Genomic DNA, 72,089 nt, shown 5'->3' with positions numbered 1-72,089 from the left:
GTCAAATAAATAAATAAAATCTTTAAAAACATCTAAAAAGGGGCAGCCCGAATGGCTCAGAGGTTTAACGCCCAGGGCGTGATCCTGGAGACCCAGGATCAAGTTCCACGTCGGGCTCCCTGCATGGAGCCTGCTTCTCCCTCTCTCTCTCTCTCTCTCTCTGTCTCTCATGAATAAATAAATAAAAATCTTTAAAAAATAAAAATAAAAACATCTAAAAAGAAAGTCATATGCATAGACAAATATAATGAAACAAATATGTCAATTAATCTCAATTTAGAGAAAAAAGAAGTATCATATGCTACTTTCTGTGGTTCTCTGCATATGGGGTGTAGCAAGCAGGTTAAATGATGGCCCCTTAATGTTATTTTTGTATCCTACTCTCGGCAATTGTAAATGTAACTATCTATGGTCCAACAGTCTCTGTCGATGTGATTAAGGGTCTTGAGATGGAGAGGTCATTCTGGATTATCCATGTGGCTGGAAATCCAAGGATGACTGTCCTTGTATGACTGGGACAGAGGAGGATGATGCAGTGTTGCTGTAAAGTCAGATATTTTGAGGGATGTGTGCACAAGGCAAGGAATGTCTACAGGTACCAGAAGCTGGAACAGGCAGAGATTCAGTGCTCCATCTGTGTCTGCAGAGGGAGTGCAAGAATCCAACACCCTCATTTTGGACGTGTGATCTCCAGAAGCTTGAGAGAATAAATTTCCGCTGCTGTACGCCACCCAGTTTGTGATCATTGGTTAACAACCACCATGTGAAACTCATGCCTCAGGTGTTCACACACTTCAGATTGTGTGCTTGTCATTTCTTCTTCCTGTTTGAAACAGACATTTGGTCAAACTCAACATCAAGGAAACGATTGCTTTCCTCAAGCACCATTCATTAGGATGCCAGGCTCTGAATTACCATTCTTTTCCTGTAATGGTTATTTTACCTTATATTCAGCCATGATTTAGTACAGAAATTTCATGTCTTTTGTTTCTTGGCATCCCACTTCCTTCACAAATGGGATGCCTTTTGCATTGTGACTGGACGATATTCAAGTAATGGAACCAGGGTTCTCCCTGTAACACAGCGTAGATCATATTATTGCCTTGGTGCTAATCAGATGTCTATTAGGAACCCAGCATTAGGCTAGACACCAGTAATGCAGAGATGAGCAAATCCAATGCATTTTGAATCGATGGAGGTTACCACCCAGGAGAAGTGAAAATTAGCATTACAGTTAGTTCTTGTGATTCACAGTGGTGGAGTCCTGCAAAGTCACCACAAACACTGAATTAATCAATACTGAACCAATATTCCACACAATACAGTGTGTTCCTATTTAGAGACACCTTATCAACTAGATATTGTTGATTCATTTGCATTGGACTCACAGCCAAGAACGCTAGAGCTCGTGCCTGAACAGAGCTTAGCTGAGACATGTATTTTTGCAGTAAGGCACACTCCAATCTTCTCGTCCTTGGGAGCACTGGATAACTCTTTAGAAGCACACATGGAGCCATTTTAAACAGAAAATCATAAACAGGAAGCACAAAAACAAGAAAAAAAATGGCACCCAATAGATCACATGAAGGACACTTGATTTGTTGAATGAGAACAGAAATGCAAAGGAAGATTGTCTCCCTGTCCCAAATTGGCTGGGATTGTGGGCAGAAGGAGGCACAGGTTTCACCAGTCTGTGTGTGTCTGAAAGTGATGGCAAAAGTGCCAAGAGTATTGATCAGGCGATTGCCAATCAGCTTTAGTAGTAAGTGTATTGGTGAATATAGAATCTGTGACTAAGGAGGACCAACTGTGCTTGGAAAGAATATCCATGAAGCTCAGGTTTGCAAACTTTTATAATGACACACCACTAACTCTTTGCTTCATTAGTCAATTCTTCTGGCTTTGGTTTCTGTCATTTGGTTATTTTATGAAGAACATATTGTGTGAAAACCACTGTGCACAGGCATTTGCAAGCTTTTATTTTTCTCCTTCTCCATACAAACTAGCCCAAGCTATTGTCACTACTGTTGTTTTTCTGTTTCGCTTTGCTTTGCTTTTTTTTTTTTTTTTTTTTAAATAAAGATTGCACTCGAAGAAATTTGGAAACATGCCCAAACTTGAAAGTGGTTGCTCTGGGAATCACGGCTGGGTCAGAGGAGCACCAGAAGTTATTATTGTGCATAAAAAGGTGAATGGACTCTGTCTGCATTTCTGGGTTTCTTGACCCCTTTTTCCACACTTCTCAGTCCATGTGTGTTTTCTTTGTGCTCCCCCCTTTATCCTGTGGACCCCGTCACTTCTCTGTCCTCATTGCCCTATGCTAGACTCCTAGCATTGCAAATCTCAGCTCAAAAGTCATTTTGTTCCAGAAACCAACCACGTTCGTCTACCTACAGTGAAACTTCCTCCCCTTCTTCCCTCTATGGCTTTATTCCCACATGATATTTCCACTTGCTGCTCTGCCTTGTCTCTGAGATCTCTCTGCAGATGTCCCCATCTTCCCCAACTGAGTGTCATCTACACAGGCAATGATTCTGTCATCTGCACTGGTAAAGGGGCTCCCCATACACCACTTGTGTTTTGAGTCTTTACATGTTCGTCGCATCGGTGGGAACTTATCACCAACACAGAGGTAGGCAAGATGGGCTCAACGCACGTGACACCAAGTTGCACCGGTGTGAAGTGATCTAACACGTGCAGGAGAAGGATATGGTTGTGGATCTGGTGGAAACACCAAGGAAGGGCTGTTTTTCTATCTACGGGTATGAACAGTGGGGTGCTGGCAAGAGTTTCACAGACCCTGGAGACCAGCTACTGGGGTTTCAATTCTGAGTATCAGCAATCCCCACCTCGATGTTGACAGTAAGAATTAGACAAGGACAGGTAGCCACAGCACTCCCACGCTGCCGGTTGTTTCAGGAGCACTCCTTCCACATTGGCCCACGCCACCATTAGTAACAGATTAAAAACAGTTGCTTGCCCGGGGGCATGTATTTTGAAGCCACCTCATTGGAAAGAACATTTCTTTGATTTCGACTGCTAGGCTAAAAGAAATAAATATGGTTTAAAAAAATGGATTTCCATTGGAGCCTCTTAAATACAATATCTAGGTGGACAGGTAAATGAGATCCAGGTGCCCCCTTCTGCTTGGTCTGACCCATGATATGAATCTGCTGTGATTGGCACTTCCTCAGCTCTGATGCATGCACGTGGTTGTTTCTCGGCTTTGCAGTGAACCAGAAAAAGAGGCTTATAGGCATTTGGTGAACTATCTTGCAAGTGATTGTTAAGAGCAGAAAGCATGCAAGGACATACGTGTCTATAATTATCTTCAGGTTGGCTGAAGAGGGAGGGCTTTTTTTTTTTTTTAGTGATGTGCATGTTTTTTGGTGCAATATATTTTTAAATTGGGTTAAAACACAAAATAAAATGCATCATCTTAGCCATTTTTAAGTGTATAGTTGAGTACCGCTAAGTATATTCATATCGTTGCGCAACTCATCTCTGAAACACATTACATCTTGCAAAACTGAAACTTTATACTCACATAGGCCATTTGTTTTTTAAAAAATCATTTTATTTTACTTATTTTATTTCATTATGATAAGTGCTCTCCTTAATATTCACTGCCTGTTCCCCCATCCACTCACCCACCTCTCCTTGGTAACCATCAGTGCGTTCTCTAGAGTTAAGAGTCAGTTTCTTGATTTGTTGATCTGTTTCTCTCTTTTTTTCCTGCTTTACTCATTTGTTTTGTTTCTAAATTCCATGTATGAGTGAAATCATGTGGTATTTGTCTTTCTCGGACTGACTTATTGTGCTTAGCATGATACCCTCTAGTTCCATCCACGTCATTGCAAATGGCATGATTTCACTCTTATTTATGGCTGAATAATATTCCATTATGTATCTATACCACATCTTCTTTATCAGGCCATTAGCTTTCAAGTCAGTGCTTGATACTCAACAAGTGAAAACTTTTTTTGAAAGATGTGAGTTTACAATGAGATTAGTATATCGAATTGTTTAGTATGATACCAGATATATAATAGGCACTCAATAAAAGGTAGTAGTTGAAAAAATAATATATAATTATATGAACTAAGACTGAAGGAACACATCATATCATTGAAGCCCGTTTCCAGTATTTTGGAGAAATGTTGTCAGATTCCTCCAATATTTGATGATCAGTTCTGAAATATAGAAATATTGCTTAAAAAAACTCTAAGATTGCAGAAATGGTTGAAGTGTTTTAGAGGCACTGAAAACACACAAAGACATACACGCACACATACATAATAATCTCTGCCCTTCAGTGGCTTAGGGGGAATAAAAGTAAAATCTTCCCCTATCCTCTTAAGTCCCGGGCACCCTGTAAATTAAACTGACAAAAGACAAATTAATAAGAAAAAAGGGCATGCAGATCTTATCCAATATGAATTTTTTTTAAGTTACTCTGTTTACCAAGACATTAAAACACAATCTCATGAGAGAGAAGCAGTATTACTGAAAAACTCAGTGGCCTGTGTTCAATCCACAAGAGATTTTTGCATATTGACATAGTAACCTGCAACCTTGCTAACGTATTAGTTCCAGTAGCTTTTTTTGTAGTTGTCTTAGGATTTTCTACACAGATGATCATACCATCAGTGAATAGAGACAAGCCCACTTCTTCCCTTCTGATAGAGCTGCCTTTTATTTACATTTTTACCAATTTTTAAAACCTTATTTCAATAGTTAGGATCCCTAGTATAATGTTAAACGCAAAAGGTAAGGATGTGCTGTAGGTTTTATTTTTATTTTATTTTTTTTGCGTTTTGGGGTTTTGTTTTGTGGATGCCTTTTATAAGAAGTTGAGGAAGTTTTTTCTTTTCTTGGTTTACTGAGAGTTTTTAGCATGAAGAGATGTTGGATTTTTTTCTTTTCTTTTCTGTTAACATGGTGAATTCCACTGACTGGTTTGAGACTGCTAACTCATCTTGCTCGGCTATTTAGTGTTTTGAGACCCGTGTCAACCACATTAGAACAATCCATGTGATGGAAAATGGAGGCCCAGCTGTATTAGAGTCTTGGGTGGATTCCAAGTCACATCCATCTTGAAGGGTAAAACCAAGGATATTGACTTGTGCATTGCCTGGGGACCAGGAAAGGGACAATGGGGGGTGATAATTCACAGCCATGTCTCTATTGGATGTCATGAAGATCAATAAATAGGCTTCCTTTCTCCGTTTCAGTGCAGTTTAACCTCATGGGTGACCTGGGTAGAATTTTGAATGTCTGTCTTCAATTTTCCAAAGCTGGTATGAAACCCATTGCTTAACGAATGCAAACGTTCTCCATGATAGAAGCTGAGAAATCACTTTGAGGTCTGATTACACATGGAAACCACGGGAAGCTGTAAATTTTGATAGCTTGGAACGGTGTGTTGCTGTATGACATAAAACAACCATAAGTAAGGAATCTGATCTACCATCAACTACTTAGCTACTTAGTACTGCTTTTGCTAGTTAGCGAAGACATTTTTGGTTATAGTGGCCACCTGCAAAAATCCTGTCTATAAGGTCATTTCGGAGCCTGAAAAATGACAGACCACAAATGTGCCAGTTTTTGCTGCCTTCTTTGCGTTTCCAGCAGAAATAAATCCCATGACTGAGCTAGCCACGTATTTGCCAGGCAAGGGATATTCATATCGTGTCTGACCAAAGGCGCACATAAAATAAACTTGATGCGTTCACAGTTCCCTAACATACCGGCTCTCTTAGACTCCAGATGTTACACATTAAATTGATGCAATACATTTTATGATGCAGGACTTTTTCCTGGTTTTACCTTACCCTGCTATAGCATTTTATATTTTTTGCAAAGACCTTGTCTCCTTTCATTTTAGTGAAAAAGGTGATGTGGTCCCATAATAGGTTGTATGTATTTCTGCCATACGATGTACCATGTCCTGGGTACTGTCCTGGCTTGCAGAGCTTGACAGCAACATCCGTGACATGTCCTTCATACCTGGCCCAGGTATGAAGACAAAAAAATGTGGATAGAGTCGAGGTTGCCATGAAATACACAGAGTGCTGTGCTAAGGAAATCGACTAAGTATTGGAAACATGGAGGTGAATGAAAATGTGAACCCTTTAAGTAGTTCACGTAGATAGGGAAAATCCATAAGGGGATCCCCAGAAAGGGGGTGCTATAGGGTGTTAGTATAAGAGGTCACAGTTGCCCCAGACCTCAGAGAACAAACTAGAACTCACAAGACAAAGAAATTAGGCGAGAAGTTTCCAGGCAGAGAACTATGTGAGCTCCACAGTTGATGAAGATGCATGTGTTGTTGGAACACGGTGACAATGTCAGGATGCACAGGGAAGTGAGGGGGCAGTTAGGCAGCTCAGAGTGAATTTGAAAACATAACCTGGGGGCCAGGACACGGAACAGCCCCCAGCGTCAAGGGCTTCCAAACATATCCTTTGCAAATAGGGAACCAATTAAAGATTTTCATGTCATATTACATGACTGAATCGCAAGATATATATATATATATTTGTTTGTTTGTTTGTTTTGTTTTGTTTTGTTTTAATTGGTGTATAGTTGACACACATTGTTACATTAGTATCAGGTGTCGAACATAGTGATTCAACAAGTCTTACTCAATAAGACTACCAGAAGCATAGCGGCCATCTGTCACCCTACAGCACTGTTGTAATATCATTGACTGTGTTCCCTGTGCTGGGCCTTGCATCCCCGTGACTTATCCATTCCACAATATAATTCAGTCCATGCATCCTGCTCCCCTTCACCATTTCGCCCATCCCCCCATGGCAACCTTCTATTTGTTCCCTGTATTTATCGATCTGTTTGGCAACAGCCATTCAACAAGGTCTTTAGGCCATGCCCATGGCCTTCGCCATCAACCTCACAGTGCACATAGGGCAGAAGGCCAGTGTGATCTCTTTGTAATCAGACCATTTGTGCTGAAAAGGAAACTGCTCCTGTCACTTGGAGCCGCCTTCTGTAACACGGTCAAACGCTGAGATGAATTACAGATCCAATTGCAAGACTACTGTTCATGGCCAAGTCCATTTGGCAAACACGGGAGGTTGACAGCGTCAGTCCTGCCCATAGACATCGCTCCCATGGATAGATTTGTTTCTCCTTGTGGCTCCTTGTGGCAACGTTTTTAGTGTACGGTCCCTCCGGGTTTGCTACAGGAGCGCCGAGTTTTGCCAACCAGCATGATGTTGTGGCCATGCCAAGCGAATGCTTCACTGCCTGTTGGCTCACTCCACGTGCCAACACCCCTTCCCACTGTTTGTCAGCTCGCTAATCCCTGAAGGGACTTTTGTTCCAAGGTGGCCTTCTGCCTTCCAGCTGCATCTGTGCAGCTACCCTGAATCACTGCCGTGCAAAAGCCCTTCTGTAGCATCAGCCTCTGAGCCGGCCTGACGGCACCCTGCGTGTCGAAGCCTGCCATCCCCATGATCTGTCTGAAAGAGCCTGGTGTTTACGCTTTGAGTAGGAAAGTTTCAACTAGATGCAGCGAATAAATACCGTGGAGCAACGGAGCATGCGAGGACTTGCACACTCATGGAGTCACGGGCACTCGTGCTTCTACTTAGAGACAAGGCAACCTGGAGAAAATGAGCTGAAGTTCGAGAGTTTATAAGAAATCTGCGTGGCTCTCTGGGACTGCCAGTAAATATTTCAGTTACAGACACATTTTCCACAATTAATGACTGTATGTGTGGGCAGGAAGTGGGGTCGGTATGAGAAGTTGGAATAACATTCTAAGACTGTAAATCTTTAATGAGTGTGGAGAAAGAGGGAGGGGCAGGGAGGGAGGGAGAGTAGGTGCCACCCTCCCAGAAAAGAGAGTCCTTAATAGTAGAAGAAACCAGAACACAATGATGTGTGCCTTTCCCCATGATCTCCTCTGTCCTAAGCCAATCCTTCCAGGGAGACTCCGTTTCTCCACCAGCTAGTCCTTCCCCATTCATGGCAGATAGACGCTGTTGCATTGTGACCCCACAAGCCACAGCCAACTCAGAGCCCAGCAACAAGGGCCATGTAAGAACGGGGTGAATCCAAGAACTCGCCAAGGATCTGAAATCGCCATTCAAAGAAGGAAGACATTTCTATACCCAATAAAGGCAAGTTTTACCCCAAAATGCAGTCCCATTGATAGGATTTTCTTTCCTGGGTATGTGGCCAAATTCTGGCATCCTCATTTCTATGCATTTGAAACATGCAGATGATTTTCACCACTTTGTGATGCCAGGTGTCACGTGTCTGGGTTTCGGGTAAACTGCTAGTGATCGAGAGTGTTGTATGGTCTGCAGGCCATGTCACTGAGTCCCCTGGACCGCTTGGGTTGCTTCGTTCAAACACATGATGGCTGAAGTCTGTGCCCATCTGGTGTGCAGAAGGCTCCCCTCTTCTCTCTCTAGTTGTTATTAAAGACCCGTCAAGCTTGTGGTGTGCATCAGAGCCAGAGTCAGCAAGGGCCGTCAAGCTATCTCTTCAAGCTTCCCATCTGTGGTTCTGGGGACAATTTGGGGCACATGAAAAATTCACGCCCAGCATATGGAAATGCCAGCGAGAGAGTCAGTCATCAGAATTTCTCATCCCTCTGAACATCAGATGAGGGGTAACTATTCTTCCGGTCATCACCATCAAAGAGGGTCTGAATCAGTCAATGGCTTAACCGCCATTTTTAAGTGCACACATGTCGCTCTTGCTTGGCATGGGAACACTTTTTTTTTTAACCTTACGATCTCAGGAAACAGTCAGGATTTCCATTTCCTGCTGTTTCCAGCCTGATGGTGGACCAATTGAGTTTCTAAGGTGTCAGATTCTACTCTCTACCTTGATGGTCACAAAGTGGGGTGCCTTGGGCCTGCAGAGCCAATGCCATTTGAGCTTCTTCAAGAATGAATCTAGGTGGTCAGTAGCACAAGGCTGTGTGGCGGGTCTGAAAGCCACATGTATGTGAGGTACCGTGGGGGAAGCGACATGTGGGATAAGCGACCTGTTCATGTACTCACAGTCCTTCATTTAGGGACTGACCTTGAGGGCACTGGCCAAACCTTTATGGAAGGGCGGATTGGTATAATTCACAAACTGGAAAGAACCTGAAATTTCAGCTTGCATGGAAAACATACCAGAAAAATGGATTCCAGGGTAGACCTGAGATATATCTAACCACTGGGGAGTGGGTTCCTGACAATAGAACATTAATTAACTAGAAGAAAATCACTATGCTTATGACACTCAAGATGCCAAGTTAAAACAACTGCAAACTGTGTTCAAAATACATAAATCCTAGTGTGAATGTACAAAAATAAGCCAAGTGCTGGAGTATCATCTTTGAGTCATACAGAATAGACCTTCCCCCCAGAGACTCAGGATTAGCCATGAGGAAATGCCCAGAATGGATGGATGCCCCGAGGACCATGCGTTTCAAACCTCGGGCAATCCCTGAAGATCTTGTGGAAATGCTGACTCTGATGGGGCACGTCTGGGTTGGAGCCCGAGGGTCCGCATTTCAGACCAGGTGATGCCGATGCTGCTGGTCCTGGACCACACCTGGAGCATTAGAGCTCATAAGAAGGTCAGAAGAAAGCAAGAGACACAGAAGGAGGAATTCAGTCCAGGGGAAATGACCTGTGTCTTCGAGAGGAACACTTCCATAGATTTCAGGATTGGCTGTAGAAGGAAGAGCACCGGCTCCTCCATGGAAGACTGAATTGGGGTGACAGAGAAGGTGGTGTACTGGAAATATTCAGCGATGCCTCAGCATGCAGGAAGGTCCCTTTCGTTGGTTCCGTGCACCCTCCGTGGTTATACATGTGCCGTGCTTCTCCCACACGAGACCCTCTGCAGAAAGCAGACCTTGGTTTCCTGGAACCACCCTCTCTCCCCACCCTGTCACCTCCAGAGAGGTGGTACAAACTGACCCTGATGCACACTTAGCCTCCGGAGTCCCCTGTAGGTTCAAGTGGAGGTTTCCTTCTGCACAACTTGGCTTGAGATCCCACATGGCTTGCTTTCTTCTGCTCCAAATATCGTTCATACAATAGGCTTGTTGGGAACACTTTTTCTTGTGGTCAGTTAGTCAGAAATCAGACCTAAGGCAGATGAGTAAACCAACACTTAACAATTAAATGAGATGAAACCTGAAGCTGGTTTTTTAAAAAATAATTCAATTTATTTCTTTTTGTAAGTATTGAGGATACCTTGGTTTTGCTTTTGCTTTTAAGATGAATATACTAAATAGCTCAGGTTTTTATTTTTCTCTGTAGTGTCTATCCTCAAGAGGATCAATGCTGGCAATTCATGACCTGAACCTTCTTGTAATATGAGTCTAGAGTCCACAGCAACACAGACTGCTTCCCCAGGACATCTCTGAACAAATAGGATTATCACAGTCGACACTGTGCTCCCTCCCATCATGTTGACAATGAACCTGTCCTAGGTATATGGCTACGCGGCCATGAGATGAGAGAAACCAAGGACCCGAAGCTCGGCCTATTCAGAAGGCCCAGAAAAAATGGGAAAAAAGAAGCGTCAAGGATATGGAAGGAGAGCAGGAGAATCTTATTACTTATACTTTTTGGAAAAAGATCAACCTTCCTCTTTATCTAAAAAAAATCTCCACTTTTTTTTTCAAGAAAGGGAATTGGGACACCTGGGTGGCTCAGTGGTTGGGCATCTGCATTTGGCCCAGGTTATGATCCCGGGGTCCTGGGATCAAGTCCTGCATCCGGCTCCCTGCATGGAGCCTGTTTCTCCCTCTGCCTATGTCTCTGCCCCTCTCTCTGTGTGTCTCTCATGAATAAATAAATGACATCTTTTTAAAAATAAAAAAATAAGAATAAAAGAAGGGGAATATTTTAAACTTAAGAAAATTTAGTTTTGTCTTATAGTTTAGGTGTTTTGGCAGATAGCTAGACAGATAGATTAGGATGGCTGCATGAATGGATAGATGGATGGATAAGGATGGATGGATGAATGGATGGATGGATAGATGGATGGATGGAAGGATGGATGGATGGATGGATGGATAGATGCATGGATGGATAGATGGATGGATGGATAAGAAAGGATGGATGGATAGAAGGATGGATGGATGGATGGATGGATAAGAAAGGATGGATGGATGAATGGATGGATAGATGGATGGATGGATAAGAAAGGATGGTTGGATAGAAGGATGGATGGATGGATGGATGGATGGATGTATGGAAGAATGGTTGGATGGATAGATAAGAAAGGATGGATGGATGGATGAGAAAGGATGGATGGATGGATGGATGGATAGGTACATAGACAGGCAGATAGTTGTAAAATCCAGATTTAGAAAGTTTTTCATGACTATCTGTGGTTGACATGCCTCTCAATTATCTCAGTCATGGGTGGCAACGGGTCCCATGTTTAGTAGCCAGGTGAGACTGTGCCTTCAGAGTCCATGGGCTAGACGGCCACCATGTTGTTGCTGCCGTTTGTGTTTTTCCCACATGCTGGGAACCACAGGAGATCTTCAGGCTGATAGTCATCATTCACTAGAACAGACATAGCCCACGGTTGTGTAAAGTGGACTTCTGTGGCCCACACACTGGGGTTCCAAGCCCAGCTCTGTCTCTTCCTCGGGGTTTGACTGAAAACTGGTTCCTTCCTCTCCCTCAACTTGGACTGGTGGCCAAGTGGCTAATGGGAGTCTCCAGGTGATCTGGAGGATTGCAGACTTTAGTGGGAAATGTCTAGAGCCTGGGGCCTGGCTCGAGATCCTCAGTGAAGACTAGTTAATATTGTTAGTAGCGTGTAAGAAACTTCCAGATGTCCCCATTCCATTCAATCTGGCAGATACAGGGCCTGTTCAAAAGCCTGTTCTGGGGATGAACGATGGGGAACCTGGCAGTTCAGTGCTGGATCATGGTGAGATGCTGACGTACAGATCTGCAATCCCCCGCTCCCGTTTCGGACTTGCAGGCACACCCCAGGCAGCGTCTACAGAGGCTGACACCTACAGATTCGATACAGGATGTGCAGCACACGGCTGTGCAAGCTGGACAGGAATGAGCTGACGACACCAGCTTGGGCAGGGGCAGAGCTGGGGTGCAGCGGGTCTGACTCCAGCGGCTCAGAACATCCCCTGGCCTCTGCGAGTCCAAACTCCCACAAGGAAGACTGGAAAGTGATACGCCTTTTACCCACCATTTCTGGCAATCTCGAGAAAGCACTACCTGGCGGTCAGCCGAGCACCGGAGCTACTTTTCCCTTTTAAGTCGATGACCCAGCTCTTGCTGCTGATTCCTCTAGCTGCTCTTTAACGACCTCCGACCAAAAGCAATGCATCTGGTGGCACAACGTTTAATGCGATTCCCAAATGAGCCCACCCCGCTCTGCACTGTGCAAAAACACGTTTATTTTTCGATTTGTAATGAAAAAAAAATTACAGACCTGAGCTAGGCGTCAAATATTTCCTTCGAGTCACCCACGCACACTGCACTCTCAATCTCATGAAGGTGAATACGTGCAAGTGTTTACGTATATTATTTTTTCCATCTTAGTGTTGCTGGTCTCCCCTTCTCATCACAGAGCTCCCTCCTGTCTGTCTGTGTTCCGCATCCCGGGTCCATCTGTGGACGCTCTGCTGCAGGACTTGGGTTGGGATGTTTCCCCAACCCTGATGTGTGTGGCTTCCGCTGTGACACATCCTTTTATCCCCCTCGTAAAATAAGAAAATTATAACGGAGGGTTTTCCGAGACTTATGGCAGTACTCTTTGTTCTTCCTGGCCCTTCCTTCCTTTGGGCTTCCATGGTTACAGTCCCCGAAAAATAAAATACACATCCTGCAGACTGTGCAACAGCACGCAGGCGCAATGCACCCCAGCCTTGGCTCTGCGGGCGCGTCCGGCGCGATGCCGGCCCCAGCGTGATTCACGCTACAGGCATGCGAAGAGAGCTTTTGTGAGCTTTTGGTACAAGTGCAAAGCTTCCATGGGCCCCACCCTTAGCACTCAAGCCGCTCCCCAAGCCTGGACGAGCCCAGCTTGCTTTATTTATCCTGGCAAATTGGACGGCAGTCTGCGGTTGGCTCGTTGGTGCCAAGACTGTACAATCAACCCTTGAGACTAATGAGAATTGGGCTCACCCCACTGCCCACCGACCTTTGGTGCCTAGTCAACCTGTACCTGCCGATGCTCCCTCGGGTGCTGGAGACCCAGGTCTGGCAAAGCAGACACGGGATTCCTCCCCTGCCCACTATTCCTCTCTGGTTGGTTTCTGCGGTTTCGAGCAGTAGCAGTGGAGAGTCTGAGTCACCGGGCTGAGAGGCAAGTCTGGATTCCACTGTTGCCTTCGTACCTCTGCGAGGCTTCCTTGCAGACACCTGGGGGACCAGGCTCCGTTTCTGGGTGTCCTTGTGAGGCTCCGAGTCCCTCCAGGTTGCCACATGTGGAACAAATCACCCAGGGTCCTCCGTGTTCCTGCGCGCAGCTTCGCAGGCCAGCTGGGCATTTGCCCCTGGCCCGCGGTCATCTGGGTGGACTTTACGGGACTTTGTTCCAACAGTCAGGTTTTCTTGGTAGGTATTTTATTGCCTCCGCTTGGGCCAACTAACGGGGGTTTTAGAGGAGGACAATAACCGATCGGCGATCCTTAATCAGCACATGCTTGGGGTCACCATGATGAGATCTTGAGACCAAAATCAAACCCGCCCGTTTTCCCCTCCTTGTGTGCCTGGCCCAGAGTCTACACTCCATTTGCACCTGCCACCACAGGACAGTTGCCCTATACCTACGCCCGCCTTCTTTGGGTATCTTTGGCTCAGAACACAGTCATGAATATCTAACTACCCCAAAAAGTTAAACTTCAAAATAAAATTGGCAGAAAAAAAAATTCACAGGATTGTTTCTGAATCTGTTGATTTTAAGTGGGCATCTTGTCACTGCTAAATATTTGCTCAATACCTTCAATCCACTGGGTAGAGAAAAGCTTCCCATGGGCGAGTGTCCAAGTGGGGGACTTTCAATTCTCTTATTCTCTTTGAAGGAGATATGTTATCCTCAGTCTTTCAGCTCTAAATGTTTTTTTTAATATTTATATTTCTTCTTTTCCATGCTAACAATCACCGAATCCTAGAGACTCTTCCTCTATCATATCTCTCAATTTTCTTTCCTTCTTTCTATTTTCTCTCAGACCAGTTAAACCAAACCTTCGTTAATCCTCACCTAAATTATGACAATTGCCTCCTAATTAATTTTACCAGGAGCCCAGTTCACTTCTTCCCAGTGGGAATCAATCCAACCCGCCATGCCCCGCAATGAATTTTTTTGTAAATTCTTTATTGGTCAAATAGTCTATGGTAGGGGGGCTTGTAACAAGCAGAGCAAAAAACCTTACAACCGTTCCAGGTTGACTATCCAATTCATCCTGATATGGAACAGACTTCACAGCCCAGCACTAGGGGCGTCTCCGGCATTCTCTGGTGCTCACACTCCATGAAATCCAGGTCCAAGCTAAACTGAACCACTGCCTGTTTCCCAAGGCACCAGGGCTCCACATATCTGTGTCTTGCTTAAGCTGATTCTCTGCTGCAGATGCTTCCTTTCCATTTGTGTTTGGGCAAATCTTAATGGCCTGTGAGTCATCCTCTTCGTAAGATCCCTTTTCTCTCCAAATTTATCCCCCACTTACAATTCCCCCACCTTATCATGCTAATGAGCATTTAGTAGGAGGTCTCCTCTGTCATCCGGGTCACTGGGATGTCTGCTTCATTTCCTCCATGAAACAGTGATTGTTATCAATAACAGGTGTTCAGTAAATATGGGGAGATGTGAATGCATGAAGCAGATATATGTAACAATATCAAATTTTCCGGTCTGTCTAGCTTAGGAGCTTCATGCAAGATGGACTAACCTTGGAACTCTGTACTGAGAAGAAAAGTTTGATCTCAAAAGGAAACTCACTTCATAAACATGCCAGGCTGATGTTTCATCAGGTATTATAATAGCAAACAGAATTTTAAAAAGGCACCTTTGTCGCATAAACACTAGATAAAGGAAAACCGGTTGCTACCTTGAGTTGCTTGCAAACACGACACAAAGTCCGGGAAAAGGGGAAAAAAAAATGTTTCCAAGAACCTAAACACACACACATGCAGAATTTGAGTGGGAAGTGAAGGAATATGAATTATTCCAAGTTACGCTGTTATTTTGTTCCTTTTTCAAACCATGTGGAACTCATTCATTGTCTTTTCCGTACTCTGGGATGCAGAGAGAACAATTTATCTGGAAACCAAAAGGGCCAGACTGGGTGGGAAGCTGACTTCTGAGAAGGCGAATGTGTGGAGCTTCAATGAGAAGAATCCTTAGGGAGAGACGGTGGGCACCGAGGGTCTCCCGGGAATTCCACTATAAATGTGATACCCCACCCATCCCTTTGATCCCAGATCTCGCTCAGAGTCGTAAACCTTTATTTTTTCAACTCTGTGGCTTGGATGTGCTTACTGAAGCGGGTTCTGTTTATTGTGATAAGCTGTTTAAAAAAAACGGTCGGCCCTCTCTGTATTTCATGTAGACAACTCCAGTTAGGAAACAGTTGTTCTTATATTTGTGGGGTGGATTGAAGGTCCTGGAAAGTGACAAGGTTCAAGCTGATGCACCATTTCCTCAGGGAAATCTGGGAGCTCCTGGTGTGACCGTATATGTGCGTAACAAACGCTGAGAGCATCCTCTTCTTTATATTACTCATCACAACTGTGTACGCCCACTGATTATGTTGAATCTTTGCCCCCATTATTGACAGTTTCATCAGGCTTCTGTGACCTTGTTGGCACATCGTATGTGCTCAAGATATATTTGTTGAATAAATGCATGAATGCGTTATTGTCTATAAGTGGTGGGCTGAGAAAACCAGCTTTCAAACACACGCATTTGGATCTGTAGTGTTTGCCCATTTCTATGGTGTAAATACTCCGCTGTGGTTGACGCCAGCTACCCATGCTTGAACAGATGGCTCGCAGAACTCCTGGATGTTTGATCATTGGCTCCTCAGAGCCAGGATGAGCCTCTCTGGTTCACGGCTCATTCACAGCTATGTGACAAAGGTCTTTGATTCATTCAACATCCCTTCTCAACAAAAGAACACACTTTGTAATTCAGACTCAGAAAAATCATCGTTAGATGTGGTGAACACTTGCTTCAGGCTGACTGGTGCAGATTTTCTTGCATAGAAACGCCTTTGATTATTCTTGGAACAACTAACAGAACTGGAACCAGACTTAGAACCAGCGTCCTGAAGGTTCTCTCTCTCTCAAATAAATAAATAAAATCCTTAAAAATATTTTCTTTTTCTTTTTTATTTATTTTTTATTTATTTAATTTTTTTTCTTAAAAATTTTTTCATTGAAAACTTTCATAACATAAAAATCTCACCTCTGGCATAGTTTAAAAAAAAAAAGAAAACTTTCATAACAAAAAGTCGTAGAAATTTCAACTGGAATGTCTTAGATACATGATTTTTTTTTTTAGAAATTTTTACACGTGTTATTATATATGCTGCTCCGTAGACCTTTGCCTTCTGCAAGAATCAGAAATGTTGCCAAGTCTTGCTTTGCAACCTCGAGCCAGTTGATGCAGATTTATAAAAAGACCTCCATAATAAAATTTAGGAAAAGTGTTGGAGATTTCTATGCAGGAAAGAGCAGACCATTTCTGATACACAAAAATGCTTACAAACTGAGGCAAAACTATAACCTTGGATGGGAAAATGCACATATAAAACATATATTAATATATACTGTATAACATGTAAAAAATTCTAAAAAATCACCAAAAAAAAAAAATCATGTATCTAAGACATTCCAGTTGAAATCTCTACGACTTTTTGTTATGTAAGTTTTCAATGTAAAAAGTTTTAAGGATTTTATTTATTTTATTTAAGGATTTTATTTATTTCAATGAAAAAAGTTTTAAGGATTTTATTTATTTATTTGAGAGAAAGACAGCGAGAGAGAACAAAAGGAACAGAGACAGAGGGAGAAGCTGACTCTCCACTGAGCAGGGAGCATGATGTGGAGCTTGGTTCCAGAACTCTGGGGTCCTGACTTGAGCTGAAGGCAAACGGTTAACCCACTGAGCCCCCGAGATGTCCCCAGTGAAATTTATCCCAAGGCAAAAATGGGTAAGAATACACATGGTTGTAAGAAGAAAATTAGGAAACTTGCACTGTTGTATTAAAACATGTTATAAAACACTCAATAGGCCAGAGGGAAAAATGTAAGTGGAACTTCAGGCCCCAGGGAAATGCTGAATTAATCTGTGGCATTAGAATAATTGGTTTAGCACTCAGGCCAAAGAAAGTGAGATTTCCACCTCATACCACAGAGTCAGGGAGGTTCCAAATGTTTAACGGTTTAATATTTAAAAGTGAAAAATATTATAAAAGCAGGTAGGGAAATATATAATCTCAGAATGAAGAAAGGCTTTCCAAACACAAGGGGGAAACTGGGAAAACCTGAAAGATACAGCTACCAACCGTTTAAAAACTTATTTTTTAAAAGATTTTATTTATTTATTCATGAGAGACACAGAGAGAGAGGCAGAGACCCAGGCAGAGGGAGAAGCAGGCTCCATGCAGGAAGCCCGATGCGGGACTCGATCCCGGGACCCCAGGATCACACCCCGAGCCAAAGGCAGACGCTCAACCACTGAGCCACCCTGGCGTCCCTTGTTTAAAAATTCCTGTACTTTGGGGGAAAAATGCAGTTGAACAAACAAATCTGAAAGGAAAATGATGAATAAAATATCACAAAATATTTGCTATATTCAGGGCATTAATGCCTGATGGAGCATTTGCTATATTGAGGACCTGTCAATGCCTTGTTACGTAAATTATTTTTATTGCTCAAAAAAACAAAGTCTAAACAGCTCAACAGAAATGTGTGGACCGGCTAACAAATGCTTCCTTCTTGAGACTGCCAAGTTATGCAGTTCATTAATTAATATGCATAAACGATGGAAAGAACATACTTCTTTTCTAAGTACCAACTTAGGAGCTGTTACCATGATAGCAAGTGTCGGGCCTCAAGTGTGAGGAAATCGTTCTGTCACTCGAAGTGTGGGACAATAGAAATAGGAAACCCTTTTTAAGGGCTTGCCTCCAAAGGTTTGGCAAGAACCTCAAATGCGTCCGCGTTCCTTACTGCAGCAATCCTACATCGCAGAATCTCAGAGCTGAATGGGAGGTTCTTCGCAGAGATGGCCAGAAGACACGAAACGATCCAGATGTCCACCAAGATCGGATGAAACACTTTACGGTGCTTCCATGTAATGGGATATCAGCCCCACTAATGACACTGAAGTAAGAAAATCATAGATTGCTATGGAAAATAAACAGACTTTAAACCACACGGTTTGGCGTCTAAACAGAACTGAATTATGTATTTTAATATATATGTAAAAATTTGTTTGCCCGTACACTTACCCATATCTGAACGCGTTCAGTGTATTTTGACCGATAATGATTGTGAATAATTTTCATCTATTCCCTTTTTCCTATATTGTTGTATCTTATCTATAACATTTATAGTATGAAATAAAGCTTTTACCAAAACTCACTGTAGTTAGTACAAGCCTTATGTAGGAAAACAGTAGAAATGTGGTCTTTCTCTCCCAAATGGCCCCGGCTCTGCCTTCCTTCTGGCCAATTCCTTTTGGCCCTCCAGCCACCCGGCCACATGGTGGGTGGCCTTTTGTGCACTTTTCTGATTTCTGCTGGAAGGCTGTCAAGAAAGATTATTTTCCCCCATTTGAAATGTACGAAATCCAGTATTTTCTGTAGGAAAAAAAAAATCTCTGTGGTTGTTTTTTTTATTAGTTTAAATCCTGGCTTGACAAAAGTCTCATTTTCCAGAATCAACAACGAGAAAATGAAACTGCAGTGGGTACTAATCCTGTCCTCTGAAAACTGTGTTTTTAATCTTCCTTTTACTATTTATTTAAAAGAGACCTCAACCTCCTACCATCATCCAGAAGGAAAAATAGAAGAGAAAAGGAGAAGAATCTATTTTTATAACCATTCAGAGCCAAATCCTGAGGAATACCATAACCTCCCAACATCTCATTCAATGTACCTTTGAATTATGTTGATATATTGCACACAAGCTTACACAACATAAAATAATAAAAGGGAGGTTGTGATTCCTTACATTATACGTGAAATCCCTTCAAGATTTTGTTTGTTTCCTTTTTTATTGTTTAAAAATTCACGTTGCCAGACATTAATGGAAAATAGCCTGGTTTTCTTTTTTTCCTTCCAAAAGCAGCATGTCTACGTTTTCTTTTTCATAACAGAAAGGTTGAGCTCAGTTTTCGCTAACAACACACCCCTGCTCTCAAGCCACTTTATGGCCTTTCAAAAACTAAAATATACTTTTTTATTTCTTAAGCGATCAAGAGAGAGGGCTTGCGGAGGCTGGATGTTTTGACTAGGGCATTGTAGAAAATTTTAATGCATGCCATGTTTAAAAATCCATCTGAAATATTGGCCTGGACTCCAGGCAGTCTTCCTCTGGGGCTCACAGATGGGAGCAACGTGGGATCGCCTGGGCACTACTAGTTCCTTGATCTACAAGAAATAATGAATACTTAAAGTCCTATCAGACATTTTAAATCGCAGCATAGGGACGCCTGCGTAGCTCAGCGATTGAGCCTCTGGATTCAGCTCAGGGTGTGACCCCAGGGTCCTGGGATCGAGTCCCTCTGCCTATGTCTCTGCGTCTCTCTGTGTCTCTCATGAATAAATAAATGAAATCTTTTATTTTTTTTTTTAAATCACAGCATATGGGGATCCCTGGGTGGCTCAGCGGTTTAGCGCTGCCTTCAGCCCAGGGCATGACCCTGAAGACCCAGGATCGAGTCCCACATCGAGCTCCCTGCTTGGAGCCTGCTTCTCCCTCTGCCTGTGTCTCTGCCCCTCTCTCTCTCTCTTTGTGTCTCTCATGAATAAATAAATAAATTTTTTTTTAATCACAGCATATGAGAGATTTTGAAAATCACAAGTCATGTTCCACCTTGAGTCATCCTATTGATCCATCAAGATAACCATAATAACAATAACAGTAGCTGTCTTTTTGCACATTTCCGTAGAAAGCTCTTCCCAAGTATCTCCTCATTTAAACACTGCAGTGTTTCTGTGGCTCATGGCCTTATGGGGGGCTGTGCAATGGGTGAAATAAATGGCTTAGTCTCTTAGGTGGGACCCGTTCGTTCTATGGGTAGAATAAACCCCAGACTTGCAGAGGCGTAAACCCAATAAGCATAGGTCTCTACTTGCAAGGGTGACAATGGTTCTCAAGAGCTATGGCAGCCATAAGAGGAAAGACTTCAGAGGACAGCAGCAGCACAGAGACCCCGCAGGTCACCCTATGCTGGGTGTTCTCCATCCCCGGCTATTAAAGAATACAGGTTCTCCCCATCTTGCAGCTGCTCCATCCTCTAGAGTCTTAGCATCTCTACATCCATCATTCTAGCTTCTCCAGCTTGACCAGGAAAGGAGACGTATGACATATCATTGGTGAGAATTCATCACATGACCCTATATAGCGGCAAGGGAGCCTGGGACGTGTAGTCAGTGCCTGGGAAACTACGCCTCACCAACATTCTGCAATATGGCAGCGGATGGTTGAGGCTTCAGGGATCACTAGTCACCTTTGTGTCAGGAAAATCACATTTTTATCGACATTCTGGCAGACGAAGGGACTCCGAGACTATGCAACTGCGAGTCAACGCAGATCCAGGCCACAGTATGTGCTAGGGCAGCTTTTTAGAAATGTCTTCTATGTACTAAATTGGGAGTGGCACACCAAATAAAACATTACCAAGATTTTTAAGATTCATTTTGGGCGGGGGTGGGGGTGGTTGAGAAAGTTTACCAAGTTCTGTTTTCTTTACTATGTGTGGCTTGAAATTATCCAGCTCTACGCTTGGAATCCTGTCTGTTCCCTTCTCCATCTCTCACAACATAGTCTCCCAAGACAAAAAGACTCTTAAAATAAGAAATAATTGTGAGGATTACATTAAGATGTGTGAAAGGGGCTGGATGCCACTCAGGATTGTGGCATCCTCCTTTATGGGTGGGAGGCTTTTCATAGACAGATAAGGGTCATCTGCTCAAGTGAGGTAGGTCAGCAGGGCAAATGGGTCCTGAAAGGTGCCAGGTATGGATATTTTTATAGTGCGTTGACCACATGCAGCAAGGCCATGGTGCATGGTATGAGATTTATCTAGACATTTTTTTTTATATCTAGACATTTTAGATAGTATATTAGGCAGAAAATTTTAAAATTGATTTAATAATCTGCTCAAATATGACTCTTTGAATCTTGGATCCCAACATATTAATATATCTTATATTGATTTGTAAATATTGTATATTTTTATATATTATATACTTCATGCATCTACCCTCCTCTATCCCCTCTGTTTTTCTGTTTGCATCCCCTCACTGCTTTGCTTTCACATCTCAGTGGGTCTCTGACAATCCAAACTGGGACGGCACTTCCCTTTTACACGATCGAAAGGTGTCATGGAGTTTATAAAACAAAACAAAAAAATGCATATTTTCTTTGAGATGATTTACGCTACCCTAATACGTGGTAGGCACAGCTGCAGGATTTTCTTTTTTTTTTGAAATAGGACTTTTGACCATTGTGCCACCGTCTATAAACATATGGGATGTTATCTCAGTGGTTTTCCTAACAATCCCATAAAGTGAGTGGTATCCTTGTCCTCTGATAGACAAAGAAACAGAAGGTCACATAGATCACATCTAGGTTCCCACAGCTGTTAAGGGGCAGAACATAAATTCATGCCCACGTCCCATTGATTCAAAGCCGTGTTTGTCTGACTCTATTCTAATAAACCTCGTGGTTGAGCAGAGTCCAACCCAGGACACAGATTGCTTCTGGTTCTGGTTCTTCTACATGGGTCTGGATGGGTAAATCACAGCCTAAGTCTCATGGCGTAGGAGCAGATTGCCATCACTGAGAACTCTTCCTCAGAATTCATGTCTTCCAAAAGCATTTGAGAAGCCTAGATGGGATATAGTGTGCGAACGTGCTTCGCACACCACAGCTAGTTTAAAAGCTCCAGAAATAAAAGCGCTAAGTATGAAGCACATGCAATGGGTAATTCTCTGTTCTATGCATAGTGCTTTCTTTTTTTTTTTAAAGATTTTATTTACTTCTTCATGAGAGACACACAGAGAGAGAGAGAGAGAGAGAGAGAGAGAGACGCAGAGACCCTGGCAGAGGGAGAAGCAGGCTCCATGCAGGGAGCCCGATGTGGGACTCGATCCCGGATCCCCAGGATCAGGCCCTGGGCTGAAGGCGGTGCTAAACCTTTGAGCCACCCGGGCTGCCCAGTACTTTCTATGTTAACAATGACCCTATAAGGCCGGTGTGCAGTGAGCTTCCTTTATCACTCAAGGCTGGAAACAGAAGCACAGGAGCTTAAATGACCCATACTGAGGTTCTGAAGTCCATACGGCGAGGCACCCTGCAACCTGGTGGAAATGAGCACGTTAGATGGCCCCATAGAGCATTAAATCATAAAGAAATGCACAATGGGTCATGGTATAGATTTGCCAGATGGCCAGATGTCTTTCTCTACTAACCCCATCGCAGCCTTGACACGGATTATAATCACGGGGCTTCTCCCTCAAAAATTCTGGTTTAATTCTTGAAGATATGGGTTGGCGTATTGGGTTGAATGATGGCCCCAAAAGAGATATGTCCACATCCTGAGCCCTGAAACCTGTGAATGGACCTTATGAGGTAAATAAATTTTGAAGATATAATTAGGTTTTATCTGAGCTCATCCTGGATTACACAAGTGGACCCTAAATCCAATGACAAGTGTCTTTAGAAGAGAGAAGAGGACACACAGACACAGAGGAGGAGCCCCGTGAGGATGGAGGCAGAGATGGGAGGGATGTGGCCACCAGCCCGGGGACGCTTGGGGCCCCAGATGCTGAAATAGGTGGGAAGGACCTTCCCTTGGAGCCTTGGGAGGGAGAGAGCCTGCACCACTAGATCTCAGTCCCGTGTCCAGCCTGGATCTGAAACATCTGGTCTCCAGAACGGGGAGAGCGTAAACTTCAACTCTTTTAAGCACCTCCCACCCCTAATTAGTGGTAATGGGTTACGGGGCCCCAGAAGTGAACACAACAGGACATGAGGAATTTTTATTCTCCCCAGGGGATCGCAACACGAAGCCAAGGAGGAGAACCGCTGGCCTCTTAGGACGTAACGAGGTTCACTCTGTGAGGAAGGCTGAAGGGCCAGACATGCAGGATGGAGGTAAAATGACCTTTGGGTTTTCCCTTCCAGAAATATCAGGTCGTCTGGAGCCCAGAAACTCACCACACTGCCCGCATGCAGCTCAGTCTTACGTGATAAAAGGTGCATTGACAATATCTGGAGCCAACTTTTGATTGTCACACCCGGAGTGTCTGTTGAGTGGACACCAGGGATGCTGCTCAACACCCTGCAGGGCACAGGACACCCCACCCGAGAGTCCTCAGCCCCAGGCTGTGAAACCCTCTGGCTGACGGTTTGTCTGTGGAGCACGAACTCTTGAGGCAGGATGTGTTTCCTATACATCTGGTTACTCCCGGGGCCCATCCCTGTGTCTGGCACGTAGTAAAAGGCTGTGTGGATATTTGTGAGCAACTGCGTGGATTAAGGAGCGAGACGCCCTCTGTGCATCCCACGGGGTCACGAAAAGCCGAGCACTCTGCTTCAGTGACTGCCATTCATTAAAGGTTGGCAGCGCTCTCCCGTCCACGCTGCCTGTCACGTCCTTCCCACATACTTACCTTGAGTTTTGTTTCTCCTCCTTGGGGAAGCATAACAATGACAGTGTCGCACGTTGGAGGCAGGCTAGTACACGTTCCCCAGATGTGGCTTTCCTAAAGAATATTTCACTATATTTCATTGCTAAGGCACCACGTCCCCATCCTCAGACTGTCCTGCTTCATATTGGAGCTGTCACCCCCTGGGACCGAGGGGTCTCACCCTGCATTCCTGCGAAATACATCATTGGAGCCACTGCCTTTGACTCAGTTTCCCTACCTGCTACACCCTTGCAGGGAACGGAATAATTCTAATGTCGTGGAAAAGAGCAGCTTTTCGAGAATTTCGCTTTCCACGCAAATTCACTTGAAAAGCTCTTGCCCTGGAATGTATCGCTATGATCACTGCCCAGTTCTTTGGAAAATATTATTTTATTATCAAATGTACATTATATTGACCTTAAAAATACAGTAAAGCAGTCATGGGGAGAACATGTCTCTTATTTTCCAGGAGCACACATTGACGGGGGGTTGGGTGGAGGAGACGTTTCCGGGCTTTTCCAGGAGGCTCTGGATTCTTTGTGCAGGGTCACGGCTTAGCTCTCTCCTGCCCTCTCCCCCGACTTCAGCTCTCAAGATAAATCCACAAACAAGGAAATCCAATATCCCCGACTCCCACACCATAGGGTTGCCGGGGAAGGTAATATAATAGCGGTTTCTGAATGTGCTCAAGGAAGTTTGGAGGATTTTTTTTTTTTTTTTTTTTTTTACAATTGTATTTCCATGCCTGCTCTCATGTATCCAAGTCTTGTAAAGACCAATAATTTATTATTTTTAATGAGACAGAGAGCACTTCTCGCTTTCTGGCCTCATCGTCTGACCGGAAAGAAAATATAAAACGTCTTTATGTGAGACATTATCTAAAAAGTGAGTTCCAGGGAGAAAGTGAGTTCCATTATATAAAAAAAGTGAGTCCCGTATAAAATGGTGGCTGTATTGTATGAAACTTGTACGTTTGCAAAGACATCAGTCAGTGCGGTGGTTCTAAGCCCTTCTAGGGCAAGCTGGAGCTCTAACGTGGCAGGAAGTGAAAGACGGGTAGTCATTCTAGAACATTCTATCGTGTTAAGACTGCAGCAGGTTAACTAAGGGACGCATCTTCAACGGGGTAGCAAGGCACTGGTAATGTCTGCGGTTTATTTTCAGTGAATGCTCCTTAGGTCCGCGACAGACGCCCGGTAAAGCATAGACGTGGCGTCTGCAAGACAGACACCGCCACGAGCGCGTGCCCAGCTCCCGTGAAACGCCAGACAGGAGTGGGCGACATGCTGTAAACATGAACGCAAGTCCCCGGGGAGGCCGAACCGTCCTGCCCGTGTCTGCATGGCTTCCCTTCACGGACAAGCGTAGGTCAAAGTCAACATGAACCTGAAACCCAGCCGGGGGGGTGGGGGGAGCCACCGTGCACCGTGACAGATCAGTCAAGGCCTCTGACTATCCGGCTGCGGCAGCTTTCCTTACAAACGGGGCTTTGTCCTAGCTTCCCGAGCCATGGCCGTGGAGTCCGTGCGCTGCGGGGGGCGTTTTCAGTAGACGTGGATATAAGTAGTCTTTGAGTCGGTGCCGAGGATGTTCTTTGCGGTGCATTTGTAGAAGCCGGCGTCTCTGTGTGTGGCCTGCTGGATGGTCAGCGAGCCCTGCGGGTGAAGGAACCTGTTCCCGTACAGACGGGCCTGCGCCCCGGCCGTCAGGTGTGACTTGTCCGGCAGGTCCCAGGTGATCTCTGCTTTGGGAATGCCCATGGCCATGCAGTTCATCTTGACCGTGTTCCCGGGCCGCGTGTAGATGACGGGCGTTGGCTCGCTGGTGATCCGGGGAGGATAGGCTATCACGATAACTGGGAAGTTCATGACGGAAGGGCCGTACTCGGTGTCCGCCTTGCACACATAGGTCCCCCTGTCAAACACCGAGGCGTCGCGCACCGTGAGGGTCCCGTTTTCCCAGACGGAGAAGCGCCCCCGTGTCTGGGGGCCCTCCAAGAGCATGGTGTTGGGGAGCGTCCAAGACAAGCGAGCCGGCCGGCCCCCCGGAGGGATGCAGTGCAGCTGCAAGGTCTCCCCGTTGATGATGCTCACCAGGTTGTGATACTGGTTGCTCGTCTCGGGTTTCAGCCCTACCTTCAGAGACACCAGCCTCTCCGTGTAGCCGGCCGAGTTCCGGGCCACGCAACGGTAAGCCCCGGCGTCCACGGAGGAGAGGCTGCTGATGTGCAGCATGCCGTCCCCCTTATGGTAGAACCTCTGCAGCTGCTGGCCACTCTGGAGCTCCGTCCCGTTGGGGAGCACCCAGAACAGGGTGGGCGTCGGGGTCCCCGCGGCCGAGCAGTTGAGGCTGATGGTGTGGCCGGCCATGGCAGTGATCTTCTCGCTGACCGGGTCGTGGAAGATGGGCTTCTCCACGGGCTCCAAGACAGTGAGCTGCACGATGAGCCTGGCCTCCCCGCCCTCGTTGCGGCCGATGCACGCCAGCTGCACGGAGTCGCTCTTCCTGAGACTCCGAATGTCCAGCGTGCCGTTGCGGTGGATGGTGATCCGGTTCCCGTAGTACGGGGCCGGGAGAACCACGCCCTCGGGAAAGGCCCACAAGACTCTCGGCGTGGGGATGCCTTCTGCGTGGCAGTCAATGAGTTTGCGACTCCCGCCTGCAGCGATCTCCCGCACGGTGGTGATGGCGTTGGGGTTCCCGTTGATGGTGGGCGACCGGACGTTGACGTGAATCCAGACCGTCTTCCTGTCTTCCCCGGCGCTGTTCCTGACCACACAGGTGTAGTTGCCACTGTCTGAGCGCTGGGCTTTCTGAATGAGGAGAGTGCCATCCTGATATATCTGGTACTTCTCGGAGGAGGCCGGGATCAGCCGGTTGGTTGGAGAAAGCCACGTCACCCTGGGTGTGGGCTCCCCTTTGGCTTCGCACGCGACGGTGACCACGTCACCGTAGGGGACCTGCACCACGGAGTACGTCTTGTTCCGGATGGCGGCGGGCTCAGACACCACCTTGACCCGCACCCTCATCTCATCCTTGCCAACCTGGTTTTCGGCAAAGCAGGTATAATCCCCTTCCTCGCGCATGCCCACCTCGTTGAAGTAGAGGGTCCCGTTGTTGAAAACCACGTAGCGCTTGGTCCGGCCACCGCCATCGTCGGACTGCATGAAGGAGTTGACCAGGCTGCCATCTGGGAGGCTCCAGGAGATCTCAGGGTTGGGAAGCCCGGTGGCCACACAGTCCACTTTCAGGTCACCCCCGTAGAAGACCTTGTGGTCATTCTCCTCCTTGTGCTCGATCTTGGCCGGTTTCATGACCACATTCACCTTGAGCATGACAAAGTCATCACCAACCTTATTCCGGGCAACGCACAGGTAATCCCCCGCATCTTTGTCTGTGACGGATTTCACCACCAGGGTCCCGTTGGCAAACACCTTGATTCTGGTGTCAAAGCTGACCGGGAGAAAAAAAGAAAAGGAAAGGAAAGAAGAAGGATGTCAGTGTCCCATATGCTCTGTCCTGGCTTTAGGTCACCAGCATGAAATGAAAACATGTGCTTCTGGGAAGTATCTGGGCACATGGCTGCTACTTACCGCAAAATGTCACGCGGCTTTTGCAGCCTGGAGGGGACTGCGTTCACAGGCGGAAATGATTGATCTACCTCAAATAAGAACTCTGACTCGGTAGAGTCTGACCTTTGGCTGGCCTGGCCACTGATTCAAGGAAGTGAAAGGCAGTCAAAGACTTCCACCCTGTCCCCATGGGTGTTATGCGCATCACGCATTCGCGTGGCGGTCAGGGCACAGCGTCTGGTTATGATAAAATCCGGTAAAATGCGACAGCCGTGGAGAGAATGAACCTGAGTGAACTCTGTGAAGAGGTGCAGTTCTTCCTGAATAAAATGTTCCAGACACAATGATTACCCTTGACAATCCTGTATTATATCATATCCCGTTACGAGGCAAGAGGCTGCCAAAGGGCTACTCCATGCACCGTGTAATTGGGGTTATTCCTGGCTATTCCTGGACTTTTAATGGTAACATTGGGCTCGTCAGAACATGGCAACATCAATGTGACGTCTTCTTCCCTAGACCCTGAACCTAAAGCTGGATGACATTCCCCAGCTAGCTCCATAAGCCGGCATTTGCATTCCCCAGTGTGAAATGATAACGCTGGACCTAGGCCCACACACCTCTGGGTTAATAGTTCAAAAGCTTTTCAAAACTCATGTTTTGAACGAGAGGTGCAAACACTTGAGACATTCTTCCTTTAAGAGCGTCCAGATTGAAAAAATCTCAGTTACACATAATTTGTAATGGTGGCATTGGGGGAAGGTGAGGGTGACATTTGAATCCGTAAATATTTCCTAAACATTGCATTATTTGGACAGCGTGTGTGGAACTGTATTGTAGAGCTACCAAAAAAAAAAAAAAAAAAAAGTCTGCCTATGGTTGAGTCAACTTGATTATTGGGAATAAAATACAACTACTAACAATGACCAAATAAAGTGTTTTGTTGGCTGCGAGTGTGAATGAGGCCAACATAAATCAGTAGGAGGGGAGCAGACAAAGAAATTTCAATGTGTCGTGGAGTTTAGAAACTAAAACTCTGTACAGTAGCTCATTTTTGCCAGCATTTGGGAACTGGGAAGCGGTGACTGGTAGCCTTGGTCGTAATCACGACCCACGGAGTGACTGAGAAACATATACATGCCTACCCATCCCTGGGGATCAGGCTTCAAGAAAAGCTCTGATATCTGTATTTTTAAATAGTCCCAATGTGTAGGCAAGGCATAGAGCCCGCTCTTTTATAAAACTCACATGGGTTGTTTAATCACACTTTCCTAAGAATGTAATTAGTACAAAATTTAGTGAGAAGGAAGCCGCAGAGACAGCGGTTTGTGATTTATGGGGAGATACTAGTAGAACGGCTCGCATTCGTAGCAGGATCACATTCTTTTGCTGCCGTTCATTCAGGGCTGCCTGAGTCATGCCAGAAATTGCTGAAAACAGTTCTTCTGCACATGGCAGTGCATCTGCTGGGCTGGGAGATAGTCCAGGGAAAACTGCATACGTGGTATTGCGGATGGAGGGTGCAAGGTTCACGAGGCACCACCCAACTGTCTAAAGTTAACACTCAGCCTGTGAGAAAGCGCGTTTGCCTTCTTCCTGCATTGGAAAGACACGAGGGAGGCCAGGCGCAGCTGCACAGAGCCCCCGAGTGTTGGCTCCCCTCCTCATATCCTGGGGCGGGGGGGGGTGCGACGTCCACAAGCATTCCTGCCTGAGCTGGCGGGCTGTGGAGGCTAAAAATGCACCATAAGCCAGAGTCTCTCCATCACGGCACTAGTGATGCTTCCTTCATTTCATTTTGCCAACCACGGTCTCTGCTCTGTATCTTGAGATGCGTACTGAGGACATTGGCTCTTTTGGATCTAGCCGATGGTTTCCCAGCCTGGGCACTGCTGACATCTGGGGTTTGATGACTCTCTGGGGTAGGGTGTCTTGGGCACCACAGGGTGCCGAGTAGCATCTCTGGTCTCTGCCTACCAGATGCCACAGGCAGCCTCCACCCATTCTAGTGTGACACCAAAAATGTCTCCAGTCATTGATGGGCGTTCCCTGGCGCCTCGATCTGTCTAGTTGCAAACTACTGCAATAGATGGATACACACATACATGTCTGATGGATCGATGGATAGATGGATAGATGGACATAGGTGATAGATGATAGATAGATAGATGATAGGTAGATAGATATGATGGATGAATACATAGATGCGATGGATGGATTCATGCATAGATAGTTGATGGATGGAGATAGATATGATGGGTTGATAGATATGATGGATGGATAGATATGACAGATGGGTAAATTTTATGATGGATAGATGGATACATAGATACAATGGATGGATGGATAGAGATATATATGATGGATGAATCGATAAATAGATGTGATAGATGGATGGCTACATAGATAACATGGATAAACATATAGGATGGATGGAGGGATACCTAGATACCATGGATGGATGGATAGGCATAGATAGATAGATAGATAGATAGATAGATAGATAGATGATAGGTAGATAGATATGATGGATGAATACATAGATGCAATGGATGGATGGATACATAGATAGTTGATGGGTGTAGATAGATAAATAGACATGATGGGTGGATAGATATGATGGATGAATAGATATGACAGATGGGTAAATTATATGACGGATAGATGGATACATAGATACGATGGATGGATGGCTAGATAGAGATAGATATGATGGATGATTGGATAAGTAGATGCGATAGATGGTGGCTACATAGATAGGATGGATAGATAGATAGGATGGATGGAGGGATGCCTAGATACCATGGATGGATGGATAGGCATAGATAGATAGATAGATAGATAGATAGATAGATAGATAGATATGATGGATAGATAGATATGATGGATGGATAGATATGGTGGATGGATAGAGAGGTACAACAGATGGATTGGTAAATTGATATGATGGATGGATGATATGATGGATGACAGACATGATGGATGGATGCATGGAGGGATGGATGAATGAATGCATAGATATAATGGATGGGTAGATAGAGATAGATATGGATGAATGGATAAATAGATATGATAGATGGATGGCTACATAGATAGGATGCATAGATAGAGAAGATGGATGGAGGGATACTTAGATACCATGGATGGATGGATAGACATAGATAGATATGATGGATGGATACATAGATTGGATGGATAGATGGATGGATACATTGATTGGATGGATAGATGGATGGATGGATGAATAGACAGAGATAAGTATGATGGATGGATAGATACATAGATAGGATGGACAGACAGACATGACGGATACACAGAAATGATGGATGGATGGATAGACAGATGATGGTTCAGTTGTCTTTCATACAAGGTCAGAGCGTCTCAGCCTGGGCACTGCTGACATCCGGGGTGGCTGACCCTCTGCTGCGGAGCGTCCTGGGCACTGCACAGCTTTAAGCAGCGTCCCTGGTCTCCACTCACTGGATGCCTTTGACACCCCCATTTCCTGAGTCATGTCACCCAAAAATGCCCCCAAGCATTGCCCGACGGTTGCAAACCAGTGCTGTATGTTCACACATGTGGGACCTGAAGACGCTGGATGAGAAGGGGACTTTCTTTGCAGCCAAAAAAGTAAAGTGTTAGAATTCTAGGTGTGCCAACCTGGTGCCGTATTCATGCCTCAAATGTTTTTTGTGTTCACACCGTTCAGCTTCTATGCGTTTTGTCGAAATCATACAACACACATAGAAGGTAACATAAGTGTTGTATCTAATATTATCGCTTAACACAGGGATAAAATATAACCATTAAAAGGTTTTTGGTTCATTTTTTTTTCCCCTTTGGAGGGGAAGGGGTAGGAAAGGAGAAGGAGAAAGTCCAGATGTTTCTTCTCCGTCTTGGTTTCTAAAGGCAAGATCGCATTGGGTGGAAAAGAAATGCCCCTTCCGCGCGGGGCGGCACACACAGGGAGTCAGGTCTGCTCATGTCCATCCCGGATGCAGAGTCATTCCCTTCTGTGCCCGGCCCCATGGAGAGGGCTCCCAGGATGGCCCCAGCATAGCCCAGGACTCGGTCCCCAGAGCCCAAAGGGGACGTAGGCGCAGGAGCGCAGTGATAGACGGCGAAGCCAGAGTAGACACCTACCTGAAGAGCGAGTCCATCATGCGCTTGGATGGCAGCCGCCAGAGGATGCGCGGCCAGGGGTCCCCTGAGGCGCTGCAGTCCAGGCGCAGGGTGGCCCCATAGCGCACGTCCGTCCTCTGCGGGGAGGTGCCCGTGATGCGCGCATTGGCCGCCGCCCGCTGCACGGTCAGCTGCACGGTCCTGCGCGCCGAGCCCACCAGGTTGGCGGCCACACATTCGTAGCGGCCACTGTCCTTGGGTGCCAGGTTGCGGATGTAGAGCGTGCCGTTGGGGAAGACGAACAAGTTCCCGTTGATGAACTGCGACGGCCGGATCTGGGTCCCATCCCACAGCACCCAGCGCACGCTGGGCAGGGGCGCGGCCTTGGCGGTGCAGTGGATGTGGATGCTGAGCCCCGGGGGCAGTGAGATGTTCTCCAGCTTCTCCTGGTGGATGACGGGCGGCAGGGCCGCCACGTGGAGGCGGATGGCCAGGCTGTCGGCGCCCGCCGCGTTGCTGGCCACGCACTTGTAGACTCCTCTGTCCGAGAAGGAGGCGTCTTTGATGGACAGGGTCCGGTTTTCATGCAGCGTGACCCTGCCCTCCACGGGGGACACCGTCTGCCACACCCTCCGGTCGGGGAAAATCCAGGAGATTTGCGGGGCTGGCGTTCCCTTGGCCAGACACTCCATGGCGATCGTGTCTCCCAGGTACACCGTGACGTCCTGGTAGTGGGAGGCTAGGATTTGGGGCTGCTGGACCGTCACGGACAGCAGGACCACCATCCTGTCCACCCCGTGCAGGTTTTTGGCGGTGCACATGTACTGGCCCCGGTCCTGCACCTGTACCTTTCGGATGACAAACGTGCCATTCTTCAGGACCTCGAACCGTTGTACTCTGGTGTTCGGGGTCATGAGAGCACCTGGCAATCAGAACAGATACGGTCAGCCTCCACACAAACACACCGTCTCCGTCTAAACCAATAAGGGGGATTATTAGTTGGTTAGCCGAATTCTTCCCTTTAGGTCCCAAGCAACAGAAGACCAGACCGCACATCCGATATGGAGAAAATAGAACACCCTGTTTCACCGTTTTTGACTCTTACCCCAATTCCAGAATCAAGGCATATGCGGCCCCCAAGCAAAGGGCAGCCAGCCAGCACGGGGCTCGTAGAACGTTCTGGAAGCGGCCGTGAGACCCAGGTCGTGCCCAGGGGACCTCCCTGTCACTTGAGCTCCTACAGACGCAGGCTTGCTTCATGCACAGAGACGCTGAGCTCCTCAAGTCCCCAGACGTGCCACCACCATCCGCCTGCACCCGGGCCACACTCCTGAGCCACAGAGGGCGGGTCACTACTACTACTACGCGCTGCTACAATCGGGGACACGTGTCTCTCTCCCTCCCCCACCGCAGACTCCCTACGTTTTATGTCACATCCTCTTGGGGCTGGGCCACCGTGAGGATCTGCATTAACCACGTGCGCCTGATGCTTTGGCATCCGGGTCGTGCTGACCCTGCTGGGAGGAAGGCCCCTTCCAAGGCCTAGCCAGTCCCTAAAATTAGCAGACAATTCACCTTTTAAGTGCAAAGCAAGCAATTCAGAGCCCACAGGGCCACTTTCTTTTCTCACATGCCCAGGCCACCACTCACCTGCCTCAGTCACAGGGCAGGTACCAGACAAGTAGGGAACCCTTGTGCGCCAGAACCCACGGAAATAATTATTCAAGCCAGCCAGCCCTAAGCCCGCTCACCCTGCCTCGCCTGTTTCTTCTTTCAGAAACCACAACAAAGGCCCTTGTGCACATTCTCCCCTCTCCCTCTGCCTGCCGACAGACGCCGGTCCTTCCCTGTGTGGTCCCCTCCTCGCGGAGACTGAATAATAAATGGTTCTTCAGTGGCAGGCATTTCCTGATGTGCTGGCTCACCATTTTCTGAATAACAAATCCCATATTTAAAAACTGGAAAGCCCTGGAAAGCCCTGAGTTATGGCATTCTCTTCGTCTCCCACACAGCTGGGCTCCTGGGCCCTGCTTCCACCACCGGCTATTCCGTTAGTTCTGACAAGCTCCGGCAGGAGACGCCGATTCGTGGGGATGTGCAAAAAATGCACGCGTACGTCGAGTGACGGGGCATGGCCCTGGGGTGCTCTGGGATCACACAAAGTAGGGGAGAGCCTACGGGTTAATACAAACGGGATTTCCCAGTAGAGAAACCAAGGCACGACCCTGTTAGCATGAAAGCCGCACGGCGTTCCCCATTCGCTACTTTGAGCAAAATTCCTTATTAAATCATTACGAAAACATATGACATCAATGTTGAGCCGATCAAAGAAGTCTGTAATCCCCCTGCGCCCAGAGCCTCTGCTGAACTTTGGAGCATTTCCAACGCTGGTGAGATAAACCTAAGAAATGCACAGTTCCCTCAAGTGCTATTAGCATAAATCATTCCTCTGTCATCAAAATGGAGAAGAAGAAGAAAAAAAACCCTCTGATCAGACTCCAGGCCTGAAGGATGTGGCCGTGTTGAGAGAGAAAGAAAGGGAAAGGGGGCGAGGTAGGTCTTTCATGCTCAGATGGCCCTTTCCTGTCACCTGGCGATTGTTTTGAGGTTCAAAGCCGATGGTCATTTTTTACACAACCAGGTGCCCTTTGGGGCATCCCAGAGTTCCAAGTCTAGACTGTTGTCATAGGCTGAGTTGGGTCCTCCCCCCAGAATCGTTGAAGTCCCATCTCCTGGGATCTCAGAACATGACTATTTGGAGGTGGGGGGGGATCTTTTAAGAGATCATGAAATTAAAATGAGATCACTGGGGTGCCCTATAGTCCAAGGGGACTAGTGTCCATATAGGAAGAGGGGATGGAGACAGACACGCACAAAGGGACAATCACGTGAGGACACAAAGAGAGAGGCCCAGGAGAGAGGCCTCGGGGGGACTCAGCCTTGGCCCCACCGGGATCTCAGACTCCAAGCCTCCAGGACCAGGAGAGAGTGTAGGTCTGTCTCCGAGGCCGCCAGCCTGTGGTCCTTTGTGAGGGCAACCCCAGCAAATGAACCCGACCACGTCTCTAGGTGCCACTCAAAGCAATGTCTGATGAGCCCAGAAGCAGCCGCATTCACGTGCAGCAGCCAGTGGAAGGCCAAGAGGAGGACTCCACCACTCCTCCTACCCGCCCCACATGGGCGACCTTTGTGCTGGGCTCCTCTGGGAAGACACAAGAGGGGCTCCTTTGTGAGATATTCCTGGCCTAGGTCATTCCCTGTCCAAACCACCTAAGACATGCCGTCATGGTCCCAATGAAATCTCACATAGCTCACGTAGGAGCTCTGGTTCCCTACTTCCTGTCCCCCGATGGGTCCAGGCTCTCAGATGTCCCCTCCCCTCCCACCCATCTGTCCACAGGCCAGACTGTAGTTTTGCCTGAGGTCACAGCCTCAAGGACCCTCCCTCTACACAAGCCCCGTTAGAACGCAGACATGTAAATGCCTCACCTGTAGAAACCTTTGTCCAGGTAATGAAAGGCGTGGGTTTCCCCGTTGCCTCACATGGGAACACGGCGTCTGTCTCCGCGGTGACAGACACGCTCTGGGGAGATTTGGTGATAATCTGGGGCTTTTCCCCAACCGTCCAGAACTTGGAGGCAGGGGGCCCTCCAGCAGAGAAGAGCTTTGAGCTGCTCTGATGGAAGCTTCTGGAAGGCTGGCCGGACGATGCCACGAAGGGGATGGAGCTCCGGGTGGAGTAGACGACAGGGGCGTTCTGGGAGTTTGTGGAGGGTGGCCCCGTGGCCCGGGGAGGGTGCAACAATGGAGGAGCGGGGGGACCAAAGTCCACGTGGATGATGCTCTGAGAATGTATCTTATTGTACGGACCCGGGTTGACTTTTCTCTCTCTTATCACGGGGGCAGGAGACGTGGGCATTTGGGGCTTCGGAGTAACTCCCAACTGGGGGAAAGACAGAGTCCTGTTGAAAAAGAAAGGGAATCTTGCACTGGGGTGATGGGGGGCTCTTGAACTCGGAAGCTTGCCAATAGGGTCTCTGAGATCCGGGATGTTGTTATTTCCAAATACTTTGGAGTTGGCGTTGAATCGGTCCGGCTCTTGGTCAGTAAACTTCGTGGGGACGCCAGGTTTGGGCTTAGGCGCTGGAACAACGGGAGTCGTCGTACTTGGTGGTCTTGGCGTCGTTGAGTGCTTCTTCTCTGGCAAGATCCTTGAGGGATAGGCCGTTATTTCTGGTTTGTTGGTCCAGTGACGAGGGGGATGGAAAGTCACCACGTATCTAAAGGAGCCTTCCGTGGCCATGTGGGGTGGCCTCGCCGTCCCTCTCGGCGGGATCGGTTTGGCAGGAATCCCGGCTGGCTGGTGGAAGACTGGGGCTCTCCCGCCCTGGTGCTTACCATCGGGCCCATGTGGAAGACTGTTTTGGGTCTTTCCGTCAAAGGCTTCCTTTTCCAATCCATGCTTTGGAGCGGAGTGAACTTTATCCTGGTTGGAAGAAGGGGTGGATAATTCATTCGGCGTCAGTACGTGCCGCGTTCCCTCACTATTCACTGGGGGTGCCTTGGCCTCTGGGATCCCCACGTAGTTCAAGAGAACATTTTCCCTGGAATCCGTCGATGTTGGAAGTGTCTTTGAAGTAACAGGTGTGGGCTCCGTGAAGGCCTGAACCGAGGACACAAGAGTGGTGGCCGGGGATGGGGATGCCGGCTCCGCTATGGGAGCAGGAGGTCTAACTTCAGCTGGAGTGGTTGCGTGATGATCTTGAGCACGGACGGGGGTTTCTGACTCCGTTGAAGACGGCTCGACTCGTAGGCTCGACACAGTGGTTGAAGCAACCACTTCTTCTCGTTGAAACAGTATAGAGGCTGCAACCGGTGGTGGAAACTGGGAGGGAACACCCACATCCTCCAACTGTTTAGGAAAGGGTGAGTCCGTAAGGGTTTCCACAGAGCTGGGAACAGGCGTGTCCGTCTGCAGCCTCCCAGGCTGGGCTGTGCTTGGGGGATTCCAGCGTGAGGTCTCTGGAAAGCCGGATGGAGCCGATTCCCCCTGACGTTCTCCCACAGTGGCCACCTCAGAGCCAGAAGGTGATGCAACACTCGTGAAGGAGTCGTCAGGGCCCGAGCTGTTGGTTTTAAGGCCTTTTAAGGTGATTGCGACGCCATAATCCATTTCTCTTCCTTCCGATACAGGCGTATAGGTGACTGCAGTTGTCTCTTGGAATTGATTGGGTGGTGAGAGTCTTTCCGTGGCAGTTGTCGCAGAATCTTTCGCTGTAGCCGTCCCGCGTGGGTCCCTGGTTGTCAGGGAAATGGTCGTAGATAAGAGTACAGCTTCCAAAGTGGCAACGACATGATTATGTTTATTTTCCGGGGAAGGGCCGGGCGTGGACACAGAGGCTGGAAGGCTCCCCGTAGAAGTGGAGTAGCGGTGTTTATTCGGTCTCTTCCCGTGTTTCCTTCGTGAGGTTCCCCTGGATATGGGTTCGGCCTGCTTCTCTGTCTCCGGCTGCTTGGCGACACCAACTGTGCCGTCAACCTGAGATGTTGGGGCCGGTGTGCTCCCCACGTGGCCTGGAGCCTTTGTTTCGGGTACTCGAGTAGGTCGAGTAGAGAAAGCCTCCGTTGTTGGGGCAAAAGTCGTGGGCACATGGGTTTGCTTCTGGCGGTTCCGGAATCTCTGAGGGCGTAATCTCCTCCTCCCGTTGGGTCTCTTTCGTGAAGGGTGAGTGGTCAGCCCCGGAGACGACGTGGTCTTTTCCGCCGGCATCACTGTTGCTACTGCGGGGGCGTCTCTGTCTAGGAGAGCTCCCAGCGTGGTTCCCCTGGAAGGTGTAAAGAGAGTGATGCCATCCACTCCTGGGGTAGAGTCAAGCCGAGTGGTCGATTCGACTCGTTTTCCCATTCCTTCAGGACTCCTGGAGTCTGTTGGGTCTCTCTCTGGCATATCTTCTTCCCCGAGTGTCTTCTCAGAAGTGTCCTCTGGACCCTTTTCCACCCTCGGGTTGTCTTGAGTGCTTAAAGCACCTTTCCCAAGCCGGGTGTCATCTGTTTGTCCCCGTGGATGTCCTCGTGACGGGGCATCTGGCTCCCCTAACGTGAGCCCTGCTGATGGTTGGGATGTCCTGGAGTCAACACCCCACAAAGTGGTAGTCGGTGTAAAGTGAGTGGAGGTGACCTCTTTCATGTTCTCTTCATCTGGTTGTGGGTTGGCCTCCAAATCTGGCTGAACATATGGTACGGTCTCAGACTCAGCCAAGGAGATGGCACCCAGTGGGGCCTCATACTCGCTTGACGTGGGCTCCGCCATGGATCCAGCATCTACTGCAGGCCAGCCCTCTGTGGCTGTGCTTTCACCGGCCTGCTCTTCGTAGACCATGTCCAGGGGCTGCGCAGTAGGAGAGGATTCAAGAGGCGTGGCCCTCAGGGTGGTGGCTGTAGCCCACGGTGGCCCAGCCTCAGTGGGAGTTGTATCCTCGCTCTTAGAAAAGTCGTGGTCAATGAATTCTTCCAGATGTGTGCTTGTCACTCGGGGTTCAGCAAGAATCACTCCACCGTGCCCACTTTCTGGTCCCGACCTGGTTGAGGACACGGTGCTGGAGCCCTGGTCTTCCTCACCAAACAGAGATGCATCTGCTGAGGTTTCTTCGACACTGATTGTGGTCCGTGCGGGTGATACTGAGGGAGGCGGAACGGCAGGCAGAAGAGGTGTCACTTCTGGATTCACGGATGGAGGAGTGGTGGTTTTGACCACCTGGGCTATTTCAGTTCCCTTGGGAAGGTTCTTCCCACGTACTCTGGCCAAAATATCTGCCCAATGCTCTGGATTAATCTGTTTGTTTGCCATATTTATCCTCCGCCTGGACTCAAACACTCTGCGACCTTCCGCGATATTCGTCTCTGGTTCTTTTTCAGAATTCTTCCACGGTTTGAGTTTTCTTCGCCCTTTCTTGGTCTTCTTACCTCCGGTGACGGCATCGTCTTTTGTCTTGATGAGTAGCTCCTGGTCCTTTGTGTGGAGCTCTCTCCTTGGAGCGTTCTCTTCATCTCCTATGCCTGAACCGCCTTCGTCCTCCACGACGTCTCCCGGCACCCTGGGAAGAGTCTTCCCACCCGGGCGTCTGCCCTTTTTGGATGACCGGCCGGATCCTTTCTTATTCACCGTGAGCCCCACAGTAAAATGATCCGCCCCTTGCTGGTTGACGGCCACGCACCTGTAGAAACCGCCATCACTGACTTGGACCTTTGGGATGGAAAGAGTTCCATTTGCCAACATGTAGGCATGTGACGTGTTAGCCAGATTATTAATTATCCTTCTGTTTGGAAGAACCCAGCTGAGCTGGGCCTCGGGTATAGCCAGCGCACTGCAAGGCAACATCACTGGCTCCCCTGGGTTCTTCTGAATTGTCATTGTATGACTATCAGATGGCTGAGTGGCAGGTGGTTGCACAAGGACCCTGTACACCATCCGGTCCATTTCATCCCTCACCTGAGCAATGCACTGGTACAAACCCGAGTCCGACTGCTCCGTTGATTTGATCCTCAGCCAGCCGCTGGTGAGGATGGAGAACCTGCCATCCTGGTCCTCCAAGGGCGCTTTCAGCACAGACCCATCCGGGAGCACCCAGAAGATGGATGGACTTTCAGAGGCCTTCACGTTGCAGCTCAGCTGGCACGGGCTCCCTTCCAAGACAGTCTGAGCTCTCTGCACTGCTCTGCTGGGCTCGATCATCACCCAGCTTCTGCTCCGAGACTGTGCTGCCTCTTTGGCGGGCATCGTTAACGAATGGTGGGAATAATAGGAGAGCAGCACCTTTTTGGCCGTACTCTGACGTCGGTTGAGTTGGATGTCTATGGACGGCTGCATGACCCACTCTGGTTCTGCGAGAACGTGGGCTCTGACGCCCGTGTAGTAAAGGGCGTCCTCATCGGCGTCTTGCCTGTACTGGTAGGTGACCTTGGGGTCTTTGCTGAGCGTAAGTTCTTGGTTCAGCTTCACAGGGACCTCACTGTAATACGCGATCAGTTTCCACAGCTTCTCGTAGTTTTCCCGTGTCATCGGACACTCGAAGTCCAGGGCAACCGTTGCATTTATATCAATCTCTTGAGGGTCCGTCTGGTTCAAGTGAATTTTGTACACATCCATGGGCTTCTTGATGTCACAGACCAAGTTCACCGTGTTCCCGTGCTCGTCGGTCATATTCAAAGAGATGTTCCACGGGGGGAATTGGAACCCCTCCAGGGAGAGCTGGCCCTCACTATCCTCTTCTTGTCCCTGCTCCTCCTCGCTGCTGCTGCTCCGGTTCTGTCTCAGGGGAGACTCGATGGAAGGCTTCAGGCAGGTGATGTCCTTCAGCTTGTGAATCTCTTGTTTGTGCAATTTTTGGGGAGCAGAGCACATGGCGCATAACTGGCCACCTTCGTAGGCTTTGTCCTTCTTACACTTCAGAGTCCCTAAAACAGGCAAGCAAACAAACATGCGATGAGTTAACGAACCTAAGAACGGCCTGCCTTGCACACGGCCAGAGGAGACAGGCTTTGTGTGCATCTTTATCACGTCGGCTCGTGGCCATAATGATTTCAGGCTTCTCTCATTGCTGTGACTTCACCAATGACCTTAAATCAATTCAGCACAGACTGTGGAAAGGCACCGCCGCTGTAGAACTACTTGACCATGGATAACAAAAAACTACCTTCAAAAGTATTTTTAAGTCTTACTCTGAAACAACTCTCTTCTCACACATTATACAACTTACCTTCTCCAAAGGTCCAGGAGAATCTGGACAAAGAAATGCAACCCAGGAAATCAGTTCCAGGTTGAAGGACCCACTTTTGCCTTACGTCGTATCTCCCTTTTATAATGGTTTCTGTCGCTATAATCTTTCATTTCGGGCAGCATCTACATTTTGGATTCACGGTCTCCTCTTGGCTTCCTGGACATCAAGTCTTCCAGAATGTTCTCCTAATCTGGACACTGCTCTGCCTCTTTCTCTGTTTTGTCTTTCTCTGCTCACCGACTCATTAGTGATGGAGTGTGGCCCCCTTCCATCTCGCTCTGCCCCGTCATCCATGGCCTCACCCACATGTAGGTTTCCAACACCATCCATTATCTGGTGATGGCTGCCATATGTGCTTCTCCAGTCAACACACATCTTATGAACTCCACGCCCAGTTTTCTGCTTGATGTGTCTGTTTCCAAACCACAAAGTCTCCTCTCATGGATACTTACAAGACCAAATTATGTTTTCTCTCTGCTCCAGACCTAGATGCCTTTTCCATAGCAGTAGATGGTGCCACGCTATCTCAAGCTGGGGAAAGGAGAAGACTACAGCCCTCTGGATATCTGCCCTCTTCTTTCCATCCCTACTGGGAATGAACCAGTGAAAGGGCCATCACCTACGAGTTGAATGTGGGACATGAGTTGTGTGGGCAGGAAGTTGTGTGTAGATGAGTACAGGCCAAGGTGCTAAGTAGAAATTGAGGACAGCAAGATCTCTCAAGGAAGGTGATTTTTAAAATATTTTTAAAGATTTTATTTATTTATTTGAGAGAGAGAGCACAAGTTGCAGATGGGCAAGTTGACTCCCTGCCAAGTGGGCAGCCCGAGATCATGACCTGGGATGAAGTCAGATGCTTTACCAACGGAGCCATCCAGACACTAAGGGGGAGGGCCCACATGTGGCAGAGGGTGGGCAGTAGGTGGGAGCACAGTTGTGTAGGAAGTCCTAGTAAGAACTGTGCGTTCCATCCCAAGAGCAATGGGAAACCAGTGGACAGTTATGCAGGGGTGCCGCAGGGCCACATGCTCCCTCTGAAAATTTGTTCTGACAACTGCTCTGTGTGGAGACGACTGAAGGAGGCGTGACCAAGGCTGCAAAGACCTGCCCAGAATGCCCAGAACACCTGATTCTCCACCCAGAATGAGAAGGAGCTCCACCCAGGCTGGAGGCTATGAGGATGGATGTGAGCCAACAGAACCGGGATATGGTAAACCCAATGGGATCGAGGTTGGGGTTCAAGGTGTGGCTCGAGGAAGAGGGTAAAAGAAAGACAAAAAAAATAAAACCTTCCTTATTTAGAGTCAAAATCTACTGTCTTGCAACTTCTACACATCACTCCTGTTTTTTTTTTTTTTTTTTTGTTCTCTGAATCACTGCAGAACATCCCTCTCCCCCATTCTTGAGAGAATAATGTCATAGCCACTGCTAGCCTTCTCTTTTCTAAGCATTCCTGAACTCCTCTCCATAGGACAGAAAATCCTCCACGTAACCCAAAGCTGCCTGTAATACTCCAGATATTCAATGTAAGACAATCATAGTCAACTGTATGTAACTGATTAAAGGATCACCGCTTTACACTTCACTGAAGGATACATCCATGATGGAACAGAGACGTCTTAACATCTAAGTTGCATACTTTGCACAGGTGTTTCCCACCCTACTGATTTGACAAGAGAAAGTCTCGTCTCAACACCAGAGAACGTAACCTTTCCAGAAGGGTAAGGAATGTGCCGCTCTGAGCCACCTTCCTTCCCTCTGCTCTCCTCTTACCTTTGGATTTGGCATCCCATTCCAGAAACCACTTCATCTCACAGTCACACGACCATGGATTCCCATGCAGGTAAAGATTCTCCAGAAGCGGCATGTTCTGAAGCATCCCCGTGGGAAGGGTCCTGATCATGTTGTCTGCGAGGTAGAGGTGTCTTATGGTAGAGAGCCTGAAATAATCCAGAAACGTGAACGTGGAGAACGTGCCGGGGTGGAGCTGGTGCAGCAGGTTTCCCTCTAAGTGGAGTAGCCTTAGGGATGTTAAGCCTTTGAAAGCTTGTGGGTGGATAAATTCGATCTTGTTATGGTCCATATGCAGCCTCATTAAGCTCCAGAGCCCCTGCAGGGTCTGTCCCGTGATTACCCGCAGTTTATTGTAGCTGATCTTGAAAACCTAGAAAGACAGGGGATGGAGCAGAAAGTCCTGTGAGTAATTTAGAAAGCCACAAACAGACACAGAAACTAGAACAAAGGGCAGGGAAATAAGGACATTAAGCCGGTTTTTAACCTAAAAAAAAAATGGCGATTTTATTAATCGTTAGGGAGCATTGTATCACTTCCCACTATTCATTAATGATCGTACAGGCCACAATTACCGATGCTCGTAAAAGCACAGGGTTTACCTGGAGGGAGCTGAGGTCTCTTAAAGCCCCGTCGGGGATGCTGGGGATGTCGTTGCCATGAATCATAAGTAGCTCCAACTTGGTCAGTCCCGCAAACGAGGTTTCTGACAAAGCCTGTATACTATTAAATCTAAAAAAAAAAAAAAAAAAAAAAGAATAAGAAACAGTGAATGCTTAAATCCCATATGGGGCAGATTCTGCAGCCTGCCTAGGAACAATTTAGCAAAATGTTGACTCTGAGGTCTACCGGTGCTGTTCCCAAAGCAGAGTTTTTGGTTAGTGTCCATGTCCATTTCCAGGGTCCAAAGGAAAGCTGAAAATATGGTGTTGGTGTTGGGCGGTTAGCCCTCTCGTTGGGTCCTTGAGAGCCCGGAGCCAAGCCCCTCCTCTCTTGTTCTGTGATAATACAAAGCTACTTCCCAAGTTGCCTGTTTCTTTGCATTCGTGCTAATTCTCTGCAGCCAATGACCCTCGTGTCATTCCTCATTACTGACGCTTTCCTGTGCACCTTTCCAAGGAAGGGCCAACTGGACCAGCTTCCATTAGAAACTAAATCCCACTCCTTTGTCTAAAATTGCCTCTAGCTCCATTAGCAGATTCCTAGTCAAAGTACCCAGCAAATATTCCTGAACTGGACGAAGGCTATTTCACAAGGACCAGTGGCCATTTCTGATGGATTCCCTGAATTATTTGTAAACATTCTGGTATGTTTTTGGGTTTTGTTTTTGCATCAACATTGGTAAAGATGAAATGAGTGAAAACTCCTATATTGGAGGGCAGTTACTTTGTGCCACTGTTTCTGTGGAAATAGAACACATCTAGCCTGACTTCTCCCTATCGTCTAGATAAAAGGAAACAGATCCTATAGACAAATGCAGGTGAAGTCCTCATACCTACAGCATAGGCCGCCAGGTCCAATTTTCTCATAAACACAAATGTGACTGAACCCAGACCCCGAATCTGAAATCAAGATGTGGGGAATCATTCCTCTAAGAGCCAGCTTTAGGAAGCATCACCTTTCAGCTATAAATTCCAGGAAATACAATCTCCCAGAGCAAAAAAAAAAAAAAGTAATCCCGACTCCTTTTTGTCATTTAACTTATGGAATCAACAGACAACTGTACACAGAGGTTCCCTCTTCTGGATTATATGGACAGCATCTGCACTCATGTTTGGGTGTCACAACTGGGTGGGGGAGTGTTAGTGGCATCTGGTGGGTAGAGACCAAGGGTGCTGTTAAATACCCTACAATGCACAGGACAGCCTCTCACAATGAGCGACTCAGCCCCTAATATTGAGATTTGGAAACTGTCGAAGCAGAAGAGACTCTGTCGTTGGTCTATTCATCCACCCATCCATCATCCATCCATCCATCATCCATCCATCCATCATCTATCTACCTACCCATCAATCTATCCATCTATCATCTGTCTATCCCTCTGTCCATCTATCATCTGTCTATGCATGCAGTCATCCATCCATAATGTATCTACCTACCATAATCTATCCATCCATAATCTATATACCCATCATTCATCCATCCATAATCTATCTACCTACCCATCAGTCTATCCATCTATCATCTATCTATCTATCTGTCCATCCCTAATCTATCCATCCAATCATCCATCCATAATGTATCTACCTACCCATCAGTCTATCCATCTATCATCTATCTATCCATCCATCCATCCATCCATCCATCATCTGTCTATCAATTCGTCTATCCATTATCTATCTATCTATCTATCTATCTATCTATCTATCTATCTATCATCTATCTATGGTAGTGGTCTGAATGGGGGGAGGCAGTCTTGTCCCCATGGGACACTTGACAATATCTGGGGTCATAAGCAATCACAACTGGAAGAGGGGGAAGGTGCTAGTGGTATCTCATAGGAAGAGGTCAAGAATGCTACTCAACACCATCCAAACAGGACAGCCCCCACAACAAGGAACTGTCCTAAGCAAAATGGAAATAGCACCCCAAATACCAAGGAGACTGAAGTTGAAAAACCGCAGTCTAACCCTAGATGGGATGGTCTATGACCTGACACGTGGCCTCAGTCACTTACTGTTTAGGATTCTACAATGAAATCTATCTGGGATGGTGAAGCTCTCAGGGAATGGATGGCCGAATCTGAACTTCTTCCCATTTCTTGGTGCCTGGGGTCTGCCTGGAAACAGTAAACAAGCAGGAGGATGGTATCAGGAGAGGTAGGTGGGGTTGGCAGGAACCAGGCAGCCTAGGAGCTGGGAGGGTGTGGGAAGGAGCGTGTTTCACTTGTTCCAACATCAATGGGAAATGATTAGAAGGTTTTAAGAAAAAGAGTGACACAAACTAAGATACGTGTGAAAGCGACAAATGCTCTACTGCATGTAGAGGGAGTAAGTATAATCACCGGAGATGACCCTGGAGGTAAGAAGAACAGAAAGGCCAGAAAGAGGAGGCAGGTCTTGGGACAGAAGAGGTGAGAGTCAAAGGCTCAATGTCTAGAACAAGTCAGAAAGATGTTGCTCTTCTTTGGCACTTTGTGGTCTCAGGGTGTGCGCTATGCTCACTAGTGTTATGTGTCTTTGTCACCGAAAAATTGTCACTTCCAACTGGCCATTCAACCATAATGGTGGGTGCCAAGGTGGAGAAGGTGCAGGGAAGGCATGTGTTTGAGGTCAGAGGGACAGCACTGTTTGGACTCCCTCACGCCTGCATAAATCGGCCCCTAGTCCTGGATGGTGGAGATACCGGGTGAGGAATCTGTCTTACTGCATCAACTTGGTGCATTTTCTTCCCTCTGAGGACCCGAAGCATAGGGAAGAATCCCTGTGCGCCCATCTAGAATCCAGCAGGGGCATGGGGAAATCTGTGGGGCTCAGGGAAGAGACTGAAATGACTCTGCATGGAGGCCAGTTGTGCAACACGATCACCCACCCATCCCCCTTTGCAGAATGTCCCGATTGACAGTGACTACATAACGTCTCAAGTGAAATGCTTTTTAGTACATCACAAATACACGTAAGACGCCTTCACCGATATGGGTTAGTTTTGCAAGACGAATTTTAAAATTAAAAAGGGCCGTGTGGGCTTTTGGGAGACTTAGAAAGAGGTTGTGAAAGCTAGTCTTTTCATCGGAGGGACGAATTCTTTAAAGATCTATAAATATGACGCTAAGTGGATGATTCTTTTGTTGTTGTTTGTTTACTCGAAAATACTTGGAAAGCGATTTTTGCAAAAGCTCTAGGGCTGTGCAAACAGGAAACAGCGGATCTCTCTCCTTCCATGCTGAGGACCCTGAAAACATCTGTGTGGGAATGAAAGATTTCATTAGTGCCTTGCCAATAATCCCTCATTCTTTGAGAGTTTCCTACTCCTTCCAGATGACTAGAAGACAAATCAGACCCTGAGTCCGATCTGTATAGACATTCCCGTTCTTTCTTCCCTCTCCCCACCAACAACATGCACGATGACAGTCTCATTAATCTAGTTTGAGACCGATTTTCAGAGAAAGTGCTGAGATATGAGTGTCTTATTGATGGAAATGAAAACATGCCATATTGACTCATGTTACCAATTAAGGCAGATGCAAGTAACATATGTTGGTGCCGGGAAGCTCTTCCTTAACCGTTTTCCTTTTTTTTTTTTTTTTTTTTTTTTTTAATGTGATGCAATGACGTCTCAAAATACTACTGCCACCGATAGGAAAAGAGAAGATCTTGGTATCTGTGTTCTACTCCAGTGGCAAAAATCTGGGGAGACCCTAATTCGTTATCTTTACCACTTAAAGTTGCTTAAAAATGCAACCAGCAGAAAGTAAGTTCTAACTCAGAAATTGTTTCACCTGCGTGAACTGTTTCAACGTAAAGACGAATGGAGGGAAAACAGCACAGAAATTCTAAGTGAGGTATAGACAGCTTGATGAGCCACAGTCTACTGGTGTGGCCAAGTATAAAGCCACCACATAGTCAGGAGGCATGTGGCATCTTCTCCACCGTGCACTCCAACCTGACGGCCAGTAGGGAACACACGGACACCCCAGACCCTCAACACGCAACAGGTGGCACATTCGCGCCTTCTAGGCAGGAAACCAGCAGAAAACTGTCCTCCTCCACCTCTCCCATTTTCACACTTTCCTCGGGGATGCCACAAAGGCCTCTGTGACGGTACCTCCGACTCTGTGCTCTGCCAAGGGGTCAGGCAGTATGGGACAAGACCCTAACGGTGGTTCACGAGAGCAAAGGCCCCAAGACAGAACCATTTTGCACACCCAGAGGTGCAAGAAACGAGAGGAATCAGGGACGAGCTCTGCTAATGCACCACTAGCACGGCACATCCTACCCTGATTCAAACCGGTGGGAGACGATCTTCCTTTTCTCTCTCCCATTCGGCGGGCGATGTGTCCTAATTAAACTGTAAGTTTGTAAAAGGGAAATTTGGTTAAGTATTAATATCCCCTCTTCTGGCAAAGATGAACGGTTTCCCCTACTCAGCTATCCTCATTGTGGTTGGATTTTCAGATAATCAAATCATCAGGTCTCTCAAGACTTTATGGAGAAAACTAGGTAATGATCCACTCCCTTAGATTAGGGAACTTCCTATCGTACTGTCTTTACTTCCCATTGTCTTCTTCTACTCCTAGTGGCCTTTACAAATGCAAGATCTTTTTTTTTTTTTTCTTAATTCTGTGCTCTAAGATGTGCAGATACATGTATAATTATGTGCTCATTGACTCAGGTTTGGCCATTGCATTTTACTAAAATGTCCCATCAGTGGCCAGTCATCAAATCCTAAATTATTTTTGTTGTGTTGTAGATCATAGAAAATGGCTTATGTATTCTCCGGGGGAAATCCAAATAATTGTTTATAAGGTTGCACGTGAGTACCTATAATTCATAGCAACTAGTATTTATGTATAGGAAACGCTCATGTGAATGAAACAAAAATTAAAAATATAAAAATTCTATCTTAAATGCTGCACAAAAACTCCTCTTTAAAAATAGTCAAAATACTTGTCAAACTATTTTGACAAATAGCCAAAATACAAATACTAACTAAAAAGTTAAAAATGCGTTTTCAGTGTATCTTCTGAGTCGTATTTTTAAAGAGGCAAAATCTTCAAGAACTCTTTTATTTCCCCAAGGTTCACAGTCACAACCTCCAGATAACTTAGAATGTCAGAAACGTCCGATTTATTTTAAAATTATTTTTAATAGCTTCTGAAGTCTGAGTAGTATTTATCTATCTACATGCGTGTCTGATACATTTGCACCTAATATGTAGTAAATGATTGTTATCAAGGGAAATCTCTCGACACACTGAAGTTGTTCAGGATGCTTGGTTATTAAGGCTTATGATAGTGGTTGCAGTTGATGGATACATTCAGATAATTGCCCCCAAAGGACCGCACGTAGTATCGTTAAAATCCATCACCCTCAAAAAAAAAAAAATCCACCTCCCTCCATTCTGCCCATATGGCCGTATGCATCGCTAGATAGAGCGACACGGAAAGAAATATGCCTTTGCAGTGACGTCAATGCACATATACGTTCAAAGAAAAAACAAACACGCAAGCAAAGAGGCTGAAATCGTTCAGTAAGAATGTGGTACAAACCCCAAATTGATTCTTTCCACATGTTTAGAAATCCCAGCGGGCACAGAAGCCAAGGAGCGAAACGTGCAGTGGACCTCGCTAGGAACGTAGCAGGCGCAAGGGTGAGGACAGGAGAGCGCGGGTCGTGGATGTCCCCAGAGCAGAATCAGCACCACGGACAGTGCTCGCCAGTGCGCCCGCGTTGGCATCTTGTCGGGGTGCCTCATCCCTGGACACCTGTCGGGGAACCACAAAGTGATATCCGTTTATGGCCAGGTAACGCTTATGTTGGGCGAACGTGGTTTCAAGCGTGCATGGTGGTGTGGAGCTTCCCAAGCCGTCGTACGGTGGTATCCTTTAGGGACACAACATTTCTGAGCCAAGAAGCTCGAAACTTGTTTTTCTGATCTTTCCGGGCGAAGCTTGATCCTTCTGTAGAATGGGATCGGAATGGCCGACTCGGACACTACGATTTGGAAGTCTCCCTGCGTGGAGAGCGAGGGTATGGAACAGACACACGGGCACGCACAAAAATACATACATGTGTGTTCGTACATGCGTATTCACGTAGCATTTGTATATACATGAGAGCAAAAGGAGAGACATCGATGTTTAAAATAAAGCAATTAAAATGACTATGTGCCTCTGATGTTAATTCTGAGCCTTTATACACCGTACGTATTTGAATTTAAAAAGAAAAAACAAAACTCTTGTAATTAAAATACTCCGTGTCCACCTCCGATGTTAATTCCGAGCTATTATATACTGTACATATTTGAATTAAAAAGAGAAAAAACACAAAGCTTCTCAAGAGGGTCGTTATTAGGAGTATTCCCCTTTTTAATGACCTTCTTTACGTTTCCGGTGTATCTTCTAAATGTGTTTAAAGGCTTCGCGCTCGCTAAACCCAAACGTATTCCATTATTCGTGGGTTTGTACTATTCTTAATTTTTGCTAGCAAGAGCCACAGGGTTGCAATGGTGCCGCAGGGCTGTTCATCGGGGACGCAGTTTGTTAAAATCTGACCTTAAAGGAGGAGGAAAGGAGTTCCCCGATGACGTAGGTTCAGGCAAAGAGAACCGATCAGTGCAGTCATACACACAAAAATGGAAATGCTCCGATATTTCACATAATTGGGGCTGCATCAGCGGTGTCGTTTAGAATACCAGTGGTCATGTATCTACTTTTTTTTTTTTTTTCACGCACTGGCCATCACCCCATCATCTTACGTGTTTGTCATCTCCTGAATGAAGTGGACTTGAAAATAGGAATGCACCTGGAAAGCAAAGCGCGCGGCCCAGAAACGCGCCCGCCCCGGGGGCAGCGCTAAGTGCTGATACAAAACCCAGGCGCTCACACGCTGGGGGCATCCCAAACCCAGAGCTTTCCAGGCTTTTACCTCGAAATAGATGGTGCCCTAAAGCCCGCGCGCGTCTTCTCTGGTTGCTGCGCGTCCGGGCAGGCGGCCCTTGCAGAGGGAGGCTCAGCTCCAGCTCTGCGCTCGGGAGCCAGCGGGTTCCTGCAGCCTCCCCGGCCGCCCGCGCGCTTGGCCTCGGCCCGGGAACGCGCGCTGTGCCGCCGGAGGGTGGCCCGGGGCTCGGGAGTGGCGACGCCTCCTCCGCAGCCTTGGTTCCCGGGACCCCGGGAGCGCGCACCCCAGGCGTGGCGCAGGGAGGCGCCCTGAGCGCCCAGGGCCTCCGGGGCCGGCGCGCGGGTGGGCGGGGGGGGGGGACCCGGACTGGCTGGCGCGGCGGCACTGCGCCCTGGCCCACTTCCAGCGCCGCTCCAAGGAAAATATGGGCTTTCCCCGGAACGCAGCTGGGGGGGGGGGGGGCCCTGGAGGTACGCGCTGCTGGAGCCCGCACACCAGGAGCCGGCTCTCCCGGATGGTGACCTCTGCAATGTCTGCTCCACCCCAGCAGGCCGAGAGGCTCCCCTTTTCCAGGGGAAGAGGAGGAGGGGGGACTTGGGCGCCGAGCTCTGCTGGCGCCTCCAACGCAGGGCGCACTCGCTTTCACTTGGGGGGGGGGGTCCCATGGGCGCCTCCCTGGAAACCGGGGATGCTTAGGTGCAAGGAGGCAAGGGGGAAAGGAGTCGGGGATCCTCCCGCAAGAGAGAGCTGGCCCCTGGGCCCCGGAGCCACGGACAGTGCCATTTGTCCCTGCCCAGCCTTGCCCTTGGCCGACCCCCAAGTCCACCCCTGCAGCAGAGCGCGCGTCCCCCGGGCGCCCAGGCTGCCCTTGGTCCTCACCTGTCGTTCGGAAGCCGCGACGCACGGGAGCGGGGCGCCCTGAGCCTCCGCGGGGCCGGGGCGCGCGAGTCACCGCCGGGGGTCCGCCGGGGCCATGCCCTTCCCGGGCCGGGGGCGAGGCGGCGAGGCTTCCCAGCTCGGCGCGGCGAGCCGGCTCCCTTTTATTCGCGTCCCCGAGTCCACGCCTCGGCCCACCCCCACCCTGCCCTGCCCCACCCCGGGGAGACGGGGCGCGGGCCCGAGCCCAGGGACCCTGGCCGCGCGCGCTGCGCGCTCAGCCCTCCTCGCGCCTCTTCATCGCGCCTCGGCCCGGGAGGGCGCGCCCCGCCGGCTCCGGCTGCAAGAGCGGCTTGGGGACACGCAGTTCCCGGCCCCGGAGGGAGTCCGGGGACCAGGGGCCCGGGGAGGCACACGGTCCGCGCGCCCCGAGCGCGCCTCGCAGCCCGGCGCGGGGAGGCTTCCCTCGCTCGGCTCCGGGGAAGGCAGAGCAGCGGGGCTTGCGCTCCTCCGGGCGGGCGGGCCGCTCCTCTGGCCCCGAGCGCGCGCGGGAGCCCCCGGCTGCAACGTGAGACCCGCGGCCACGCCCTCGCGCCTCTCCCGGGGCTCCCGGACGCCCGCCTCCCTCCCGCCGCCGGGCCCTCCTGCCAAAAAGGTGGGACTGCGCTCCTCGGGGGCCGGGCCAGGGCGGGGACGGCGCGGAGCCTGGGGTGCCAGCTGCGGGACGTGGGAACCACCAGGGCACAGGGCCAGGGGCTAACCCCGAAGGGGAGCGAAGGGAAGGCCCTGAGCCTCCCAGACGGAATCGGACAGGACAAAGGCAGGAAGGGGTCCCAGGAGCGCAGTCAGCTGAGACCCCTCCCCCTTCCCTCCACCTTTGGGACGGAAGGACAGACCCACTGGGAACAGGAAATACATGAGGGTCCAAGTGCCCCTGCCCGCCTCGCCAGGAGGTCCTGGTACATCCTGCTGCGTGCCCAGCGCTCAGCCAGGGTCTGTTAGGAGGTGGCCCCCAACGCGCCTACAGCTGGGTTCCTTCTGATGCATGCACTCTGGCCTGCCTCAGTTTCTCCTAAGAAGCCCAGTGTCCAGGAATTCCTCTCTGCCCCTGGCCCACAGTGGCGTCCACAGGGCAGGCCATCAGTAGGCACAGGTTCATAGATGGGTTGACTCACTTGTTCCAATGCTTTCGCTTCCAACCATGCATGTGGACCTATTTTTCAGGGTTCTCCTGGGACTGCCCCGAACCCAGGCATTGAATTTATTAACAATTCTGGCCCCAGATCATCCTCTGATGCTTTTTTTTTTTTTTTAAAGATTTTATTTATTTATTCACGAGAGACACACAGACACAGAGGCAGAGACCCAGGCAGAGGGAGAAGCAGGCTCCACGCAGGGAGCCCGACTGGGACTTGATCCCGGGACTCCAGGATCAGGCCCTAGGCTGAGCCATCCCCCTAGACAGCTGACCTGGAAACTCGCATCATCCTCCCCATGCCTCTCTTCTGTGGGACTGCGCAATTGGTCGCCAAGTGCATCCTGACTCTGAAGGACAGTTGGGGTCCCCCCACGTCCAGCTCTCTTGCTGCCCTGGTAGGAGGTTGCATGTCTACCCTCCTGGCACCTCTACTGGCCTTCTGCTCCACCAGGTCCTTCTTTACTAAATCTCCAGGGAGTCACCAAAACTGGGAGGATTGCCGTCATCCTCAAAACAAGCTCTGGAGCTGCCATGGGTGGCACATGACACGTCATGGTCTTCCCAGACTGCCTCAACGACCTTGCAACTGTCGGCACGCCTGGTTTTGAGGAATTGGTGGACATCCCACCATCTCCTCTTCCCCATGTCTATGCATGGTCTCATCTTGAGGTCCTCGCTTGAGTCCATTCTTTGATGGCCCTACCTTGATAATCTCACCCGCAACATCCACGTCATACCAGGTCCCAACATTCCTACCCATCTGGGTGGCCCTTCGCTTGTGTTATGGCCAATTACTTACCCATTTCTAACTAAACAGCATTTCGAAACCTGGAAATTGGCACAGAGGTTTGCACACAGTAGGTGCTCGATGGAAAGCATGAACAGAATGAGCAACCAGATGAGGCTTAATTCTGCTAGAAAATGTGTAGGTTAAGAGGGTCAGTCCATGACTTATACAACCACTGCATGAAGATAGCATTAGGGATTCTCAGGGATCCCATGATTTAAAAAAATTAAGACTTTGGTGTATTTAACCCTTTGGTTTGGACACTGGTCTTTTTTTTTTTTTTTTCCTTTTTTAAAGATTTTATTTATTTATCCATCAGAGAGAGAGAGAGAGGCAGAGACACAGGCAGAGGGAGAAGCAGGCTCCATGCAGGGAGCCCAACGTGGGACTCGATCCTGGGACCCCAGGATCACGCTCTGGACTGAAGGTGGCGCTAAACTGCTGAGCCACCTGGGCTGCCCTGGACGCTGGTCTTGGCATCATTGCCTGCTCCTGGGTGGTTCACTCCGTGGGTAGGAACCAGGATTCATTTGTTGAATCTCCACAAGTGCCAGCACAGTGCCTTGAATACGGAGGTTTAGAAATGCATGTCGGTTGAGTGAGAGGCACCTGTTTGCTCGCTGTTGAGCGCTATGGGGCGGGTTGAGGAGGGAGAAGATGAAGGGCAGGCCAACAAGCTAGGAGAACTTGGAGATGCCTCTGACGTGCTTGGAGCAGAGAAGTGGTGTTGACCTCAGTATTGGCCGTGGTCCATTGGAGTCCTCCTCATAACCGAGCCATGCGCCTTGAGGGATGCATGGTGCACCCAAGGACTTAGCAGTCCTTTTTCTGTCTATGTTCCTCCATGATGTAGCAGTTGTCACCTTCCACCAGAATTCTGACAATGTGTATGCTCCGGACTGGATTGTGTCCCCTCCAAAGTCATATGTAGAAGCCCTACTGCTCCGTGGGATGATATTAGGAAGTGGGGCCCTTGGGTTGTGGCTGGGTTTCGGTGAGGTCACGAGGATGGAGCCACCGTGATGGGATTCACGCTCTTGTAAGTGGAGGAGGAGACGAGAGGTCCCTGTGTGTCCCCACCACGTTGTCAGGTCACAAAGAGAAGAAAGCCATCTGTAAGCCAGGGAGACGGTCAGATCTGCTGGCACCTTGACCTCAGGTTCCCAGCCTCCAGAAATACACAACTCATGAGGAATATGTAACTCGTCATCTAAGATCCCCAATGTATGGTATTTTGTTGCAGACACCTAAGCTAAGACAATGTGCTTGGTCACGACCTCTTGCCTACAAGAGACCTCACTTAGCACCAAAACACGTAGTTTTACAGGCCCTGTGGTACCATTTACCGGGGCAGTGAGTCCGGGTGCCCAGATGCCCCTGCGGCACGCCAGCAGCAGGCAGCTTTTTGAAGCGTTAGCATGACAACCTTAGAAATGTTTTTCTGGTTAGAAGCGTACGGAGGTCGCCGAGAGCGGCAGAGCAATTGGTAACTGAGTCAGACGGCTGGGCGCGAGCCACCCCTTCCTCCTGCCAGCTCTTTCTTGGCTGGGAAGCCCACGGCATGCCAACTGCCTTTCCTGAAGTCAGCTTTTCCAAAGGCAAACTAAGGACAGGGACACCCACCTGTCAGGGGAGGGTGACGAGGCACGCGGATGGGGTCTACGGACACTACACGAGCTGCACCGTCTCTGTGCTTAGGCCCTACCATCGGGCCAAACCGTCCTCATTGGATTTCGGTGCATTTTTGTGGCTTTTGTGCTCCTTCCCCGACCCCTTCCCCCAAGGCATGTTCTCTGGGGGATCGACTGGCTGCTTCTCGGATGAGGTGAAGCTCTCAAAGGACTGTGGCCGGTGAGCAAGAGAGTTTAATATTCTAAGCGGGGCCGTGGATTACCAAGGAATGACATGGCTCTTTGCTTAGCAGCGATTTTTAAAGTCACTCCGGAGCCACGTGACGGCCCTCCCCGCCGCTGCAGGGCTCCCTAATCCGGAGAAGGGCTGACCCTGAATCCTGTGGGCTGACCCGGAGACAGAAAAACCAGTCTACACAGGAAATGTCTACTTGCATAGCTGGGAAGTCCCATGGGGTGCACGGATTGCTGGTGGGGATGTATCTTGATTTGAGCAGAAACAGACTCTGAGGAATGTTCCGTGGGAAAGTTGCCCGCGTGCGTCTAGGGTAAACCTTCGGTGATAATACGGGCTACCGGCAATCTTGCCGGACACGAGGGGGGCACTTTTGCTCTGTTCCTCCGTTCATAGCGCCGTCGGAAATCTCCTGCTCGGTTGCACAGACTAAAATGCTTCCAGATTTTTCTCAACGGCGTCACTTAGAGTGGCATGGCGTGCAGAAGGAATAAAAGGTGCACGTCGGAGCTGCTCTGCAGACCCGCCGAGCACACTGCAAAATATCTTTGCAAAATAGGCCGGAGACACTAGTCAGCTAGTAGGGCAGCACCTTTCAGAAAAAGCATCGTGTGTGTAAATATGAGGTCCGTCGGGCCCCGTCATTGGCGGGAGGCGACAAAAGGGGTTTCTGGGCAAGGTGGAGGCTATTTATGCATCACTGCTCCTTAGCTGAGCAGAAGCATCTAGAACAAGAAAAGTCATGGGCACATACATGGTCCTTCACTGTGGCTTGTGGAAAACCACGGTGTGGGGGATGAGGTCATGGAATCATTCCTCCGCGCTGCATTTGCACCTCGCAGGCTGGTGGCAGAGGCAGCCGGGAGCAGCAGGCAAGATGTCAGCACGTCTGCTCAAGCATCCCCGCGAAGACCTCGGCTCTGGATGGCCAATTGGCAGAAAACAAGATCCATCTCGCTTTTCGAAACAAAGACTGCAGAAGGTCTGAAATTCAACATGAACATATCCATTGGAGAAGGATGTCCTTGACATGAGGAACATTCAGAATTCTAAAAATGTGTTGTGAAGACTTTTTTTTTTTTTCTTTTTTCGGCCAACTCACTTTGGCTTGCAGTCATGCTGAGTCTACTTGCCACAAGTGAGCTGAGCTGAGTCTGGAAATGGAAACCCAGTAGCTTCCAGGGCGTTTCTGAGGGGAAGCTGCCCGAGAAGCCCACAATGAAAGGGCATCATTAAGAAGGTTCTCCTGAGCTCTAAAGGCTGGTGGGACCCAGCTCTTCATTGGGTCCCCCCATGGACATTTCCCAGTGGATTCCTCTCAGCTGCAGATGAGGTTCCCTCACCTTCAGGAACCCTCGTAGGGATCCTGATTCGTTAGTGCCGTCACGTAGAAGGAGCAGCCTCGTTGATGGACAGAAGGTGCCTTACAGAGGGAGAGCTTGAGTCCTTCTGGGGCAGCCCCGTTGATGGACAGAAGGTGCCTTACCGAGGGAGAGCTTGAGTCCTTCTGGAGCAGCCCCATTGATGGACAGAAGGTGCCTTACGGAGGGAGAGCTTGAGTCCTTCTGGGGCAGCCTCGTTGATGGACAGAAGGTGCCTTACAGAGGGAGAGCTTGAGTCCTTCTGGGGCAGCCTCGTTGATGGACAGAAGGTGCCTTACGGAGGGAGAGCTTGAGTCCTTCTGGAGCAGCCCCATTGATGGACAGAAGGTGCCTTACAGAGGGAGAGCTTGAGTCCTTCTGGGGCAGCCTCGTTGATGGACAGAAGGTGCCTTACGGAGGGAGAGCTTGAGTCCTTCTGGAGCAGCCCCGTTGATGGACAGAAGGTGCCTTACGGAGGGAGAGCTTGAGTCCTTCTGGGGCAGCCTCGTTGATGGACAGAAGGTGCCTTACGGAGGGAGAGCTTGAGTCCGTCTGGAGCAGCCCCGTTGATGGACAGAAGGTGCCTTACGGAGGGAGAGCTTGAATCCTTCTGGGGCAGCCTCGTTGATGGACAGAAGGTGCCTTATGGAGGGAGAGCTTGAGTCCTTCTGGGGCAGCCTCGTTGGTGGACAGAAGGTGCCTTACGGAGGGAGAGCTTGAGTCCTTCTGGAAAAAGACAAGTAGGAAGAGCTCCTTGTGGCCGTTGGGTCTACCCTGCATGTCAGGAAAGAGAATGTGCTCATTTCCCCGGCAGTCAAGGCAGGTGTGTGTTTGTAAGCAGAACAGCTTAGCCGTCCAAAAACAAAACAAAACAAAACAACTCTAGGCTAAATTCACAGTTATCAACATGCTTTGGAATGTGGTCTTTAAAGATGTAAATAGAATTCACCGAGGCATAAAGTGGAAGGAGGGCATGACTCAAATGATTGTAAATCGTGGAGATTTACGATGACACTCCCACACGAGGCAGTGAGTGCTTACCAAGGAGATAAAGGCTAAGAAAATATTTAGCTGAAGCAGAAACTGTGTCGTGTGGTAACAATTTCTAATTAGGCCTCAAACTCGGGTACGACCCGCGTTGAGTTTCCTGGGGCTGCCTTAACAAATTAGTACCATAAAGCAGGAGTCTTTAAAACCTGGCAAAGGAATCCATCCCCTCCCAGCTCTGTGGAGCAGAGATGCTGAGCTCCAGGGGCGGGGGCAGGGCCACTGAGATCCACGGGCTCTGGGGAGGGTCCCTCCTGCCTCTTCCAGCGTCTGGGGCCCCAGGCATCCCTGGGTTGGTGGCCATGTCCCTCCCGTCTCCACCTCCATCCTCACGTGGCTCCTCCTCTGGTCTGTGTCTCCTCTTCTGTCTCTTCCAAGGACCCCTGTCGTTGGATGCAGGGCCTTCCTCCTCCAGGATGAGCTCATCTTAACCCATTACATCTGCACTCGCCTAATTTCCAAATAAGGAACTTTGTATGTTTATACGTAGACACACATTTGGAGGGGACACCATTCACCCCCGTATGCTACCCAACTACCTGGTAAGAGGGTTAAATGTGTTGCACTCACAATGGTAATATAAGGAATAAGTAACCTCATTGCAGCTTTAAAATGTCATGTTTTAGAACTAATAATGGAAATATTGCCATTAAGGGAATAGAACAGCATCATGTTTTTCTAGTAGAACATACAGATTTACTGTAAATTGATGTGGGAGGGATGCATTTTTCTGTCTTGGTCCAATACTCTTTGTCTTTGTTTTGGGCTCCAAATGCTCAAGCACCAGCACAAACATGGTCGTCCTTGATAAAGAAGGTGTGGTATATCTGTAGAATGGAATATTACTCAGGCATGAAAAGGAAAATAAATCTTGCCACTTGCCATGACGTGGATGGAACTGGAGGGTATGATGTTAAGTGAAATAGGTCAATCAGAGAAAGACAATTACCACATGATCTCACTCCTGTGTGGAATTTAAGAAATGAAACCGATGGGGAAAGAAACATTGGGGAAGACAGGAAAAAATAAAATAAGATGAAATCACAGGGAGGTAAACCATAAGAGACTCTTAACTCTAGGAAACAAGTACGGTTGCTGGAGGAGAGGGGGTGGGAGATGAGGTAACTGGGTGACGGGCAATGAAGAAGGGCCCATGACGTAATGAGCACTGGGTGTTGTATAAGAGTGATGAATGGGACACCTGGGTGGCTCAGTGGTTTGGCACCTGCCTTCAGCTCAGGGCGTGACCCTGGAGTCCCGGGATCGAGTCCCACATCGGGCTCCTTGCATGGAGTCTGCTTCTCCCTCTGCCTGTGTCTCTGCCTCTCTCTCTGTGTGTCCCTCATGAATAAATAAATAAAATATTTAAAAATATGAAATAAAATAAAAAAACTTGCAACGAAGAAAGTTCCCTATGATGTAACTCTCCAGCTTCAAACAGAAACCCAGCTTTTATAAAACGGTGTCATTTAGGACACAGGATCGTGTAAGACTCTGCACTTTCTAAAGCAATGAAGCCTTCCTACACCGGCCAGGAAGGGTACAAAAAGACGCATATACGTGTGCTTTGTTGTTGCTTATGTTGTTTTGTTATAATTATGAGGCACAGTGCGGTCTCTGTGAGCCTCAGCTCTTCACGAAAATGATCACCGAGATAATAGTCCCTATTTTAAGCCACTTGAAAGCCTGCAGTCCTCGGGGGCATTTCGCGCCTTCACACTGTTGTGCAACCACCAGAACTAGGTGGCTCCAAAATGTTTGCATGACCTTCGAAAGGGACCCATTAGGTGATCACTGCCCATCCTCACCTTCCAGCCCCCACCCCCCCAACCACTCACCTGCTTTTGGACCCTATGCATGTGTCCACCAGAGACGCAAATGGAGTCACATGCTTCCGTGTCCAAATACAAATGCCCTCCTGCTAAAGTGACTGTCAACGGATCAACATAAATCTGATTGTTGAACCCCCACCCCCCAGTTTAGTGACTTTACCTTCAAACTTCCATTCTTTAAAGTTGCTTCTCGGGGAGTCTGAGTGGATCGTTGGATTGAACTTCAGATTTTTTTTTTTTTTTAGCGTTGGACCCCCCCCCCCTTTTTTTTTTTGAGAGTCAGACTCTTGATTTTGGCTCAGGTCATGATCTTGGGGTCATGAGATCGAGCCTGGCGTTGGCTCCGTGCTGAGTGTGGCGTCTTCTTGAGATTCTGTCTCCCTCTCCGTCTCCCACTCCCCGTCTTCTGCTCAAGCTCTCTCTCTGCGTCTCTAAAAAATAAATAAATAAAACACAGGTGCTTCTCAAGGCACTCGCTGCACATTAGGTGGCAGAACCGGTATTTTTCAAAAACACACAAATTTAACAGCATAATCGGAGCCCCGGCTACTGCCAGTTCCAGAGGAAAAGTGCAAAGCGCACGTGATCTGGGATCTTAAAATATGAGCCCCGGGGTTGTGAATGAACCACCTGCACGTCCTGCAGGAGCTTGGAAGGGGGGAGGCTGGTTTTGTTTACTGAGCCGCATACTCTAGATCCTTCCGTGACATGCACGGGGGCAGGGATATTATGTAACCGTTTCCAGCGGAGACTAAACATTTCAGGCCTGTGAAGTAACTAAAAAGCAGAGTAACATGTTGATACATAACAGTCAACCTCTGGGCCAAACCACCTATTAAATACCTGGAAAATTATATCTTTTGTAATTTTTTTTTTAAGGAACACAGATACAATACACAGGCTTTGCACATATGGAAACAATAACCTGCCTATGGAATGTGGGCGGTGGAATTCATGGCAACTCAGGACACTCGCAATCCCCGGCGCATGACCTTGATGGGGGGAACCCAGGAGTCAGGCGACCTGCGTCTGTCTCTGGCTTCGGTTGCTAAATTAGCTGTGTCAGGTAACAGAAATCACAGCTGATGGCCTTTCCTCGGGGACGCAGGAGGTAATGGACATCACTAGGCTTGCAAAGGAAAGAAAATGCAGCAGGGGGGGTTGCCTGTTGGTTTACATGTTCCCCACGGGACTTTATCGCCCGGTGGGTGGCTACGTTCACTGCATCGCCTCCTTGCCAAGCACCTGGCCAGGCTTAATTGGTCGACCGCCCCCAGTGATAGGACGTTGCGTCTTTCAACATCAGGTGTGTCCTCATTCGGCGAGCCACATTCGGCGAGCCACATTACAAAGCCTATCTCTTTGCAACTTCCATGGGTCACAGATGCACCCCCAAAGTGCTGGGTAGGCTGTGCCAACGTCTACGTGGCAGGTTTCTGAATGTTACAGAATCAATCCCTATGCTTCCTCTGCATTATTTCCTTGAGAATAAATGCATGCTTGAGCATGTAGTGGTTGAGACAACTTGCACCGACCTTCGCTTGTCTCCATCCTTCCAAAGCAAAGCACCTGGCGCTCATGGATAGCAGGTGGGCCCACAGGGGGAAGACGGTTGGCTCTCCCCATCAGCTGATACAGCCTATTACTTGCTATGTCTGACATAGAACATATCCGTGGTGCTTTACGGGAACAAAAAAATGTGACTTTCTTTTATTTGAAGCCAACACAGTTTTTTGGCTGTGCGTTCAGGCATAAAGGGGACTGGCAGGATTTGCATGGTCCAACACAGCTGTAATGGAAATAGAGCATCCTGAAGGAAATGTCAGTGGGTAGGTTGTATTTGCCCATTGGCTCCCCAGGGGAACGGTGACGATTTTTCTGTGCAATTCCCGAAAGTCACCTCGAAAATCATGGGATACCCCCAAGACGGGCCTTGCAAAGAAAAGTTCAGATGCCACATGAGGGTAGCCAGTGTGTCCAGCCAGTGTCCTACGCCATGAAAACACACAAGGAGCCACTGAGGAATATGGGAGAAGTAGCACCGCGGCTCTTCTGTAGAACCCCGTGAAGGAAACATGCTGGGTGTGGCAAGTGAGCGTTTCGCAATTGGCACACGACACGGTTATGATTCTTCTGCTAAGAAATATCGCAGAGGGAAGGGCAGGCAAAGAATATGTGGCCTCCATGTGGGAAGAGGTCTGCAAACTCTCTACAGGCCATCTCTGAATGTCCCCAGGCCGTAGATGTACGCGATGTAGGTTTGTCCGTGAACATTTGACGGGATAAAGGGATAAACCTTGGAACTGAATGGTTTGAGGACAGTGGGCCCAGTTTAAGGACAGCAGGTGGCTAAGCCGATGAGGGTTGCCCGTGTTTCCTGTCCTCCATGTGAAATGCTGAAATGGGTCTTGTCTGTGTCGTGTGCCAGGAGCACGTGGCCATATTAACATCCGCCCAGACAAAAGAAGGAGAATGGTAAGTAAATAAGAGGGCATGAGATATGCAAGGGGAAATGTTTTTTTCCCTCCTCCCTCCCTTACGGCCTCTCTTCTTTCCTTCTGATGGTACAGAGTACTCCCTCGGGGCGGCTTGCACATCTTGGCTCATGGCCACTTCTCCTTGGCTCATGGCCACTTCTCCTTGGCTCACGGCCACTTCTCCATGGTTCATGGTCCATTCTCCTGGCTCATGGTCCCTTCTGGCTTGGAAACGAGCCACCAATGTTGGGTCAGACTTTGCTGAGCTGCCACCTCTCTGGTTCCCTGTCTTCTGCTTCCTCTTCCACTCTCATGAGCCCTTGTAGTACCATCGCACTCCCCCGGATAACCAAGGACCATCTCCTCATTCTAACGTCAGCTGCCCAGCAACTTGAATTCCATCTGCTACTTTCATCCCCCGTTGGCATGAGAGGGGACATATTCCCAGGTTCTGGGGATCAGGACATGGGCATCTTCTCCAGGGGTGGAGTGGGGGGACATACTCTGCTTACTCCTTCCATGGAAACTGTTTGTGTTTTCCCTTCTAAGAATGACCTATCTCCATTGATTGCCCCATCTTCTTTCAGATTTTCCCTTCACTTTCATAGACACCCTTTGCATAGTCTAGATATCAACCCCTTGTCAGGTTGATATACTGTGTGTGCGTAGGTGGAGGGGGGTACCTTTCTCTCTAGTTTATATATTCCTTTTTTCTCAGGATGCAAACGCTTCACCAGGATACATTGACACACCATTTCTTTCCCCCAATGGCTTTTATCTGGGAGTTCTTAAAAGCCAGATTGCCAAAAAGTTCATCATCATCAAACAAAACAACGTTCATTTTGTCGATGTGAGAAAAACACCATTGATCCCTTTCGAACAAGTTGGTGCATTCACTTGATTTTCTTCCCCACCCCACAGTTTATTCTGTAGGCACAAAATCGTCACAGGATCGCTCAGAGTAGAGTCAGAGGCCAAGGCTTCTGTGCAAGTCATTTACTGAGGGATGAAGGGCCAGGAACACAAGTTCAGGAAGTGTGGGGGGGTTGAGCTGAGAAGGAGGCAAAGCCAATTTGAGGACACGTTAGTGCATTAGCCATCAGTGCTGGCAACTGGAGCTGGACCTGCAGGTCCTTCTGAGGCTTTTAAATGATCTCAAGGCCCCGCAGCGGGAGGATGAGAGGCAAAGTTCACTATCCATGTGTGTATACCCCCCGCCCCTCAATCCAGGATGGCTTCTCCTCCCTTCTGCCTTCTGGAATGCAAGAGCTGGAAAGATTCTTTCAACAGTTGAGTGACTCCAGCCAGGATGGGTTCTCGGGAAGCTGGGGAAGCAACAGAGGCTCACAGAAGAAGATTCCAGACATCTGACGTGGTGGGCAACTGTCTACTGATAGGTTGGATCTTTTTTTTTATTTTTTATTTTTTTTTAGGTTGGATCTTCTATAGCATTTTAACTTATGATAATGGCAACTATAATAGTTATTATTCTTAGGTTAAGGGCCTGTAGGTATGTCACTACTGCTTGTCTACTTCTACTTTTCCAGGATGCAGTGACCTCATCAATGTTCTGGGGCAGCATTATCTCTACTTCTCAAAAACAAAAACGAACAAACAAACAACAACAACAACAAGAAAATGAATGTAATGGTTTCTGCAGTCAAGAATAATAGATTAAAATTGAAATCTTATCACTGAGAATAGATGTAGCATGAGTTGGGAATATTGGTCCCACTCATCTCAAACTAACAGAGGGCTTGGACTGGCCTGTATAAAAAATAAAATTGGGTAATAATCTAGGGTCAGAATATGTGGGTGGTTTGGGACTCTGTGGGTGTTTTTGTGAATGGAAAGTGATAGGGATCTTGAAACCTAAATGGGTCTATATAATCGTCTTAATCCATGTTGGTGGGGGGAGAGATAGATGGATAAATAGGTAGGATGATTGATAGATGGGTGGCTCACTGGCTGATCAATAGATAGGTGAGATAGATACATAGATGATGGATGGATGAATGGATAGATAAATAGATAATACATAGGTAGATAATGGATGGATAGATGATAGATAGATAGATAGATAGATAGATAGATAGATAGATGATAGATAAATAGATAGATAGATAGATAGATAGATAGATAGATAGATAGATAGATAGACAATGGATGGATGTATAGATAGACAGGATGAATGGATGGATAATTGACAGATGACAGATAGATATAGATGGACAGATAAATAGCAATTAAAATGGAATACATTACCATGTGCCAGCCACATACTGCACATATTGCATGAGGAAGATAAAATATTGTCTACATTGTCTACATCGAACTTCCGGGCTCCACGTAAATCAGAGATTCTCCACGTCGGTGGAGGAGTGTGTGTGTGCGTGTGTGTCAATTTCGTATGAAATCCTCCTGCACTTATTGCCCAACTCTCCACTGAAAGCCAGCTAGGACCCACATGACATTGGTATTGTGTTAGTTTTGTGGGATAAGGGCAGAAAGAGGACGTGGAATGGCAAAGAGAAGCCAAACAAAACTCAGGGAGAGAGACAGTGTGTGTCTGCCAGAATGGAAGACTTTTCATTTCTCCCTTTAAGCTTTATTTTGCTCAGTCACCAAGAGCATGAAGAGCCCAGGTTGGTGGGGCAAGATTGGATGACCGAGGAAAGGATAATCTGCTCTCAAGGACGGATTAGGGGGTGGAGGACTTGAAACATCCAGGTATAAACTTGTCAATATGCATTTGTTCTTTGGAGTCCCCAACAGACATTGGGATGTCCTCACAAATTCATTTTATGGCCACCATATCTTCAGCAAAGGGAGAAGGTAGGGCTGCAGGCAGGATGGGTTCTCAGGAAGCTGGGGAAGCAACAGTGGCTCACAGAAGAGGATTCCAGACATCTGACATGGTGGGCAACTGCCTTCCGATAGGTTGGATCTTCTATAGAATTTTGAATTATGATAATGGCAACTAGAATAGTTATTATTCTTAGGCTAAGAGTTTTGTAGGTATGTCACTACTGCTTGTCCACTTCTTCTTTTCCAGGATGCAGTGACCTCGTCAATGTTCTGGGGCAGCATTATCTCTACTTCTCCAAAAAAAAAAAAAAAAAAAAAAAAAAGGAGAAGAAGAATATGAATGTAATGGTTTCTGCAGTCAAGAATAATAGATTAAAATTGAAATTTTATCATTGAGAATAGATGTGGCATGAGGACCAAGTGATGGATGGGACACAGTTTCCCACAATGCCCTTCACTTTCCTTGTTGCTCTATTAACTACAAGACTTTAGTTCCATTTGGTTTGGTTTTCTGATGAATAGTTTTTTTTTGTTTTGTTTTGTTTTTCTTTTGTTTTGTTTTTTTTTGTTTTTTGTTTTGTTTTGTTTTGTTTTGTTTTTTATTGTAAGTATATCCTACGTATTTCATGGGTCATACTTAGACTAAATAATTGTGCCTTGTTCATCTGAAATGATCCTTTCACTGGATATTCTCATATTTTCTCTTTGCTGAATCTGGGCAAATCCCCACCCCCTGGCCATTTGCATGTTGAGAAGTAAAAGATAAGTAGGTTGGTTTTAGATAAAAAAATCTGGCTCTTGATCATCAGCGGATCATCAGTAGTATTATTTCTTCTTGTTATTATGTTGGTTGCTTTGGGTGGGAGGACTTCTCCGTTTGCCTGAAATCACAGCATGGTAGGGACCGCTGAGGTCCCCAACCTACTTGTGGAGTCCTGTTCGTCAGCCCTCAGATTCCTCCTCAAGGTCGGGATGCTCTCGCAGACAATGATGAACCATCATACCCCGGGGACGTAGAGCATTTTCTTTGAAACTCGAAATGCAGACGGAATATATTTTCGAAAATTCATCTCCATATGTGATACTCAAGTATTAATCCTACTCCTCTTTGATCACATCCGCCTCGTGCCTTCTGGGTGTTTCTGAAGGACGTTCCTCACATTTGCAAACAATTACGTGACCAGCATTCGAAAATAAAAGTGACATCAGTTCAAAGGACTGGAACTTCATCCTGGTGCTGGAGTCAGAAGGAACCTTTGATGATATTCAAACCCCTTTGAATCTTTAATCCAACTACATCCAAAATTGGGGGTGGGGGGGGCAAATCCGTTGGCATTTTTTAGAAATTTTCACTTCTTATAGAGACTACAGCCCAGAAAAAAAAAAAAAAGCTACCAGGATTTTGCGATAACAAAACAAACCGTCAAATGCAAACTGTAACGGGCTTTTCACTGAATGGTGAATATCCATTACACGTGGAAGGCAGATTAACAAAAAGGAGGATAAACCAAGATCTATGGCACGCCGGTGCCTGAAGAGGAAAAATAAATTTTTTTAGCTTAATAAAGAGAAGCAACTGCATCTACTTATATAATTTTGGCAAAAGCCTTGAAAATTGCAGCCATCTCCAGCACATGCACATTTTAACTGTCAGTAAGCAGGTAGATTAAAAGGAGGAAGACGTGGTGGTCAAAAAAATAATCTGATCAGAGGCGTTTCAAATTGAATGAAGCACATGGCAAGTGGCCCATCCGTTAAGTTGCTCCACATCTTGGAAGGCAAACGTAAAAAAGAAGCCAATTTCCAAATTAAAAAATAAAGCCTGAGCCGGAAGAGTGTCTCCTTTTCCTTTTCTTTTTTCTTTCTTTCTTTCTTTCTTTTTTTAAACATTTCTTTGTAAGTAACTCCCCCGGTTACTGATCATCTGGGAATTCGTGGTTGCAAATTGTTAACGTATAATTTGTTTCTAAGATTCCACATGGTGCCCTGGAATTGGAGCAGATGCTCTTTTGGGGTTTAGCTTTGGTTTAGGGGGGAAAAAAACAGATGAGCCATTGTAGGACTGTTTCTCAACACTGTTGACTTTGAAAGCGGTTTAAGATTCGGTTTTGGCTCATAATTTATCCTGCATTAAGTTAAAGGACGGTGAGGGCAGATCTCGGTTAAAGAAATCTTTCAGGAAAGAGTTTATAACGTGTAGATGCGATATGGGGGTGTGTGGAGCGTTCGGGGGCGAATGTGTTTCATGGAAGCCTGGTCAAGGGTTTTTCATATAAACAAAAATTCCAGTTTTGGAATAAAATGGTATTGTGTGTACTGGTTTGCAGTGGGAAGAACCAAAATGTGAGGATGTGAGAAATCCTTTTGGACCAGTGCTTATAACACATTAATGTGCAAATGAATCACCCCGGGATGTTGTTATAGCACAGATTCTGGCTCCCGCTAGCAGGTTTGCGGTGCGCCCCCAAAATCTGTATTTGCAGAATCGATGCTTTGGACCAGGGACCACACTCTGAGAAGCAGAACCATGAAGCCATCCTGGCCCCGGATGGGTCCTTGAGCTCCCCAGGTCACTCTGATACGCAGTCAGGATCGAAAACGGCAGATTTGACACGGACGCCTGGGTTTTCCTAAAAGAGTTGCATGAGACCGAGTGGCCTTAGGACTCACAACACTCTGTTCGCGTAAGCACAGAGTGGACTCAGGGAGCCACCACCTGCTCCCCTGCATCCCAGCTTCGGGCACCGGATTGTCCACCACTGTAGCGTCTGTGATCTGAACAAGTTTGAGTGATTAAAACACCAAGTTCTCATGGTGGAAAGGGGTCCACGTGGAAGACATTCGACCACCAGTGTATTCTTTGCATCACTTCTTCGATGTTGAGGTTGCTTGTCAAGTGGGAAGAGGCCCTTCTTCATGCCTGGAGAAGGAGGCATTGTCCTCGCAAACCAGGAGATAATAGGGGACGTGAGAGATGGAAGAAGCACTTGGCCAGAGGTCAAGTGGGCTCCAGCCTGTGAGAGAAATACCCCTACAAAGTCACGTCGTTGTCCACTGGGATGACGCCACCATTCCTTCTACCACATATCTGCCTTTCCTGACACACCCACTCCACTTCATCTGAAACACACTCTTATTACTTCTAAAAATGTCCTTTCGCAAATTGAACACCAATAAAAAATAAATTTATTTAAAAAATGAAATAAAAATGTCCTTTCTTTTTTCAAAACCAATTTCCTAAAAAATAAAATAAAATAAATAAAAATAAAAATAAAAATAAAAATAAAAATAAAAAACAAACAAAAAAAAACCCACACTGGACCTAAAGCTACCTGAAGCCCTCCCGCGGCTTCAACCACACAGCCTTCCTCGCGAGGGCGTCAGCAAGAGGGGGCACATTTGTCAGAGCTTCAACCCGTGTTGCCTCTTTGCAACTGAGCAACGCGAGGAAAACACAGGACTGCCCCGAATTCTGGATTTCTAGAAGCAAACTTTCACGGCTATGAGGGCTTCGGGAGAACATGAGAAACGGATTTGCCCAGTTTCCCCCGTCAAGAAGTTCCGTGTTGAGAAAAATCTGTTGGCCCCTTCTAGAAACCGCCAGTGAAACATACCTCGACAGAACTCATCAAATCCAAATTCAGAGGAGGGGGTGGCTGGGAACTGGTTTCCCCTACAGCCGAGCTCCCGGTTTGTGTTGGAACAAAGTCGCAAGGGTTTTCAGTATCTTCTTACGCATAATAAGCTATTTGAGCTTGCGCGGGTTCACCATTTTTCCTGACTTATAATCTTCTGCTTGGACAGAGATTAAATAGGAAAAGCACACACAAAAAATTTCTTTTTCTAGCAAAAAGTCTCTGTTTCACACACACACGCACACACACACAGAAAAATCCCCATTTATTTATACTTTGAAAGAACTCCAAGATCCTGATGTGAAAAGGAGAATAAAACCCACATATAATGATTATGCGGAGCCCTGAAATGCTCTGTTGTGTAGACATGCGGTTAAGAACGCAAAGGCTGAAGCCAAAACGGCTGAGTTCAGACTCCAGCTCCCACTTGGGTAATCACCATCCTCCTGACTCACTGGTCCCAGAAAGATAATGTCTGTGAAGCAATTAGCTCAGGGCTTAGCACACAGACACCATTCAACCAATATCATCGTGATGCTTTTATAGCACTTCTGCTTTTTTACAACGGGGGAGTCGGTTCATGTGTTTCTCCTTATTTTTAACTTTTTATTATTATTATTATTATTATTATTTTTTTTTTTTTTTTTACCAAGTGGACAATTAGCTCTTTCTTTCGGGTCTTACTCTCCCAGACATACGAACGAGACCTACAAAACAAGATGCTGGAGCCATGAGATAATCTAAGATATTTTTCATGAAGGAGGTAGGCCATTATTAGGATAGGAAAGCAGCCCCCGGGGGAACGGTAGGATAACACATGCAAACAAAAATGACCAGTAATGTGAAGACCAGGAAATAAGAATTTATCACAATCCACCACTCTTGCCAAAAAAATGATCTCAGCAAGCAGGGTTTTAGGTAAATAATGCGTGGGAGGTTTCTTGTTGGAGATAGCGAGTTCGCCCATTGGAATTCAGAAAGGCCGTGCATGTGCGGGACCACATGAGCAACCCCCGGGCTCTGTACTCAGAGACCTTGGGCCGATTTCACCAGCCCCCTCGATCTGCATGAGCGAAGCCAACCCCTTGCCAGGCCTAACTCACTGTCTAGACACGGAGATAATCTGCCGATTAGACCCAAGCATGGAATCTTTGTAGGGATGCCAGCTGCAAGCGTAGGGTGCCAGATGACGCCCGCCATATCTCACCTCCGGGAGACACTGGGATCCAACTGACAATGGCTTCTTTTGAAGCAGGAAACATCATTCCACGACCGGGATATTCTTTGCAATCTAAAACGGCATCCCTCCTGGACCAACAGAGGCCTCTGCGTGTGTGTCTGTGTGTGTATGTGTTGTCTTAAGTGCGCTCCTTATTGGCTTTTTGGCGCTGCCCTAATAAACACGTCACCCTATTTCCGTGGTTGGCCAAATTTGACAAAAATGTGAATATAGGCAGGGCTTGAACTCAGTTGATTTTGCACTTTAGGAGGACGCTCTAAAAATGCGACCTTCTAGTGTTTCTGTTGTTTGTGTATCAAAAGGGCTCCTGGGGTCGCCTAAGTGGTGGTCGAGCATCTGCCTCTGGCTTAGGTCATCATCCCGGGGTCCTGGGATCGAGTTCCGCATTGGGCTCCCCGCACAGAGCCTGCTTCTCCCTCTGCCTGTGTCTCTGCCTCTCTCTGTTTGTTTCATGAGTAAATAAGTAAAATCTTAAAAAACAAAAACAAAAACAAACCAAAAAAAACACAAAAAACCAAAGGGCTCATGACTTATGAGTTTCCATGAACCTATTCGAGGGAGTCCTACTTCTTGATCGCCTTTCTGATTTACTCTGGAAGCCTGTAAGTGACTGCATGGTCGCTATCACTAGGACTTGGTTCAATGAATATTTGTTACAAGTTACTAACGAATGGCAGCTTTTATTGCTAATGGAAAAAAAGATACACAAAAATCCAAGAATCCTTAAAAATTGAAACTCACTGCATGAACTTTCTGTGCTGAACTTTTGAAAACCTTATAAGCCGTTGTTTTAAAATAAAGCTTTACATGATTTAAAAAGCATGTCTTCTGTTCATTTTGATCAGATTATTTGGGGTGGAGGGTTTTTTGCTTTTTTTTTGGTGTTTTTTTTTTTTTGGTGTCCAGTTGTATACATTCTTTATATATTTCAGATACGGACCTTTTATGAGTCATGTGTTTGCAAACATCTTCGCCCATTGGGTAGGTTGTCTTTTACTTCTGTTGACTGTTTGCTGTGTAGAAGCTTTTTATCTTGATAAAACCCCAATAGTTTATTTTTGCTTTCATTTCCATCGCCTCAGGAGACACATCCAGAAAAAAATGTTGCTATGGCAATGTCAGAGAAATTCTGGCCTGTGCTCTCTTGTAGGATCTTTACGGTTTCAGGTCTCACGTAGACGTTGATGCGTTGTGAATTTATCTTGGTTATAACTGTAGTGGAATTAAAATAAAAAAAAATTTTAAATAAGATAAAGATCCTGAATCTAAGTGGGGGAAGAACAAAAGCATGAGAGAAACAGCTTGAAGGAAGCTGCCCTGGTTCTCAGTGACACTGAAAGACCTGGAAAGATGGACATGGTCCAGCCCAGGTGTGTGGACGCTGAGGACAGGTATGAGGGGTGCGACGGAGAGACGGCCATCTACGCACCCAGGGGAGAGGCCTCAGGAGGAACCAGCCTCAGCCCCTCCTGGATATCTGACTCCCAGCCTCCAGGGCGGTGGGAAAGAAATATCTGCTGTGTAATCCCTCCCCCCCAACCCGTCTGCCGTTGGTAGAAGATGAAAATGTTGCTTCATTATGGCCGCCCTAAGACACTAGCACAGCACACAGATGGACGTGGGCGTTCGGAGCCAAGTCCTAAGCCCTGAGATAGATTACTCACTGAGTCCGGCTCTCTGAGCCCTGGCTCTCGCTCTGAAAGGATTCATCATCTCATCCTCATAACCTTTTATCGACCTGCGGGAGCAGCTGTATCCATCTCATTGTAGAAATCTGCCTACATGAGTCCACGTCGCAGGGAGGCCCATCCTGGGTCTGGGGGAGTCGGGGGGCCACCTTCATGGCCCCATCAAGACCCCCAGAACGTCTCTTCAGATCAACACTGTCCTCATCTCTCCCGTCTGGAAGGATGCAGGGCAGATACTCCTGTGTGCAGGGTCCAGCGGTCTTGGATGTAGGGGCAACGTGCCCTGGAGACAAGACAATGAAGTGTCAGCTGCAGATGGTGGGAGGAGAGGGGAGGAAACAGTGTGGGAGGAGGGAGTGGAGGGGAGGAGGCAGAGGGCCCGGGACAGTACAGCAGGGAGAGGAAGGCAGGGAGCACCGTGGCCACCCTGACCGCTTCGCTTGCAGCTCGGCCCTCCCCGCTGGCCCCTAGGCCCGTGGCCTCAGCTCATCTTGGAGCTGCTGCTTCTCCCGCTCAGGGCTCTGTCCACTGCGTAGGAGGCCAGCTTCCAGTTTCCTCTCCAGAAAGTTGCTCCCTCCGGGCGGCAGCCAAGCTCTCCCCGGGAAACTTTCCCGTGGCCTCCAACAGACCGAGACACTATGGTGTCAAATCCCATCCTGATTTTCTTTCTTGGAAGAGTGCATCACCTCTTGGTGGGGCTTCCTGTCCCCTGTGGGTTGTCCCCTGTCCCCTCCCTCCACCGCCCCCAACGGGACTGGCCGCCCCAGGAAGGGGGCCGATGCATCTGGACAAGACAGGCCTTCTAAGCCGTCCAGCCTGGTCGGTCAGCAGGCTAGGCGTGGAAATCACATTTGCTGAACATGCATTTCCGTCCAGCCAAACAGAGCCGCATCCCCCCCTGCACGGGCTTCGGGGACGGGAGGATCACCAATCTGCCCTCTGACTTCCTGGGGAACGTGTCAGCCCTCGGGAACACGTGTTCTGCTTTCCTTAGATTCGGTGACTTTTGGAATATTAAAAAAAGAAGAAAAGAGCGGGGGGAAAGGCTGCCTTTTGGCAACTGCCCACGGCATTAAATAGGAGATATGTGCATATTAATATTTGTGCATATTGATGATTTTAGTTCCAGGTGTCAAAACCCTCCAGCATGTCGGCTCTTATATCTCATTAAGCTCATCAAGACCAAAAAAGGAACTTCTGTTCCCACCTGGCAGGTCTACTTCTGAATGCTGGGGACCCGGCCGTTGGCATGCCACGTCGTGTGACCCATCGGGGGGTCAGAGGGTGTGCATCTCTGCATGGCCATCATAGTCAATCTGGTGCAAACTAGCATCGACTCTTACCTGGACACCTTATCTGCTCCTTAAGCCCCCCCCCCCCCCCCGGGGGGCCAGCTCCTATCCACGCTGCTTACCCCACAGCCACAGTGACATCTCTGAAATCTGCAGTAGAGACCGCCCTGCTTCTTTAAAGCTCCCAGCTGCGAGCCATTGCTCTCACAACGGATGCTATCCTGGACATGGGGCACAGACTCTATGCTGGGACCCTCTCTCTCTC

The 72,089-nt window shown here is 47.8% G+C and overlaps 1 protein-coding gene across 2 annotated transcripts; it reads right to left on the bottom strand.

Annotated features, from left to right (window-relative positions):
* Positions 1-24,267: 24,267 nt before the first annotated feature.
* Positions 24,268-51,136, bottom strand: MXRA5 (matrix remodeling associated 5). 2 transcript variants are annotated; one of them, XM_077889427.1, is made up of 7 exons: positions 50,597-51,136; positions 48,367-48,582; positions 42,761-42,890; positions 42,141-42,531; positions 35,080-40,044; positions 31,612-32,512; positions 24,268-27,349 (listed from the first exon to the last, which is right to left on the bottom strand). In XM_077889427.1, exons 2-7 carry the CDS (start codon positions 48,570-48,572, stop codon positions 25,441-25,443), a joined length of 8,502 nt encoding a protein of 2,833 aa, XP_077745553.1. In that variant the 5' UTR covers positions 48,573-48,582; positions 50,597-51,136; the 3' UTR covers positions 24,268-25,440. The 2 variants fall into 2 exon arrangements, with proteins under 2 accessions (XP_077745553.1, XP_077745554.1); XM_077889428.1 differs by lacking the exon at positions 50,597-51,136 and adding an exon at positions 49,745-49,882.
* Between the last annotated feature and the right edge of the window lie 20,953 nt (positions 51,137-72,089).

Source organism: Canis aureus, chromosome X (genome assembly GCF_053574225.1).
Source record: "Canis aureus isolate CA01 chromosome X, VMU_Caureus_v.1.0, whole genome shotgun sequence".
In the NCBI taxonomy this organism is placed as follows: Eukaryota; Metazoa; Chordata; class Mammalia; order Carnivora; family Canidae; genus Canis; species Canis aureus.
This window is presented reverse-complemented; position numbering and strand designations above follow the sequence as displayed.

Bases quoted from the DNA above. Each gene is read 5' to 3' on its own strand.
- MXRA5 (XM_077889427.1), bottom strand. From the start codon at position 48,572: ATGAGGCACCCCGACAAGATGCCAACGCGGGCGCACTGGCGAGCACTG. The intron at 40,045-42,140 runs GTAAGAGGAGAG...TGCCTGTTTTAG, and splicing joins ATGGGATGCCAAATCCAAAG to GGACTCTGAAGTGTAAGAAG. The intron at 27,350-31,611 runs GTAGGTGTCTAC...TCTCCCGGTCAG, and splicing joins ATGATGGACTCGCTCTTCAG to CTTTGACACCAGAATCAAGG.